The following is a 72,089-nucleotide window of genomic DNA, read 5'->3' as shown; positions in this document are numbered from 1 at the left end:
AAAGGCGTGACGTAAGCGTTATTGTACAACTACTGGAGACGAAAGGCGTGACGTAAGCGTTAATGTACACTACTGGAGACTAAAGGTTTATTTGACCAACAAAGTTTTTTTTCTTCTTCACAATTTTAAAATGAAAATGGTAATCTAATTAAGTGGTCATTCGTGCTTAGGATGTAATAATGAAAATGTGAGGTCTGCGCATCGAAAGTGCTCAGGCAAAGGAGCGATATTCGTTTCCTTGCAATGGGAAGTTATTGGTATACGTCAGTAAAAACAGAACAAAAGGAATCGGAACTTTAACTGCAATAGCCCTTACGTGAGCTTAATAAAACACGTGCACATATATTTAAAACTTGCTATAGTAAACGTTTTCGGGTTTTTTTTTTTTGAAAATGAAAATTAATGTAAGTTTTTATAAGCATAATGAGTAACATGTACCGTATGGAATATATTTATTCCATGATTTCGCAATTAAGCCCAAAAAAAAACAGAAGGGAAATTTGTATAGAGTTGTACAGGAAAGGGTAATATATTTCAACTTTTGAGCATCTTAGAAAATTTACAAATCCCCTATTTTTAAGGAAATTTATATTTATACATATAAGAACCAAAATAAGCCAAAAATATGTATTAACCCGTGCATCCATTTTTTAATCAATGGCCATATATAAATGTTTAGATCTCGATTTTCCTCTATTTTGCTACTGAAATTCATTTGTTTACAAATGAACCTATCAAAACACATAATTTATTCCGAAACTATTTCTAGACAGTAAAAATCTTTTATTAGCATTTAATATAGACCAGGTCGACGAAATTCAAAATAAAGTAATCCATCTTGACAGTTGGACATGCGCATATCGAAACTTCCTCTCGCAAAGAAACTAAGCCTGAGGGCAAATGAGCTATAGCACGAAACTTTGAATACGAGAGCAAGAAGTGGTGAATTTGAAGAAGAGATCTTAGTTTGTTTCTCTGTCTTTTCTCTCCTTTGCCCTCGATACTTCGCTCTTGCGTTCCCTTTCCCTTGCACTCTCACTATATCACATCCCCGTCCTATACACAGAAGAGTGAGGGCCCTGATTGGGACATCATAATTAACTGGATTTTAAAAACTTGCCATAAGAAGAGAGGTTACAAAGAGTCCAACAGCCATATTCCTGAAGTGTTTCGTCATACGGGTACTTCCGTAGTGTATTCAGGACCGTAGTTACTTCGTTATTCTTACAGATATCTTTTACTGCATCCACTGAAAACAATTATTCATAATGATTATGTTGTACCCTTTAACGACCACAGATACGAGGAGTTTTCGTAGCATGTCAAATCTAGTGAAGAGGTGCGTCATTATCTGGAAACCTACTGCATTTAGTGAGACAGGCCAACGCCCACAAAGCACATTCCAACACGGCGGTGCTAGCCTGAAAGTTCTTCAGTGTCTGTATAACAACATGGGTGGCCCCAGCACTGGATACGTCAGAACTCAAGTCCTCTGTATCATAAAAATCACATCAATGACTTGTCTACCCGAAAGGCAAATGAACAAAATGAGTGATAATGCTCTCGCTTTAATGTACAAAAAAAACGAATTAATGTCGTCTATTTTTACCATTGCTTTTTTTTTCATCCGTAGCATATAGCTTTGTCTTTCTGATCAATTTACAATGACCGCTTACCATGTACAGCGAAGCTACCCAGTGCTCTACAAGCGTTTTCGTGAACCAGATCGTCATGTTGAAATCTCTTCATGACATTCACAATCACGTGTACTCCCCCAACATACATCACGTTCTTTGCTGTTTGGTCTACCAACAAAATGAACTAAATATACATGTGTACTAATTTGGAAATCTCAAATGTTGTTCATGACTGTTTGTAATTATGTTCAGAATTTAAAGATGTTTACATTGTATATTCCTATAACTTACAGTCGTTTACAAGGTTGCTGAGAATGAAGCAGCAATTGCCGACAATTTTGGAGTTGTCTTCATAGCGTGACAACAAGGTCACGACACTTGAAGCCACGCCCTCTTCCACCAGCTTCTCACGTAACTCCTCTACAGTGAAACAGTTTAGATGTAAGATTGTCGAATGAAAATTTAGTGTAAGAATTAAAACGCCTTCATTTGCTTTTAATCGATTTGGTTTGTTCTGCCAAAAAGGAATATTCGAAACTTATAACGTTTGTAAGTTGAGTCAGTTAAATTCATTATGACATAGTCATGTGACTTACCTACAGCGGACATGCTTCCGAGGATGTCCACAGCGCCCTCTATGACCTCTAAATTAGAAGTCGAGGTCAACACCTTGAATAGTTCAGGTATCCCATCATTCTTCTGTATGTGAACACAACAGGCGTCTGAAAAAATAAACAAACAAATGAATTCATTGGATATATAGATAAACATTTTTATACATGTTCGTGCATGTACCATGATAAATTTACCTGAAGCTGCACACATTCTGGCTAGAGACAAAATGGCGGTGGCGAGTATTTCGTCATGGTTTGCAAATCTCGTCAAGGCTGACAGTAGGCAAGATATCCCCTGGTTTTTGGCCAAAAGCACCGATAAAGAATCTAAAATCAGAGTCATAACTTACATTGTACATGTAAATCCGTGTGGCTAAACACATTCTATACATCTTAACTTATCACTACAAATTGTCACACCTGAATTATGTTGCATTGTCCATTATTATACAAAACAAATTTTTTATTTCAAAATAAAAACATGGGTTATAGTGTTTTTATTGAGCTAAGCAGTGTTTAATTTTACCTTTGTGCCTTAATTGTTGACCTCAATTCTATAAGCAACACAGTTTAGCTATTACTTTGAATTTTCGCAAATTTATACATGTAATAGTAAAATATTCGGGATATTGGTCTAATACAACCGAAGAAATTGGAAGCGCAGATCGAATCACAAAACATTCCACCCACAGAAAATATCCATTTAATACAAGTTATTTTCAAAAATGAAATTCATTTCTTATATTGACATTCTGAATTCATTTCCCTCGGAATTTCCAGTCATACGATCCCGTGGGGATCCGGGTTAGAAGAGGTCCTCAGTACCCCTTGCTTGTCGTAAGAGGCGACTAAATGGGACGGTCCTTTGGATGAGACCGCAAAAACCGAGGCCTTGTGTCTCGGCAGGTGTGGCACGATAAATATTCCTCGATCCTTGCTCAAAGGCCGTAAGTGCCGGGCATAGGCCTAAATTTGGCAGCCCTTTACCAGTATTTGTGACATCTCAGTATCATTGAAAAATTCGGGACATTAAAGAATATAAAATCAATCAACCAAACTCAGTCATGAGAATATATGTACTGCATTAAGATTCATACGCGCATTGTTTACAACCAGTGTTACGCGTTTGTGAGAAAATGGTTATCATTACAATTTGTACAGATACTATGTTAGCATAGCTGTAGGTAGGTCTAATAACTAAAACAGTACACGTCCTCGTGACCAACACGTAATGTGGATAGAAAACAGCATATCTGTAGGTCAAATGTAAATGTAGGTAGACATCTAAGGTTTAAAAACATATATCATGCGATGAAATGTATCAGTACATTGGAAATACAGAGAGAGACAGACGCGTGTCCCATCAATTAAAGCCACGTTTGATGTTGCCCTTTACCCAGGTTTTAATCACCTAATCCAAAACTTCTATTCGGCTCACTTCTTCATTCCGGCAGTAAATTCCCAACAGTTCAAGGACATATCATGACTTGGTTTTTTTTTTTCTAAGTAAATAACCCTATTTACATTTGAGATTTCCCATGCATAAAGTAAAAAAAGAAAGAAATTAGAAATTAAAATTCTAGATCTTTTGTTTCTTAGATTTTTAGAATTTTTCCCAACTTGTCATGTTGCTGATACGGAGTGTGAGAACCAGAAGAAACTGTTTAATTTCTACATTCATCTTCTACGTCATTTTGTTGTCGTTATCGGGTATGAAATGCTTTCTAGACATGATGTTTATGCGAGGTTCATCAAATCATCATATAGGCGTGACAGGCTTTTGGAAACAAGGTTAATTCATTACTTAAAAACCTAAACATTGGAGCGAGGTGGTGACTTCACGTAGGAGCTAATTTAAAACCGTTATTTGGTGCAAAATGAATTTGAATGCTTTCATTTTCATATCTATCACATGGTATGTTCCAATCAGTACAAATTGGTTCCATGCATTGCGGGTTATTGATAGGCAGACGATGTGCAATAACCATATTCTGTAGTAGCTGTAAAAAAAATCTTCTAATTTTGCAGTTTTATCCCCAACACGTAAGAGAAAATATGCTATAGGGATCCTTGCGGATCACCCTACCGTCCTGGGAAAATATGCTATAAGGATCCTTGCGGATCACCCTACCGTCATATGCAAAACTCCCCATCCACTGGCAGCTTTTCAGCTGGATTTTGACGTCATCCGGATATTTCTGCATCATGTGGATCGTTTCCCCAATTGTAGGTTTGCATTTCTGGGTCTCGGTAACTGAAAGAAAAGACTGATATATTTTCACTGACGGTCTTATTCTGTTTTAACCGATTTGACAGCCTTGTTATTGATGCATATATGTACTAATAATGAACATGTGCAGTCAATAACTATGTCTGCCAATTAAAAACAGTTACATTGCGATGAGAATACGCTTTAGCGAGACAAGAATGTTATGTCCTTTTTAGGCACATCTTAGTTTTAGTTTTGTATCCACATACTATCCGTTCTCTAGGTATCGACAAGTTATGCCTTTTTTAGGCATATCTTAGTTTGGGGTTTGTATCAAGACAATATCCGTTACCTAGGCATTGGGATGTCGTAGTTATCGTTTAGTTTGACAGTCGAAAATTTCTGATAAGTTTTGAACTTGTCATCAAAGTTCAGCCCTGCTTGTTGATTGCAAATCCGAATATATTTCACTGATATTCATCAGGGTCGATTTACAGGAATTTGTAAACTCAACAAAAAAAAATAAACTAAGGAATTCTTACCAAAACTTTTGTTAATATATCCAGTAGCGCATTTATCACAATAAACTGCTACAGCGGAATTTAAATGAGAAGAATTGCTTTTGTGAAACACTCGTCTAATAATTACTTTCCAACAAGTCATCGTGGTGGTTAACACACTGCTAACACTCCTCGCAGAAACACTTTCCAGTCAGTGGTTTGAAGTAACACAACACCAACACAATATTGAAATTTCTGTCTTTGTACTTTGCAGTTTTTTTTTACCCTCAGATGATGTATTGACCAATTAGAGTGATACAAAGGGACATCAGAGATCTTAATTATTCATTAAATCGCATCTTAATGCATACAGTCACATCATTGATGAACAAGTCTAGAATTTAGAGTACGACACAAAGACGACTAGCGATTTGCTATTACCAAAGATAGACGTCTAGCAATTTGATATGACCAAAGATAAACGTCTAGCGATTCTATAAATCAGATTATGATACAAAAACGTCTAGCGATTTCCTAAAACAAATAGAGTTCGTAGTGTATAGTACTTCTCGTGGACCTTTGTACTAAAACTTTCACCAGTTACAGGGTCTTGTTACGGCTAATCTTCTGGTAATTAACAGGAACATCACACCTTTACTGAACCAATGAGGGCATTGATCATTGATTAGATTTGACAAATTTGTAAGACAAAACGATTCAATGACCCTTACTAGGATGTTTTACGGTTTCTACGTAAAGCACGTTAAACGTGAGAACGATTTGTCTCCACATTTAGAGGAAATAATCACGGGTCGATCGGATATGATCTTAAAAACGGAGGTCTCATGTCGACGCAGGCGTTGGCAAGTTAAATAACCTTCTCTGCTATGGCCATGAGCACTAACCTGTGGTACATGTATTGCTCTTTCGCCCAACGCTCAGCAATCACGGGTCCTTCGGATTTGATCTTTAAAATGGAGGTCCCGTGGTAGATGTTGGCACGTTCAAGAACCCTAGGTCTAGGTGAGCGCTAGATCTAGGTGAGCGCTAGGTCTAGGTGAGCGCTAGGTCTAAATTTAAGATACTCCACCTACAGCTGGTAATGTCTCAAATACAGTGAAAATTCTTAAAGGGACACAGATCAAACAAAAAACCTAAATCAATTCAATATCTCGTTTTCACTTTGACCTTTCACTGAATCACAGCGACTTGCATTACTAATGACTTGTTATAGCTTCTCTTACTAAGCTGTAAGTCTAATAATGACTTGTTATAGCTTATCTTACTAAGCTGCAAGTCATAGAGACACGAAACCCTTTCTAATGAATTCACATTCAAATGAGCCGTTCCTAGCAAAAAAGGCCCTTATCTTACCCAACAATGTTTTTCAAAAAATGTCATAATGAAAAAACGTAATGTCATTTTTTGCATACTTGTAAAGAAAAAATCACAAGTTGGTTGTCATCTTTGATTGACTGTAATATTTCAACGACAATCAAGACTGCTCTAATATTTTGAGGGATGTTCTCTGTAGTTCACACTTTAGTACTAATATACTTATAAGGGCCCTTTTTGCTAGGAACGGCTCAAATAGTTTTTCGGTGAAAGATCCGATGACCCTTCAACATACCGATAGTTATTGCCCTTGAAAGTCTCAAACAAATATCTTTGTTTAAGCATATGGGTTTTACATCAGTACGTTTAGAAACATGGGACCCCCACGACATTTGCCTTTAAAATCAAGGTCAAATTTAAAGGTTAACGTCATTACCAAACGAGACGTTATACATTTTAAAGGGGTTTTAAGCTTCTTTTTAAAAAAAAAATACAATGGACGTTCTATGACCTTCCTTGTCAACTCCAGTTACATCCCTTTTGATTATTCACAATTACATGCATCTTTGATACTAGGAACAATAATCAGTCGAGGGTTTCTTTTTCTTACATCTTTGACCTTGAATTTGATGTCAAGTTCAAAAGTCAAAGTCATACATTATTTTGTAATGTTTGCGTTTTTCATAGAAATTAAGCATTCTCGATGTTGGTGGTCAGTAACCTCTCTTATACAAAACAATATACACATGTTACATTCTGGTGGAGTGTTTTGAAAAAGAAAAACCCCAAAACGTCCTTTCACTTGCCCTCCAACTGTTTATGAACAATTAGGATTACTAGTTTTATTCCAACAATACTTTAATAATATTTTTGTACTTATATAAACAGCTTCACTTACCCAGTGGAGTCATTATCTCCGTGTGGTTTAAAACAAAAAAGCCAGAAACGTTCTTTCACTTGCTCAAACCTTTACACGGTGGAACGTCCTCTAACAATTTGTGAATAATTAGGATTACTAGTTGTATAATTATATTTTGTACGTATATGAAAAGCTTCACTTACCCAGCGGGGGCATTATATCCGTGGTTTCGCCTACAAAGACAATGATGCATAATGATTAGTATTTACACGCATCATTAAGTCAATATGTTCAAATAGTTTTCAACGTGTTTTCTAGGAAACGCTCCCACACATTTTGGGACCTCGCGTGTATTTTATACGTTTTCCTCCCCTTTTTATGTCAAATACATGCAAGTACCTCGTCACAAGTATAATAAATTGGTCTCGAACGACTTATAGGGTGTAGATATTTTCCAAATAATGAATGGTTTTTCAGTGTTTAGCCGATCAGGGGCTTCGTTTCTCTGTTTATTTTGATTTGGAGTCTCGTTTATATATAGCCTCGCCTAACGTGCAATCAATAGATTCTGGGGACAGTGAAAATTCGGAGTTTATTTTTGGATTACAACTCTTAACTTAAATACTTGCGGTCACAGGTATTGCTTTCGGAAGTTTTCGGTGTTGCTAGGTGACGACACTGCGCAGACGGCCTTTTCTAAATCTGGTGGGTCTCATAGTAAAAGTCACTATTAATTAAATGGATGTCTTTATAAATTGGATTTCCCTTTTGGATAAGCCTTTTGCAAAATAGAACTCTCTTTAAATAGATTACCATGAAGTACCTAGAATAGAAATGTGTTACCCTAATCCTAGCTCGTCCTGTGAATATAATGGTACACGAACTATCAACAATGGACCCACCCAACTTTTATCAAATCTGACGATTCAATTAAGAATTTAAACAACTGGACCGAATTCTGGTGTTTCATACATGTGTCACGATCGTACTTTTCCGCACAACTTGTCATAGTTTCGCTCTCCCATTTATTTCTGAACAATATCACATCCAAATATTTTTCCTGACTTACAATTTCAGGACACTTGATACAAACAAAAAGAAAAAGAGGCTTGTAAATTTTCTATCTTGTTCAAAATTTGAAGTATATTATCTCTACCTAAATAAGTCATAAATTTTCATCACTCTTTTGAACTTAATTGAGAAATCATGGGAATAAATTACATTCCATACGATAAATTGCATTCATATTACTTATAAAATTATAAATCTAGCTTTCTCTGACCTACAGATTGTAATAACTACGGAGAAATACCCAGACCTACAGATTGTAATAACTACGGAGAAATACCCAGACCTACACAGATTGTAATAGCTACGGAGAAATACCCAGACCTACAGATTGTAATAACTATGGAGAAATACTCTGACCTACAGATTGCCATTTTTGTCGACCCCTAAGTACATAGATAGGGGATTTTATACAGTACAGTCCGACACTAAATGATTATAGCCAATAAAGATTGATTCATTTCACATGCTGTATATATTGTCATTGAATTGAAAATTTCAAACGCCAATTGGCACCATTCTAGTAAAATAACAAATATCCCGATTATCTCGTTTTAGTCTGATTCATATTCCTGGGTTTTCCACAAAATCGAAACAAACAAAATTCTAATTAAGTTTATTCTTAAAATTCATTCATTTATTTATTTATCTATTTATTCGTTGAGGTTTTATCTATTTATCTATGCGGCACTTCAACCATGGAAGAGAGAACAGGATTATTATGACAAATCTGTTTCGCTGTGTTAAACATGCATGACATTGCATCGTTACAGCGATTCATCACCACCTCGCAGTGCAGCCTGACTTCAGATATCGTATCTAACACAGAAATGTCAATCCATTTTTGTTAATGACTCATGATTGACTTCTCTAAAAATTGCAAACATCAAAGTTTCTACACTGGGCTCCCAAAACTTTTTTTTTTATCGAAATACAAATCTGTTTATGATGTAATATATCAAGAGTAAATCTTTGAAGTTCGGTGATTCTAAAACTTAAGCTTAGTTTTCTGTTATTTAGAGGTTTATATACATTGACATATTGATCAATTCATCTGTGTCCTAATCCTATAGTGTCTCTGAATTCACTTTAATCAATCACAGTTTCCCTGCTTGGTATTTTTTCTTGATTCATGGTTTTATTTTCGGTGTTTGCTTATGAGGCGGGAATCGCCATTGACTCATCAGTTAAGACATTGGACATATATTCTGTAGACGGGCAATCACTTAAACAGATAACACGGGTAGCTTTTATTTGTATTAACTTAACAGCACGGGCAACTTTTATATCAGTCATCAAATCCGTCCTATACAGGTAAAAAAAAAAACTGGTTCCTTTATACCTGGCTTAGTCACCCTTCTTTACACAGATAATGGGGGATCAAGTGAATTGACAGGTAAAAAAGTTACTCTTGAAGTGGGATTCCGGAACCTGAAGTAGTATCTTGTTCTAAATCCATTAACCATCGCCGTTTTCTTTGATCTCGCATTGCATGCCATCTTTCCGGATCTGTTAACTTAGCTACCTCCAAAACATTGTACTCACCCTGATCCTCTGTACATGTTGACTGGTTCTCCGTACTGTCATAAACTAGGTAACTTTGTCCTAAAACGCTTCGAAAGGAGACGGATCCAGCTTTCAGACCGGATTCAACCAGGAGCTTCCTAATACTGTCCACGTTGAGACATATGTAATTCCGGCCATCAACCTCAAGCTTCTGGATCAACAGCAAGGCGCTGATAGAGACGCTTTCGTTGAAGATACCGTGGACGTGTTCGAAACTTCCTGCTACTGATTCATCCCCCGATATTCTAAGGAGGTTGTAGCGACTATTTCGTCGCTTGTGGGGTGCATTGAATGAAGTGCGCCTTGCATCATTTCTCTCACTTTCGGAAATCTCCTTCGCTACCACAGAGTCCCTTCTGCTGACATTTCGGAACACGTAAGAGGAACTCTTTCTGAGTTTTTCATTGTTGTTTAAAATCTCTATTGGTAAGGACGGCATGGCCTGATCCTCCGAAATCTTTGGAAGGTTACACTCTTGATCAATCTTTCCCCTTTCTAATTTGCATGATTTATAGATAAATTTCTTATTTCTTTTCGGTGGACTGTTTTCATACGTCAAATCTGTGGAGCTTGACGGTGGTTGTGAAATCAAAGTTCCCTCTCCTCGGGTTTCTTTGCTCTCCTCGATAACCCCCAACTGCAGACCAAGATGAGCACTAGTATCCGGAATCCGCAGCTTCCGGCCTCTGATTGAAATGTTTCTAATATCAATACCTTTATTTGCAAAATGACCACCATTTTCACCTTCCGCCACATTATCGCCTTTTAATGAAGATGAACTTGGTTTTAAATCGTCCAAACGATCTGATAATTTTTCGATATCTGGCACAGAGGTCATGGCGTATAACGACGGCAGGGGAAAGTCAACTCTCCGTTTGGTTGTGTTCATTTTCCTTATGCTGTGATACTGAAATACAGATGAGGATGGATTAACCTTAAATTAGACAGTTTACAAATAGTTGTCATTTAACTATCTGAATTTACAAGTATATTCAGGGGAAGCAATTCTTTACTTTGGTTTTTCAGTATTGCTTGCTTTGAATAGAAGTGCGTCATTAGACCAGTCTTATCTGACGATTAAACACATTGAATGAGATAACATTGAATGTAGCACATTATGCTTTTCACGAGTTCGTACCGATAACTTCTACTGGATAGAGGTAAAAACTACAGAACAACAGATAGAACACGAGATATCTAACAGAGTAATTAAAACCCACTGATTGATTGTTCACAGCGCTAGAAGATTGTTTTTTAATGGAAACATAGAGTTCACTTTGATTTTCTTGCTACACAGTTTGGATTATAAAAGGTCTTTAGAAAAACTATTCTAGAATACTGATGTGTAATTTTTCTTTGTCCAAAACTATCTCTGGGTTGATTGAAAGTAGATTAAAGAAGTAGATTTGTGTATACAGATCCTCGTGCTAAGTATGAACTTCCGGTATTGTAAATCAGGTGGTGCATCTTCAGGCCTCACCACAGACACGTTGCACCGTCAGCTTACCGGTATCAGATAATAATTATGAAGACAAAATATCACGTGACCATTAAGCAGTTAGTCTCGTTTCCTATCAGCCCTCGTACCCGGTGTATTTCAAATGTCTAATGGCTTTCGTTTTATCTAGTGGTCGATAAAATTAAGTTCATAAAGGATGTCTAGGTTCCATAAACTATCATGTATGTAAAATTCAGATTCTTTTTCATTGCATATTTTGTTCATTATCAGTAACATTCTTTGTTTCGAATTCGTAAAATCAATCACATTGACGTTGATAGAAATTTACATCGCGTATTTTCTAGATGAAAAATAAGTACTATTTATGCAATATTTTGCTGTTTTTCCTCAAACAACCCCATTCTTAAAAACAACACTCACCAAATCCTCATAATAGTATAAATATGTACATATGTAGTACCAAAGTCGCAAAAATGAAATCACAAAAGTCATCTATTTATTTTTATACGAATTTGCACCTGCGGAAAAAATAAAATCTCCACTACAATTCACACATCATTTATCAGTCTTTGATATGCCATCTAAAATTCAATTAATTCGGTTTATTTTCCATTCATTGAGTATGTTCAGTGTGACGCGATATCCTGGCGGCAAGTCCAGTGACGCGTTGTCCTAGCGGCATGTCAAATGACGCGATATCCCGGCGGTAATTCCAGTGATGCGATAACCTAGCGGTGAGTTCAGTGACGCGATATCCTGGCGGCAAGTCCAGTGACGTAGTCTCGTTCAACCAGACACTAGGCTGTCTCCGTAAATCTCCGACGATATTTACGGAAAAAGCAGAGCGTCTGGTTGCACGAGACTACCAGTGACGCGGTGTCCTGGCGGCATGTCAAGTGACGCGATACCCTGGTGGTAATTCCAGTGACGCGATATCCTGGCTGTGAGTCCAGTGACGCGATATGCTGGCGGTAATTCCAGTGACGCGATATCCTAGCGGTAAGTCCAGTGACGCGATATCCTGGTGGTATATCCATCGACGTACGCGATATCGTTGAATCTAGTGACGCGATATCGCGGCGGTAAGTCCAGTGACGAGATATCCCGGCGGTAGGTTCAGTGACACGATATCCTGACAGTAAGTCCAGTGACGCGATATCCTAGGGGTAAGTCCAGTGACGCGATACCCTGCCGGTGAATCCAGTTTCACGTAAGAAACATCTGATGCAAGGAGATATAGTTTTCCAAAAAAAATTTGTAAATTTCCTTTATTCAAGACAACATGTTTATAAACATGAGCATAGTTAGACAATAATCAAATTGCACATTTCTAGACATTAGATAGAAAGCATACCTGAGGAAAATGAAAAGACATTCGATGGACATAAGTCATACTTTAAAAAATGAATCTAGACATTTTTTTCTAACAAATAAATCAAAAGTATGTGTTTAAAGAGTTTGGATAGGAACAAAACCCTTAAATCAATAAAAAGACTCACAATGACAGTCGTTATTCTTTAAAACGTTCAAAACATTTTTTACAAGGTAAATCAAAAATAATTTTAAAGAATTGTTGTTCCTTAGGGACAGCGCTCCCTAAATCAGAATCTATGTTTTCAGCATATATACTACAGTGCCCAATGAGTAAGTTAATCCTCTACACATCCCCGTGAACTACACGGCACCAAAACCTTCACCTGGCGAATTACGAGTACCACGTGGTCTATAGTAAAGAAAATTCGCACTTTTTACGACATTCTTTACGACATATCTAACGGGTTATCGATCATGGGTATGGATCACTGACGTTGACACGCGTTCCACGAAGTTTTCAAATAACTGGAATTCTTTTCTTATTTCGTTATTTGGAGATTCACGTCACAGCTTGTTTGTTTAGAAGTTGCTACACACTCTAAACGTTTTACAAATATGCATTTGACTGATGATGTAAATAGATAGGCCTACTCTTCGGCATACAGATTTGTTTGACAGTATCTGAATCTGGTTGTATTGTTTAAATGAAAGAAAAACAATACCAAGAGGCCCATGGGCCACATCGCTCACCTGAGTCACCTTGGTCCTGCTGTTGTTCAGCTATTGCTATTTATATAAGATTTTTTTTTTCTTTGCAATCTTTATTCCCATGAATATTTTGTTTTACACCATACTGTGTTCCCAACCTAGTCCCTTAGGGTCCCAACATAACCATGATACAAGATCACGAAGTAAAACATTATGGAACGAAATGTAATGTCTTGCCATAAGGAATATATTTACAAAATATGAAAGTCTTGCTTTAAACAGTGCAGAAGATATTGCCTAGGTTAACTCCTCTTAAAAGTAGGTTAAAATTCAAGGTCAAGACTACAAGGTCAAAAACTTTGATACTGAAAGAAAGGTCTTGTCACGAGGAATGCACACTTGAAATATGAACCTTTAAGATATCGTTCACCATCCAAATAAGCAAAGTTAGGGTTTCGGTTAAAGTTTTAAAATTTAGATCTAGACAACAAGGTCAAACATCATGGCATCAAATAAAATTTCTTGCCCTAAGAAATCCATCTGTGTAAAATATGAAAGCTCTACCTTAAATAGCTCATGGGATATTGCCTAGGTTAGGTTTTCTTTAAAGTAGGTCAAACTTAAAGGTCAAGGTCACAAGGTAAATAACTTTGGTACCAAATTAGATCTTGTCACAAGAAATACAAATATGATATAAGACAGCCCTACCACGCAGCATTCAAAACTTGTGGCCAGTGACAGTTCGTTTGAACAAACGTGAATCATCTTTACCCAGACATGCTTTCTGACAAGTTTGGCTGAAATTAGCCCTGTGGTTCTGGAGAAGAAGTTGAAAAAATTAAAGTTTACGGACGGAGGCCGAACAAAAAGTGATCAGAAAAGCTCACTTGAGCTTTCAGCCAAAAAGGTCTGTTGTTATATTTGTAACTTGTACATGGCACATTCGAACATGATGATTATTATCACATTTTTCATCTATTAAACGATAAGTCATATTTTATACGATAATTAGAATATTGATATCAACTTAATGCATATTAAAATACTTACACACTTTTGTTGGGGGCTGCTAAAACAAGGGATTAGTTGCCTGGTGTTTTATCTTTTAAGACAGAAGATTAGGAGTCTACTGGGAGAACTGGGTACTTCAAAATATGTTCTATCGCTCGATACAAGATAAAATATGGAGGTCGTTGGTCATCAGTACCCTGTCGTTCCAATCTGGTGTCGCGCATACTTAGCGTCCCCCACGACATCCTCTTGTGCCCACGTTATCTCTTTATTTCTGTAAATCAAACACATCTAATAAAGATAGGTTCACACTTAAATGATATTTACCCGTCTAATAGGAAGGCTGACATCCCCCTCCGATTGTGCATTTCTTTATTTATTCATTTTCTCTCCGTATAGTGATTTTGATGAAATTAATGACATAATTTAGAAAGTAGGTAGGCCTAATAAAATTCGTGTGGAAATAAGGGGCGAAAATACTATACACAAACAGAGACAGTCGAGATGTATAGAAAATACTATACACAAACAGAGACAGTCGAGATCTATAGAAAATACTATACACAAACAGAGACAGTCGAGATGTATAGAAAATACTATACACAAACAGAGACAGTCGAGATGTATAGAAAATACTATACACAAACAGAGACAAAATTTGTCGAGATGTTTTGAAAAGATTAAGAGGAGAAGTTTAGCATTACTGGTAGAATTCTGCTACTGATAAGCTACATGTACATGTAGTATTGCGATGTTCCACCGCATTTCGAACTAACTGCAAGTCACGAAACTGAAAATTTTAGAAACCATTGGTTTCGTTTCTTGTCCAAGCAAGATGAACATTTCTCATGGGTTAGCGTACATAAGTCGGCACTCAGCTACATGTAGATATCAAAGTAGTTAACGGAATCATTTCAACAGTTGTTGCAAATGTTAAACACAAAAAATAAGAAATTACTAAACAACACCCACAGAGCTGATAGATTTCGTCATTTTCTGTAGGACATTTAGTATTCAATTTAAAGATGAATAAATACAAAGAGATGTTTCGTAGCAGTTAGAAGGTAGTCACTAGAATATATTGATAGCCAGGTTTCTTACACTGTACCTAGAATATTGCAAGAAACCGGGGGAAATCGGAATCATCAGCCATACGTGGGTCTCCCAGAGCCTTCAGATGTTGGTGTGTTGCAAGTCTCACATTGCGGTTCCGTGACGGTTCGGGGGGGGGGGGGGGAGGGGGATCAGCAATTAACCAATGCTGTGCATACGGCAGAACTCCAGGAGATTGTATCGGGATAGTAAGTTAAGGAAGGATGACACATCGTCATAATGGCTGACTTCACGAAACACAAATGGATAAATATAGATGTCAGTAACTACATGTAGTCTTTGTCCTTTGAAATCTAATCACCTGGATGGATAGCTCAGCGGACTAATGTGCGACTGCTGAACTGTAGATTGTGGTTCGAGTCTAGTAGGGATTTTGATTTTTCCAAGTTATTTCTACTTAAACTCATTTTGCTACATATGTTTTCTTTTTTACTAAACACCCCCAGGTATTAGGTAAATTTTAATGTATTCAGTTTCAAAATATTATTGTAAGGGGTGAATTCAGAAAATTTTCGAAGGGGAGGGGGCTAGGCGATTGTGATCCAAGTTTGTACCTTTACCGCCCCCAACAAAGGGCGGGGTCTAGACACCCAACATGGCAAAAATTTACCTTTTTTTTAAAAATTAATGTTCAATCAAAATGGGTTCGTAACCACATAACCCTCTCTTAGATCCTCCATAACCCCCTCTAGATCATCCATTGATTGTATATATACGATATTGACGCAATTTTCTTACAGTTTTGTTTTTTATGTTATTGAAAAACAATGCTTCGTGATAGGTAGATCTATTCCAGTTCAGCTTGTTCCATAGAGTTAGCTTTTCACGGACCGTCGAGAGTTTTATGAAACTGAGTCTGGAAATTCTTAGATTAGAGTTACATGAAATGGCAAAATAAAATACTGATAATCAAAATTAGAAGTTAGCTTGTATTCATTTAAAATCGAAATAGCACAGCACACAACACAAGACAGTCCACACGTTCCATTGAACTTGTTATATCCAGATTCCGGAATAGATTCATTCGTCCGACTAAACTCTTCTTCATATTTGGCGAAAGGCATTTCCTCGTTGAGGTCATCATCATCACATTGACTGACCGCATAACAACAATGAATCGAAATCTTCTTTGTATTCACTGTTTGCGGAGAAGCTTTAGCACCACACCACAGGTCTACGTGCAGAAACCACGCTTATGGCCTGCCAAGCGAAGCAGACGGCCATTTGATGAACGATATCCCGTGTCTGCCAAACACGTGAACGATAAGAGACTAGGTGGAAGCAAAGAACTGGCCAAGAAAATGGCCCTGCATTGTGAGTTTTCAACTTTATCGTCCTATTCTTCATTATAGCGAGATGTTGATTACACTATCATGCTTTATTCCTGTATTTTGTATTTTAGTTTGGTGAGACGTTATTGTAAAGATTTTGACATTTTCTGAGAGTTATCTTTCTTACTGTTGGTATATGATAGTTTGTGTCAATCGAGAGGTTTATTTATTGGACATGGGTATACACAGGTAAAATTGCAACATTTGTTCACCATATGATAATAAAATCATACGTTAAACTTATGTTTAACATGAATATCCACTCCTATTTTAAACCTGTTTACCTGTGTATGATTGCAGTCGGGTCCCCAGGAGAGTAGCATACCGTGGAATCATTTTAATTCGTGGGGGCCATCGTTCATGGTTAAGCAAAATTTTGCTGGTTCGTGGGGATTTAATTTCATGGGTAAGCAATACGATGTCACTAGGAGAGATAACTCTACTTGGTTTAAAAAATGTTCGAGGACACTTAAATTCATGAGTAAGAGTGACCCACGAAATCCACGAACATCAATCCCCCACGAACAATGATGATTCCACAGTATATTATAGTAGTCATGGGTTTTTGTTTTTTTTTACTGTTCAGTGGTATATGTACATGTATATTGATAGATCTACAAACAGATTTGCCATGGGATCATTAATAGATGAACTATATTTTCCACATTTCTTGGTCAAGGGACCCAGTTGAAATCTTTAAGTATTGTTTATAATTTGTATTCAGTGTCTCATTCTTCAAAAATCATACATAGGCAAAAGGTTTTCTTTGTTAAACTTGCATCCATTGCGAATCCTTGTTCTTCCTATTTAATTGCATTAATTGTTAAAGCTGATTACGCATAAATCAATGCAAACTTCTATGAATTTATATCCTCCATAATCCGAACAAAAAGTAGACAAAGATTCGTACAAGTTTAACTTCCTTTGGAAAGTCTGTAATGATGCATAAAGGCTGCTAAACATAATGGTTTTCCTTTAATTTTTATTCAATTAATATATTGCCAGTATGTACTCCATTTGTGAAAATCTGTAATAAAACAATTAAGTATCATTATTGTAATGCCAATTGCCCAGAGACAATTCAAAGCAGTTTGTCAATCCACATGTACAGAGATTTATTACAAGATCTACATCAGTTATCATTTCATAGGTTTATCATATGGATTTACAGTCACTTAGATTTCATATGAATTACTGTGAATTAACAAAACCAACAATTGTTCAATGATGAATTGATATACAGGTATTTACATACACTCTGTTTTTCCCTCATTGTTGTTAACAATTGAAAGTAAATGTTATTTTTTCATTTACTCTCATATTTTGCAGGGATGTAAAGTACTAGCAAAAGGGTCATCACAATTTTGATATGATATTTTTAATATTATTGATTGTGATATCACAGTGGAAAATATTGAAAAGTGATGCTTGTTTCATTTTTCAAATGCTAAATAGCAAAACAAAGTACAGTCAACATGGCAATATAACATTGTATGCAACAAGGTAAATATGATGGAAAATGCCAATATTAGAAATGTCTCAGTTTTTGGAAGTATATGAGATGATATGCCCAGAGCCATCATTCAATATGACGGTGTGAAGAGGCTTACGGTTTATCATCTTGTATACCTTCAGAATCTGAGACTACCTGAGCAGGTGTACAAATAATTCAAACTATCTCTAAACTGTTTGCAATACATAATCATAGACTGCACCAAGCATATTGTGCTCAGATAATACAGTCGTCCAAAAAAGTATTAACTCTTCTGCACTGACAAACAAAAAGAGTTATTGTCCTTAAAGTTTCAAAAGGTTTGAGAGTGACCAATTTACAGATATATTACCTATACACATATGTATGTCTGTCAGTTATCATTGTACAATCATTTGTGTATAACTGAGTTTGCAAATTACCATGTGCTTCCCCTTTATTATATACATGTATCCCCATCACACATACAAACAGCAGAGACAGTTTTTTCTCATATTTGAAATTTGTGGAAGACAAAAGCGATATAACATTTTATGCTCCGAATAAGGAAGCCTCTATGACATAGTCGCAAGTTTCTGTATGAGGATGTTTATGACAATTAGGTCACTACTGATGAAACATTGGTGAATGTTGATACAATACATGTATGCATGAACTTCATATGTTTATTTTTTAGATGTTCAGCCAACAGGGTTTGTCCATATGAAATACAAACGCTTTTTTCGAGTAAAGGAAATGACTCCTGAACTTGTTGTACCCGATCTCACCGACTGCCAGGTCAGATTTGTCTTCTATGATCCGTATCAAATTGTGTGTTATTTAATAAAGCTTAAAGGGGCATTAGCTGTGAAAGTAATGGCAACCATTTTTTTCTCAAAATCTCTCAGTGGCGTAGAAATACATATTAATGACTATTATAAACATTTATTTTGTACATAAACAAGAGAAACCTAATAAAACTACGTTAGGTAACGATTTTTAAGGTAAAAAAATATATATAAGGAAGAATTATTGTCTTGCAAGACAATAATTATTTAATCAACAAAATTACACATTCATGTGCCTGCTTTGAAGTTAAAAAGTGTTTGAAATAATTAAATATTGCATGGTGTTATTACTGACATATATAATACAGAGCAATTTTCATTGAATTCAGTTTTTGGTGACAAAATGACAGCCAATGCCCCTTTAAGGAAAAAATTCAAAGGCAGAAAATCAATCATACACCAAAATCATACAGCATTTTTGTTGATATTTTGTTGTGGCATTATTAAGATCAGTTTCAGAAACATGTACATAAACATGTAGAATGAAGCTTCAAATTCAATTATGACCGTGAACAGATAGTTAGAAAATTAGTTAAGCATTAATTGCAGTTACTTACTGGCGATGATTGTTTGACCCAATCTTACTCTGCATGTTTGAATCCCTACAGAAACCAATAATTTGTTTTGTTTCTGAAATTGTCTATGAATCTGCATTTGGTCAATATAACACATTGTAACATCAAAGGTCAGAGCCCTGACTTAGGAAAAGGTATGTGGATTCTAATTGAATTCCTTTTCTACCTACAGACCTGAATCTTCACACACATCCTCCCTATATCAGAATGTGTCATGCATAGTATCATAAAGTAGTCAAAGGTCAAGGTCAGGTGGCTCAACAGACGGAAAATGGTTTCCGGACTCTAGTCATCAAAAGTCAAAGTTTGCAAAATCATACTTCTGGGGTCTGCAGTGGAAATCCACTTACCATATACCACTGAACATAGGAGTGAGTGCTCACACACTGCATTCCTGTACTGGCAGAGGAGGGTGTGCCAAATTCATTGGGGGGGGGGGGGTCAAATCTGTGCAAAATATTATGTACCAGTACTATTTGATGTAGAAATTGTAAAATAGATATAGGATAAAGGTGAGGTGTAAAACATGTTTCATTACGTATATTTTCAAGTTTTGATTTCCTAGCAATGTCCAATATGTGCTTGATTTGTTCAACCTGTACCAAGATGGCTGTAAGTGTGGATTGGGGACCCTCTAAACACTAATCTATTTTTCAAGAACCAATGTATAGCTTTTTAATAGAGATCATTAATTTTCATTTTCTAAATTATCTTTATAACTATAACTCTCTAGGGGAACATTTGGATAGATCAGAGAGCTACATATCCACTTCTTATAAAAACATTCGAGTTAATGTATGGATGAACATTTTCTTAACACATTCAGGTGTTGTATCTCTCCGAGTTTTACATCGCCGTCCCTAGATATTAATGAAATATAAAAAGAATTCTGAACTTATTCTTCCCAGAGAACTAAAATCTACAGCTAGACTGAAATTTGAAAGAAAGAAAGAAAATAATCAAACAAATCCATAAAATTAAATCACAATTTCCCTCTTCTGAAAGAAATTTTGGAGGAGGATTTGTCACAATCCTGTCCTGTTAGTGTAAACATGATTGCTCAGTCCTAAGAACAGCCAAGGTAGTTTTTGAGATAATCCACGGAGAGGGATTGAAAATATTATTCCCAATATGTTTATCTAACATTTGGTGAAGAGGCAATTATCTTGTTTAGGTATCATGGTATATTACGCAAACAGAATTTATTCCCCATGTATGATCCGATAATGAACTGAATATTTATGATTTTACACATTCACGTGTTACAAGTTTCATAGAACATCTGGTCATGTTCGATGCTGTGTCGGTGGGGATGATAAAGACAATAGAAATATCACGTTATTTAGTACAGGGTTTACAAATGATAATTGAAATAGAATGTATTTAAAACTGCCGGGGTAATAGCATACTTTATTAGTCCTTACGTGATCTGCCCCCCGTAGACAAATTGGACGTTTTTCATTGAAATATACATGTGCATAGCAAGGGTTTTTTTTTAATATAAAAAAAATATCTATCAAGAACATTTATTTTAGATAGACAGCCTCCTTCTCAGTATCAGGCGAAACTGTAAACATCCAAGATAAATAGAGATTTAAAAAGGAAACCTCTCGTGGCACACCTGGTGTCTCGGTGTTAGTTGGAGCAATATCTCTCGCATAGAGTATTTATTTTTGTACTTAATCATGCTTTGTTATTCTGGTAACCTTGGTAACAAGCGTTTTGTGGTCGCAATTGGTAAGGAACTCTGTGTAGTTAATACCTGTTGTGTCGCCTTTAAGTGAATCTTTGTTTGATATCAACAGCTGAAGCCATATGTGCCTTATGACACAAAAGCTATCACGCAGGAGAAGTTCACGGCGCAGGATCTCTTCAATACTTGTTATGCCAAGGACATCAGCGAGAAATTCAAGGAGGGGGAATATGTTGTGGAAAATGACGAACTTGTCAAAAAGCCCTCATCGTCCTGATCATTAAATATGGATGGTTTCCATATGTCTCCTGTCGTAGCGCGGGGTATAAATGTTCGCTGTAACTGAATCAGACAGGCGTCACGATAACCATCAAGGTGTATCTATGACGTCATCACATGACCTTTGACCAGCAGGAATCATGTCCATATCGTGTGTCTGTGACTTGGTTGTTTTTGTTTTTTTAGGGTTTTTTGTTGTTGTTGGTACATTGTACACAATGCTGACTTTATGAAGTATGCGAATAAATTTGATTTTCTGGGAGTGATTGTCAATTTTATTAAATGATGTAAAAATGCAGCAGACTTCAGAGAATTGTGATGGATGATCTATGTATATGAATCCATCTAAATGTTGAACTATATATTTTATTTTTTGTAATTGACACTGAATCAATTTAAAACAATGTATTATTCAGGACGTCCTGGGTATATATTTACAAATGTTCGAGCATAGAGACTATCACATCGTACCCAGTGATAGGTTAGATGTGTGTGGTAGATTACCCATCAGCATCCGGTTTCCATAGGTCTGTACAATTTAGTTCTTCACTATACCTAAACAAACACGTATCCGCTTTATATGTCCTTGTATGCTTATCGGATGTAGTACAGTTGAAACAGAAGACGCAATGTACTATTACGGTATTTCGTAGATAATAACATCAGAGACTAAATGTCATTTACTTTTTTCTTTACAAGTATCAATGATATAATGACGTATGGACGATTCCAACAGTGCAGGTGTAAATGACCTCAATCCTCATATGTAGCAAAGCCGAGATTAAAATTTTCCTGTTGTAAAATTCAAATATACTTGGACGTATTGCCACGTATAAAGGAGCGTAGGATCTGATGTAAAAGACTATTTCTGTGAGCCCATCATATATAAAGCACAGAGACATTTGATATACATGAATGCCCTTTTCCGCCCCCACACCGGGAACTCGAGACCTACGGAACCGATTCTCCTACATAGAGCTGCGCATTAGACCACAGGACCTACATCTTTCATTTTATAAAGATAGATATGTTTCCCCTTTTATGCTCAATAAAATATGTACCATCGAAAAATATTCCATTTGGTTGTATATATATCTATGTATACACCGAGGATGAAACTTTTTTTTACTTTTCAGTGTACGTGTTTGACCACCGATGTACATATCCTGTTTAAATATCATGTACAACGAAATGAAATATTTTCTAATGGTACACATTTTATTTAGTATAAAAGAGGGAAAATGAATATATTTGTAAAATAAAATGGCTGAGTGCCAACGCACTAGACCGATGGACCATCTAGGAATTTCAAAAAGTTGCTTGCGATGACGATGAAAGTTCTCGTTACATGTCACAAGTTGGGCGCTCGTTCAAAAAAGAAAGGAGATTCAGTTAAGACACGCATGGTGCACAGTGCATTAAAATATTTTTGTTGTAAATAACAATGGATTGCATTAAACCCATTCAGTAAATCTAATATACGTGAAGAAATACTGTGGCGGAAGTAGGTCTCCATATATAGTGAGTTTCTTTGTCCCCTATATTCAGTATTTCTACACTTCGGGAGAGTGTCATGAGATTTACAATATGGATAGAGGACATCCTGTTCTGCATAGCTATATATTCAATTTTCCCTTCAGATGTGCGGAACTAGAGAAGATTGTTTTTTCATTGTGAAATTTTGGCAATTCTTATCTTACCCTTTTTTAATTTTAAATTTTAATTTTTTAATTTACTCCTGAAGTACAAAAGTCAGAAATTTTCCATTTAGGTCCCTCGCACTCTAAAGAGGCTAGTATGCCAAATTTAAAAAGAATTAAGTAGTTACCAAAAAGGAGTTTAAAATGTGCATTTGTTGACGGACGGGGACCAATTGCAATACATGTATTTCAAATGTAGTTGTACATGTATGTGTCCTGTATGATCAGGGGCGGATCCAGAAATTGGGGGTGGGGACGCAACTTTATGAGGCAGTGAGTCTGGGGGCCGCCCTTAGGCTCTAAGTGGGTCATTGATTTTACAGATTTTATAAGTCTCCTATGCAGTCATTTTTGCTATTTTCTGTCATTTTTAATAAAATGAAATTAATAAAATGACGCAAATGTTAAGGGTTTTTTTGGGAAAAAAAATCTTCTCTCAATAAAAGTGATTCAATAAATCAAAAGATTTTGTCATTTATTTCCCCGAGAGTGGAAGAATATATTGCTTCTCTTATCGTTTACATTTTTCTGAGCAAGAGACCACGATTTACCTTAAATTTTAAAATTTATGGGGGGAGGGGGGGGGACGCCGGCTGCGCCCCCCTTAAATCCGCCACTGATGATCCTCTTAAATTGAAGTAAAACAGCTTCTTTCCATTTTCATTCTCAATGACTGTGTACAGCAGGCGCGGATCCATAATTTTTTTCAGGGGGGGGGGGGGGGGGGGGGGGGAGGGGGTCGAACCTTTTCACAAAATCGAACCCGTGATATAACTCATTTTTGTTATAAATCGTAATATTGTAAATTTTTTTTATCTTTGCAAATTCCAGGGGGGTCCGGACCCCCCCCCCCCCCCCCCCCCCCCCCCCCCCTCTAGATCCGCGCATGTACAGTATTACAACGTGGCAAGAATTCCATCATCATTGAAAGCAGTTTTTTCTTTCTTAAAGGGGCTGAATTTCAAAAACTGACGCAAAGATGTATTTGTGACATCTAAACTTTTCATTTTCAAAATAAGGTACGACTCGGCTATCAACATGACGCCAAAGTTGACGGCTTCGGAGGGGGAAAAAATCTTTCACCACGAAGATTTTTAGCTCTTTCTTCTTTGTGTTTGCTCCATAATTGATTTATAATTAACCTTTGTTAAAATGTTGATGGCTATAGACATACTTTTTAGAAATCTTGCACGCGGTTGAAGCATTTGTTTACAATCCTATGCGCGCGCATTCGTCTTTCTAGAACAATGTGTTTACAAACATGATTTAGATGGTCGGATTTTATGCAAATACAAAGCGTATCCTGTGTAAAAATATTTTTAATCCACTTATTTATAAGAGATCTTTATTTCTACAATAAAAAAAAAAACTAACAGATTTAATCGAGCAAAAATCGCGATGCCCATGCCCCCTTTGACTTGCCTAAATGGTCGAGCGGTCTAGCACACCGGTCGCGCACTGCAAGGAGATTTGGTTACGCAGATCCCAAGTTCAAGCACGGGCTGGGGCGGAACATGTTTATCCATACATAGTATACTCGCTGCAGAGTTGTAGCTCTCTGGGAAAATATCAAGACAGACCAGAGAGCTACAGATCCACCTCCTATAAAAACCTTTGATTTACGGCGCAGAAAAAATGCGCATGGTTGATCGAGGCCTTATATCGTTGTATTCTTGCACCACCGTCTCAAAAATTTAATATAAAAAAATTCCTAACATATTTCCCCACTGTACTTAATTTAAGTTAAACAATATTTTATTATGTATGAAACATAAATGGATTAGGCAGCAGGCTTGCAGCCTATATAAGCCTTTTCTTATGTACTTGTGTCCTAACATACCTTCAAACATTCATCGAAGGTTTCATCGTGCCGACCCCTGGCGTGACATGGACCAACGTTTTTAAGGTGATATCGAAATGACTCGTGACTTTCACTTCTGATGATGAGGGCGTGGCGAAAGAACAGTCACTACCTATGTTAAATGTCTCAATGGTTTGAAGCGGAGTTAGGATAAAGAAATCGAATCCGAGACTTCCGGCTACGAAGCGCGCGCATTAACCACTAGGCTAGCGCAGTCGGAAGAACCTTAAGATTTAACATTTTTTCTCGTCTAAGGTGTGTTAGGAACTCTAAATTTTAACATCAGTTCACGCCTAAGTTAAACTAAATCTTTTGCATAAATTATATACATGTAAATATAACTCTAATGATAGACACAATCTCTCGCTTAAATTGTATATAGAACATTTAAGTTCAACATCAACTCACCCCTAAGGTGTATTAAGCGCTCTTGAGTTAAGCTTATCGCAATTCACCTTTGAATTAGAACGCTTTACCCGATATAGTATTGCGTTGTGTGACGACACAATTGAATGAGACGATTGAACAATTTGAATGACATGTTTGATGTAATACAGCAAGAGTTTTCATTGGCCAATTACAGCCCGCCCACTTTCTCGAGCGGATTCAGTGTAACTGGAGAAATGTACATAGCTCTCTGGAAAGATCCACCTCTTATAAAAACCTTCGATTTACGGGTCACAAAAAGCTGCGGACGGTTGAGGCCTGAAATCGGTGTATTCTTGTGTTGTTGTCTCACAAACTCAATATAAAAAAATCTTAACATATTTTCCTACTATATACTTGCGTCCAAACATACCTTCAAATATTCATTAAAGCCACACACCACCCGAAAACTCGCAGCTTCAAATGATTTCGTTTGTTGACGTAGCCATGTTAGGTAGCTGGTCAATTTGAACTCTTGCTATTGGTACAGTGTATCTTATTCATAAAATCGGTTGTAAGTTATGTATTCGCTCTTCATTTATTATCAACACGAATAATTAATAGAAATTAAAACATTTTTGTACCAGTTTTTGTAAAGGTAAAATAAGCTCTAGATGAACGAAAATGCTACATAAGGACATTAGATGGAGACCGGCCGGCGCGGCCGCTCATGACTAATGAAAGCCGCACTGCCGTGAGTTTAGCTATTTCAATAATTATCATTTAATAGGACTGGGGTGGTATATTATTTAAACAATTTAGCTAAAATATGTGTGGGGTATTAGTACACATCTAGACGCTATTGTGCCAATATGGAAATGAACTGGGATTCGAATTGACTGGCTACCTAACATACGTCTACGAACGAAATCATCAAAAACTGTGATCCGAGTTTTTGGGTCGTATGGGGCTTTAATAAATATTTGAAGGTATGTTTGGACACAAGTATAGCAGGAAAATATGTTAGGATTTTTTTTAATATTAAATTTATGAGACAACAACACAAGAATATAACTTTTTCTCTTTCTTCCTTTGAAGTTTTTTTTTTTCAATCTAGCATCTGGCCGTCATGTTTTCAAATGCTGACTACTCCCGTATAAGGGAATTTGGGCGGACTTATACATATGAACCAATGAGAGTTTCTGTGCATTTCGCAATTGTATTACAAACAGATTCAATTGTGTCGTCACACAACGCAATGCTATATCGGCCAAAGCGTTCTAATTCAAAGGTGAATTGCGATAATATATCGCCTAAAGTGTATATAGAAGGCTAGTCAAACATCAACTCACGCCTAAGGTGTATTAAGCGCTCTTGAGTTAAGGTTAATATATCGCCTAAAGTGTATATAGAAGGCTAAAGTCAAACATCAACTCACGCCTAAGGTGTATATAGAACACTCGCCTAAAGTGTGTATATATAGGTCTGTAGGGAGGAATGACGTTTCTGGCTTGGTAGATTCATAAATGAGGAAGTCACACAGCAGGTGTGGCACGATAAAGATCCCTCCCTGCTCAATGGTCATAAGTGCCGTGCATAGGCCTAAATTATGCAGCCCTTCACCGGCAATGATGACGTCTCCATATGAATGACAGATTCTCGAGAGGGACGTTAAACAATGCACAACTAATCAATCAATCAATCTTAATTCTGTATGCTTTGTGGGATTGATGAGATTGATCACTGTTCGTTATCTTCACATTTCGTGTAGTACATGTAGATGTCATGATTTTCAGATTCCCTGGATTTTTGAATCATTGGTCTGTTGGTCTCTCCATCATAATTCGAGATGAAAAGTGAAGATAACGAACAGTGATCAATCTCATAACTCCTATAAAGAATACAAAGTAGAAACCTGTGCAAACACAGACCCCTGTATATACCAGAGGTGGGATCAGGTGCCTAGGAGGAGTAAGCATCCCCTGTCGACCGGTCACACCCGCCGTGAGCCCTATATCACGATCAGGTAAAAGGAGTAATCCGTAGTCACAATTTGTGTGCCAAGAACTGCCTAAGAATCGGCATGAAACACGTCAGATAGCATTTGACCCAATGATAGGTTGCATTGGCAAACTAGATCATTATGACGACCATGAAATTTGCGAAATGCTGAGATGATTCTTTAATAAACTGTAACTTACATATTTTTGTAATAAGAAATGTATACACGGAATGTTTTATGGGTTAAAAAGTCTCATATCTTATATGTACGATATTTTGAGTTTCTTCAATAAATATATAAATTTACGATCACTCTTTCTTTGACATATTTCTTTTAAAACCTAAGTGCAAAAATTTTACTACAGTGTGCACTCATTACCAATTATCCCCAATGCTAATTAGCAGCACAGCGGCACGAGCCGCGAAGCATAACTTTGGACTTGGAGAATACCGAGTCAATTAACTTTGCGGCAATTCCTTTGTTCAAAGTGTGAACCATGTACATGTAGTTAACATCAGTGACTGCAGGACCATAGAAACAATAAAAGTCAGGACTTGTCAGGCAAAATGGTATAAAGCTATACTAAGTACATTTGTACTTAATGTAATGTAGGGTCGCATCGCTCACAAATAATGCGTAACACAACTGTAAGTTGACCACATTTTCTGTTTCCATCGTGCTTGCATATATATACTAGTGTACCACAGACCTTAACAACACCCCTCGGATATCTCTTTATTTTTCATGCTTTTTGTTGATAATCTGAAATGAAGGCCTGCACTTTTTAATGACACATTATTAAAGAATAACCTTGAACAACCTTGTCTCTTCATTATATTGGATTTGTCATTGGTTTTTATTCAGATTACGAAATGTTAATCTATACGGAACATGGATCTTTTTTAATTGGAAACGAAGCCCGTCGTGGAAGACTCGATTTAATTACGTAACCAACAGAAGATGAAAAGAGCAGTTGATATCGTGACAATAGATTTACCTTGATGATCTAGGTGCACAACACGGAACCACGCGAAGAGGTGAAACCTCACTTCTTGTTTTTTGGTTTTTTTTAAATAATGCCCCTAAATTACAAGTATAATGTGCATGTCTGACAAAAACAGCACATCAATGGGATGAATGAATGAACCTTAGTTTATAAAGGACCCATACTCGGACATAGTACATCTACTTACTAAGTATACAGGCACTAAGTGATAGAGAGGAGTGGCATTAAACAAAGTTCAGCATTGCGTTTTTGTTTATGAATTGTATGGTAAGGATATCAAAACAGGAGCAACTATTGCAATGGCGTGGGGCCCTCTATACCTTCTCTACACGCCTGCAATGGCCCGGGACCCTCTATACCTTATCTTTTAATGCTGAGCGTTTACGGTCACGTACGGTCAACAACCCGTCGCAAGGACAGATGTATCTAAATTTTCATGCATTTAATTTTTTTTCTGTCGCAAGTTGCTCCAGCTCTTAAAAGCAATTTGTTGACTTTATAGGATTATTTATTGACCACTTCAGGCAGATTTGTGCCAGGTGTTAGAATGTCTATGTTTGTAGAAATGATTTGCTTGTTCGTACTGAACTTGAATCAAACAAAAGAACTTACAGGGCTACACACCTAGTAGGAAGAGCACCTGTCAATGATTTCTGAATCCATAGAAATGTTGAGAAAGTATATACATGTACAATGCAATTTAGCTTAATTTCTTGGTAGGTATTGCTCCCTTTTCTTTCTCCGTGGGAGGGGAAAGGACAGCTCCCTAGAGAAATTTTCAGAATGTCGAAATTAGGTCCCATTCCACACAAAACATATTTTTCTTGGAATAACAGGCATTTTAGCGACGTTTGAGTCGGGCCTCAAATTATAAATTGTGATTAAATCCTTTGGGTAACGTAAATTTTTAGAGTCACTGTGGTATATTACCAAAGCTCTGGTACTGAATTATTTAAGAGCTCCGCTTTCCTATTTTGTCCTCCATAGGGCGTATTAACATTACACTTTTACAAAGTTTTTAGCTCACCTGTACGGAAAGCTAGCCTCTGATCGGGATTTGTCCGTCGACTATCGGATCGGGCTCGCAATAGGGGTTCAGATTCTAGTACAAGAAATTGTCAATCATATTAAATATGAAAATTCATTAAAACTAATGTTTCTTCTGAAGAACCACGAAGGTGTAAGCTACACTGTATCTTATGAATATGCAGGCATTCTGGTGTAGAACAGATTCAAGTTTGTGCACACCATGGCCCATGATTCAGAAGGGGTTGAAAATATTTTTCACATTATGGTGGCCGGGGTTGGGCCATAACTGACATTTATGTTTACATGGGAAATTTCAATTCTTAAAGTGAGCTTAATGACACATGGGTCTCTTGTTTGAAATAGCTTTATCCGGGGAGAGGGGGATCTAGTGCGTTTCATCTCGCTGTCGTTGACGTAGCCGTGTTTGCGCGCAGAAACCAAAAGACTGGAGCTTATTCATTGGGTGATATACACAATGTTTATGAGACAACTAACACGTGTCGATTCAGAGACAGTTGGTGCTGCATACCTGTGTTTCTCACATAATTCCTCTCACGAAGAGTTACGATATTTGGTACAATTACACGTATTATGTGTACATTCCTTCAATATTGCACTGATAGCTGTGATGCTAAAATGACTAAAACAATTTGAATTCTCATTACATGTATTTGTAACCAAGGTAACTTGACACAACAGATAATGTAACAGAAAATTTATGAGAAATTTGACTCTCTTGTCTAATGTTTTTTTTTTTCAATCAATATACCTGCATGCACTATACATTTGGTTTCTCCACTTACAAAATGCTATATAGGATTCCGCTCCCGGATCTAATCCATTTTAATGAAGGTCACCCCGTTGTGGTCGACATGAAGTTTATTGTACGTGTTTCGATGTATCCATTATATTATAATTATGTGGTGTGTCCTCTAGAAAGCATCATATGCTACATGTACAAATCATCCTTTTTGTAAAGAACAATATTTCACCAAACCTTTCAGACAGAGGCTATCTATAAGATAAACTAGAAAAAAACAAAAAAAAAAAACGTACAGTTAAGGCGCAGACTATGGTTAGCAACTTTCGCCTCTTCTCGGGGTTAAAATCATGACCTGTGGAACCAAATCTTCTAGCAATGTGCGACTAGCACGCTAGATTACTCGCCCGTCTAGGCAAGTCTACATGTATAAATACATCTTTATGATTCGACGTTTATCTTTTGTTTGTAGATTCACTTGGTTACATGCATATAACAACCTTACAAATCTGTCATGTCGGCAGCATCCATCATGCCGTCGGCTATGCATTTTGCTAATGACGGTCTGTAGAAATGTACCCACCAATCACGCGACACATTTTATCCATTAACATTCTAGACCGAAGTAAAAAGAAATGGTTGTACAGGTACTAGAAAACAAATAGTGTATTGCTTGTTAACATTCAATAATGATATTCGAAACTTTTCATTTCGTAGTATACGAGAGGGACAAACTGTTGAAATCAGTCTTTACGAGCATTTCTTGTACATCCTGTTCATGAAGACAATGAATGGAGACAATACCAGTATACGTCACAATTTATTACAATTCATTAGCAGTTGTAATGCGTCTGATCACTCAATGTTAGGCTGGGTTTACACCTGGAATAAATGCCAAAAGTATTCACACATTGTACAAAACGAGATTTATCTAATATGGTGAAATTTTTGGTGAATTGAATGAGGATTCGGCTAATTGCTACGGGAAAATATGATTCTATGACACGTGTCAGATTTGGAAACATATGCTATATATTCTATCGATTCATCAGGTGACCGACAAAGCATTGATGTTGGGTGATATTGTGGGAAAAGTCAGCTTTAATTAGCGATATTACCGTACACGCATCGGCCTTTCTCCTCCTTAATTTTCACGAACTCTTACACTTTACCACATCCATCCATTGGAGTTTCAAACAAACCACATCATGTCTGTAGCAATGTTTTGTGTGAAATAACGCATCCATCCAACATTTAAAACAATGACCACAGGACGCGTGAAAAAAAGGGACAATACATATCTGTATTTAGAATTTAAAGCGCAAGCAAGCCGTCTGAAACGAGACATTCTCCAGACAAAAAAGTTCAGTTTAGGCCCAAAAAAAAACCAACTTTAAAGTTTATGACGTCAGACATATCTTGATCTATAGATTTCAAAGTAAGCACCATTGTGACATTCATTATATACATTTTTCTAATAACAAATTAATGAATGTGCCTCAAAGATTGAAATGGCAAGCTTCCCCTGGTATGTCTGCCTGTTACAGGGATTCTGTGTATACATATGATTTACGTTGATTAAAGAGAACCTGCATGTTTCACATATATATTAAGATCAATCAATCCAGATTGCACATTTCCAATGTAGTGTGTGTAGTTAATGTTTGCATTCAATCTTATTTCAATTCATTGATATCAATAATAATTATTCTGTTCATCAGAAATGCATATTATCAAATTTGACTAAAACTGGTTTCAGTTTTCTGGGAGGGGAGTTGGGCGATTTGAGTTCTAGCACCGAGGGTTTTTCCGTCTGCGGCCGGATTCTCGGCAAACTCAGTTGTTTCCCGGTTCGTAGGTAAGGGTGCTTGGATTTTCCGACGAAAGGGGAATTCGAATGCTGGTCCATTTTGACCCCCGAATGATTGTTTTCCTTCACCATTACGCTGTTAATGTCTTCAGAAAAAGGTCTTCTGGTAACGAACGGGTCACGTGACTTATTTTGATTTGAAATCTCGGGAGCTTTGGGCTTAAACAGGACTTGTTGATTTGCTGCAGTTGGTTTTTGTTTTGTTAGAAGTGAACGATTATCCAAAACACGACCCGATGACGTCCATTTATCATTGAACTTTGGATTCTTCTCGGAGTTACCATGGTACTTCACAGATTGTTTTCCGTTTGCAGAAGATTTTTCCATGTTCAATTCTGAGAGCTTTTTAGATACAGTGTAATTAGGAGCATTATAGGAATACTCCATTAATCTGTTATTCGAACACTTCTCACGAGATTTTAGTCGATTATCCGCATCGTCTCGCATTCGTTGATTAACCCATTCGCCAGCGAATCCGCTATTTGAACTCTCCTCCGGATCTGGATGGAGGACATCCAATCTTGATTTAGACGACTCTGTTTTTACCATTGTATCATTCTGTTTTCTTTTAGCGCCGCCGTAATTGATTTTGGAGTTGGAGAGCACGTCTATGCGCTTATTTGGCGCCTTTGTTTGCTCTGTTTGATAACCGGGTGACAGTAATGATGCATTGTTTGTTAATGGACCCATCTTGGTCGTTTTCTGTTTGGGTTCAAACAAATCCCTGCGATATTCGATAGTTTGCACAGTTTGACTTTGGTCGTGTTTCAATACTGCTTTCTTAAATTTGGGATTAGTCACGGGGACGGGGAGACGACTCTTGGGAGGGAAAGGGCTTGCTTTTACGGTTAAATCACTCACGGGTTTGAGGGGTCTGGGGTTGGAGTCAGCTGATATTATGTTTGTCACGAAAGAGTTTCCTACATTTTCTTTGCTTTCAATATCCTCGCTAGGGGGATATATATATGAATGGTTCTTTGACGTTTTCACATTTTTAGAGTGGTTACTCAGCATGTAGCCATACGGATACAAATCAAACACAGGGCTGTAGAAGTATTCGATTGGATCCATATCCAAATAGTACTCCTCATCGTCACGAATATTCCCACTGAAAGTCTGGGCATCGTGGTTTGAGTTGTAGCCATTGTATCCATTTATCACAGACGGCACATGCGTGGGATGGTTTCCCTGCAAGGTTTTGATATAAGTTCTTTCCAACGAACTGTTCTGATACAAAGTATCATTAGGTCCACCTTTGTCCACTGTGACAAACGTCCTGTTTCCTCTGGTCATAGGTCTTGCGGTCAAAGGCCTCTTCAGGACACTGGACCTGTCTGTGGTCACCATGGATTCCTGGTCTGTCAGGTCTGTTACGTCACGAGACGTAACAGACGGCTGCTCCGTTTTCGGTCGAGACCCACTGAAAGCGAGACTGTACCGTTTTGAGTTTGGACGTGACATCCCATGCTGATTGATCATGTGACTGCTGTGGGCTTGACACACGTCACTAGTCATCTTTCTAGAAAGTCACTGGGCATCTTTCTCAGGTACTCGCCGTGCGTCTGCTCTCCCCATTCTTCGTCCTCTGAAGAATACAATGAATTAAGCATTAATATTTTGTGATGTCATTTACTGTGCTGATAACCACAGACTGGTGTGTAGAAAAAAGGCAGACCTGGGTAAATACCGATATGTAACAGAAGGTATAATTCACGTTCATGTGGAGATTGCATCTACAATCACATTCATACTACTGAAGTGACAACTGATTGTCTAAGTGGAGAGATGTACTTCTACAGAGATCGATGTCAATTACCGTCCTACATGGAGATTTAAAAGTGTCGAGTCGATTGTGACATTTAAATAAGATTTTCTTTTCCGTTTTATATACATATTATCTTTACGTCATGTGTTCTGATAATTGGGGGTTAGCGTTGCTAAAGAAAAAAATGTTATCTCAGAAATTTCCGCTTTTCAAATGAGGGTAGTAACATCGTGTGAATTCATCCGACAATGAATTGGTGAAAGCGTTTCTGTGTTCTTCAGTTTTGCATGAGTACATTCGGAAATTGGCATGCTTGCTGCTTTGCACTGAGAAATTGCTCCCACATTAGTTGTTTGTTTGAGGCGACAATTGGTTCCTAGTTTTAGGACAATCGAGTCATTTGGTATGTGCTGAACCGTTGTAGTTCCGAAATTGAATCATCACAGCATGTAGATGTTCTGGTATGGCCTTATAATCCGTTTAAAAACACCCTTTCACTAAGTAAATTTTACATTTCCAATGTTTTTGCCTTCGACATCTCTACCAATAGAAATTATAGTCATTTCCTCATGAATGTGAACAATGTGCGTATGAATCTTGATGAATATAGTACGCCTATTCTAACAGCTGGGAATATTCCGACAGTCCTAATTGAAAGTAAACTGTAAATACATAAAATTTCATTTTTTGAAAATACACTAGGGCATGAACTTGGACACTTTACGCCAGCTTACGCGTTTCATGAAAAGTTTGCCGGCGTAAAGCGCTGTAGTTCAGGCCCACATGTATTTACAACAATGAAAAATTCTTAAATAAATTTGACAACGTCTTATGACCATTAAAAAAAGCGTTTTGCAAATCTAAATTACAAAACAAGTAACACAAAATTATCTGTTTAGAGATAGGGGATGAATTTCATTATCTGTTCAATTGTAATGATAATTTTATAAAACAATCAAGGGCATTGCTCATAGCAAGCTATTACTATAAAAACCCGAATATCTTTAAATTTGAACAACTTTTTAATACACAAAACAGAAGTAAATTAATCAATTTAAGTAAATTTATCAAAATCATTTCTGAGAGAGTATGTTCTCCAGGTTAATCAATCCACCCACTGACAACATTGTATTCTAGTTTGTTTGGTTTTTTCTCTTCTTTTTTTTTTCAAATGTACCATTACCCACGACTTGCATGTATATCTAGATTATGTTCACTTTGTTTATTTCTCTACACTGTAAATCAGTTTAAGAGAATAAAGATATTGTCATTGTTTACATTATCATCAGGTTGGAGTGAATATACATTGTAATTAAGTTTTCACTTTTATAGTAATGAGTGCCCACACAGAATGAAAATATTACCCTTGATCCTGTTGATACACCTAGCTAAAATTTGATGAAAAGGAAAATGAAACAGTTCACTAAATGAGTGACAATATTTAATCAATTGATATTAAAGAACACGCCTCAATACCCGCCGGCATTACATTACCATAACTCTCACAAATCGATGTAAATTGTCCAATAATCGAATAAAAAAAATCGGGATAATTATTTAACAAGGTACCGGCGGTGCTGAAGTGATTGATTCCTCCCTCCCGGGTATGCATGGTTATACGTACTAGAATATTAAGATCACCTTCTGCGTTAATCAGTCAACATTCCCGTCAGGAGTAGGACAAAATCATTCCAAACATACATTTGTAACCCTTACCTATCCAGGAAAAGGGGTGGGATTTACTGAATCTATAAAATTATTTTTTGAAAATATTTAGTTTGGCGAAACACAACGTATAAGATAACATTTATTTAAAGTCGGCTTTACAAACAGAAACATTAGCTCTTAAAAGCTATTTTCCGACTTCATCCCTGACATATCCGATTCTTGTGATATCCACAGTCTCAATTGCAATCGTGTTTTGGGAAAAAAAGACGTTTTCAATGTTGGTTTTATTTTTACGAGGTGATGTAAGCGAGCCTTTCAAATAAAGATCCACCGTTTATGACTTTTCACCAGACTTTTTATTCTCTCACTTTTCTTACCAATTACAGGGCTATAGGGGGTCATTTATTAAACATTTTTTCCAAATGGAATTGGAAAGTGTATGTATGAAAATTGAAATTCAACATGTAATGTGTAATTGTAAATTTTTCACTGGTCACGTTCGTTTGTCTTTGTTTACTTTTAACAACACGGGACGAAAATATAGTTCAATAGAAAATGCATTATTCACATTTCGGAGATAAGAATGCGAAGCAAATAAATCAATATAAATTGAAATTATTAATGATACGCGATACGTTTGATGAATATATTTGAAATCAAATCACTTCTATCATAATGCGGTTAGATATTGTTAAATTACGATGTTTTTTTAGGCTGGCGATCTTTAATTAGTCCCCAACTGACGGAACCAAAGAGGACTTTAGGTTTGCACTCTGTCTGTCCATCCGTCAATTTGTCTGTCAATCCGTATTATCCGTTTTCTGCACTTTTTTCATGCATGCAGATACTTATTCATTATTTGGTGCATTGGTTTTCCAGACGCTTCATGAAAAGTATGCCGGCTAGAAGCGTTCGCAGTTCATACCCTTAAATATATTTTCAAAAATTGAAGTGCATTGCAGCCCGGAAGACTGGAATGCTATACATATATTATATGAGTTTGCGAGATTGTGATGGGGAATTCGACGGGAGGAAATAAAATTAGGTGCTTCGTGATGAGAAAATGAATGTATTTTATATACGTAGGTATAATATTATCATCTTAAGTCAAGGGGAATGATATGAGGCATATGAGGAACACATAAGGAAATGTGTGTATCCATACAATGACAGGTCCCTCTTTTTCAAGATGTTCATTTCATTTTCTTCGAAAAACGAAAGAGTATACACATGTATGTTGCGATAATTTATCATTTTATCATACCATTTATTGCGTTTGAATTAATAGACTGTTTTATTTATAGTATCAGTCCATTAGATATTATACTTTTGACATGGAGTATTGTAGCTATTTATTTGCCGTATTTTGATTTTCGTTTCGTTAAAATATATATTGGCTAAATAGTTCTACTCGGAATCCCATTGCACGTGCGAAGGCATTTGACGGCTAAGTACCACAACGTACGAAACACAAGAAAATAGTTACTGACGCAAACATTAAATTCGACAACAACTTCTTGATAACCATCAAAACGTACTATTTTGCAAGCATATAAAGAGGTTTCCGTCAAAAGCAACAAATGCTATGCAAGACAAATCATAAAACCTTTTTAGTTATCGTTTTTATATTGAAATTGATTTTTCTCAGCAGCCAATCCTTCACTGTAGCTTTTGCTATTTGCATTTTCAATAAGTATATTGAACATATGTTTTTAAATCGTGCTTTGCATTGGCTCTCTAAAAGTCGTGTAGATGTACATAAATAGTTTTCAAAGAGAGAATGATATCAATATTGAAATATTTACACTTCCATTATTTTCAATTTTGATATCTTTACAATTAGTAATGATAGTCATTTCCTCATGAATGCTCTACAGTTGTAAACAATGTACATATAAATCTTGATCAATATAACGAGTCAAAACAATAGCTATACATGTATTATGCAGAACACATTCTTTTTAAATGTATATGACATGCTTGCGAAGTTGACTTTTAAGACATTTGCAAAATATCATATAGAACTAAGATAAAGTTGTTGTATTTCAAGTTCCAAAAGTTAAAGATATTTTAGTACACTATTAATCTTAAACATACACAGTTGAAAGAATTAAAAACAGAGGAAGAAACTAGTAGACAAAGCAAAATTGAATATTTTGTCCTGCTTTAGAGAAATGGTCGTATCCCACTAAAATCATAATTTTGCTTACAGAACACAGTATACTCGTGGACGCAGGACTTCAGCCTTTCAACCCCACCCCCTTCCCTGCATTTCTAATTTTCAATGACTGGGTATTTAGCAATTTCTTTTTTACCAAATATTCAACTTAAGAGCTGGTGTTTTAGCTCACTTGAGATGAAAGTGCTTTCAACTCAGAAGAGTTTTTCTTATCACATTCTGTCCGGCGTCCGTCCGTCTGTCCGTAAACTTTTCACATTTCATTTTCTCCATGCATAACTAGTAAACTTAAGTCAATTTGGCACAAATCTTCCTTGGGTAAAGAGGATTCGGGTTTGTTCAAATGAAAGGTCATGCCCCTTTCAAAGGAAACAATGAAGAAAAAACTAGGATCTACTGGGCCAGATAAGTGGAACTTTACATGACAGTTTTCTGACATACCGGTAGCATAGTGTAGATTCAAGTTTGTTGTTTGTTCAAATCATGTCCTCCCCCCCCCCCACCCCCTCCACCGCGCGGAGGTAGGATGAGTTCCGCTTGCGCTTTATGAAAAGTATGCCGGGGTGAATTCAAAGTGTTGCAGTTCATAACTTCATGTATTTACGAAAATGAAATTATTTTTTTTTATATTTACTTTCTACTGAAGTAGCAGTTGTAAACAATACGCGTATGCGTATGAATCTTGATGATATAGTACGTTTATCTGAACGGCCGTTTTTATTTTGCTATTTCTTGGTTACATATCAAAAAGGAAGTCGATTTTTAATTAATTTCACAATAATTACTAATCAAGCAAAACTCTATTATAGCTTATTATGTGTAAAATTATCTAAAAGATCTTTAGTTTTAGGATGTTAGATAAATGAGAAAATTGGATGATGCAGTATCCCAACATCACATAACTGCCACTACCTTCCTCCCCTTCAAGATCTAAAGACAATGTCATCAAAAAGCAAATACTTTTTGTAAAACAGATAATCCTACTATATGGATTTCTCATCAAAAATTTATCCGTCACATTTTCAATTTTGAAATCATCTACATACTTAAACATTCGTTTAACAGTGATAAGTGTAAAATATTTCGTAACTCTATTAATAAAAAAGAAACCATCATACATTGTTAGATTCGTGAGATCATGATCATCTCGGTAATTGATACGTTTTACCACCGTACTTTGGAGGTTTGAGAAGCTATAACCCCATTCCTTGGTCCTCCTCGCTGATTTTTATACGAACTCGGTCGTTTTCCCGCCATTCTTTTTTCATATATATATATATATATATATATATATATATATATATATATAGAGAGAGAGAGAGAGAGAGAGAGAGAGAGAGAGAGAGAGAGAGAGAGACGTCAAGTGACAATTGTCCGTTAACAATGTGTGTTGTTATCGGTGATAAAAGTTACACTACAATTCCCCACGGGATATAGCTAAATAACCTGGGGAAGGATAAAGCACTCCGTGGATTGACATATTTACAACTCCAAAACATCTCACGTGCTACGGGAATTAACGATAAATAGTTATGTTATATCATAGATATGTTACAGAAATTTACGATCTGTATATTACATGTTGCGAAAATTCACGATGTGTATATTACATGTTACTTAAATGTTATGGAAATTAACAAATGAAAAGTACATATTACAGAAATCCACGATATGTATATTCCATGTTACGGATATTCATGATGTGAGAATTACATTTTACGGAAATTCACGATCGAACATGCATATTACATGCTACAGGTAATCACAATGTGTATATTACATGTTACGAATATTCATGATGTGTATATTACATGTAACGAATATTCATGATGTGTATATTACATGTTACGGATAATCATGATGTGTATATTACATGTTACGGATAATCACGATGTGTATATTACATGTTACGGATAATCACGATGTGTATATTACATGTTACGGATAATCACGATGTGTATATTACATGTTACGGATAATCACGATGTGTATATTACATGTTACGGATATTCACGATGTGTATATTACATATTACGGATATTCATGATGTGTATATTACATATTACGGATATTCATGATGTGTATATTACATGTTACGGATAATCACGATGTGTATATTACATATTACGGATAATCACGATGTGTATATTACATGTTACGGATAATCACGATGTGTATATTACATGTTACGGATAATCACGATGTGTATATTACATGTTACGGATAATCACGATGAGTATATTACATATTACGGATATTCATGATGTGTATATTACATATTACGGATATTCATGATGTGTATATTACATGTTACGGATAATCACGATGTGTATATTACATGTTACGGATAATCACGATGTGTATATAACATGTTACGGATAATCACGATGTGTATATTACATGTTACGGATAATCACGATGTGTATATTACATGTTACGGATAATCACGATGTGTATATTACATATTACGGATATTCATGATGTGTATATTACATGTTACGGATATTCATGATGTGTATATTACATATTACGGATATTCATGATGTGTATATTACATATTACGGATATTCATGATGTGTATATTACATGTTACGGATATTCATGATGTGTATATTACATGTTACGGATAATCACGATGTGTATATTACATGTTACGGATAATCACGATGTGTATATTACATGTTACGGATAAGCACGATGTGTAAATTACATGTTACGGATAATCACGATGTGTATATTACATGTTACGGATAAGCACGATGTGTATATTACATGTTACGGATAAGCACGATGTGTATATTACATGTTACGGATAAGCACGATGTGTAAATTACATGTTACGGATAATCACGATGTGTAAATTACATGTTACGGATAATCGCGATGTGTATATTACATGTTATGGATAATCACGATGTGTATATTACATGTTACGGATAATCACGATGTGTATATTACATGTTACGGATAATCACGATGTGTATATTACATGTTACGGATAATCACGATGTGTATATTACATGTTACGGATAAGCACGATGTGTAAATTACATGTTACAAATAATCACGATGTGTATATTACATGTTACGGATAATCACGATGTGTATATTACATGTTACGGATAATTACGATGTGTATATTACATGTTACGGATAATCACGATGTGTAAATTACATGTTACAGATAATCACGATGTGTAAATTACATGTTACGGATATTCACAACAAAAAGAACTTGCTGCTTCAATAAGAATTAAACACTCATTTATTTGCGATATAGTATACGCTAAAAAATCATCCCATCACAATGACCCATACAGCACGATGACCGTATTTGTAATACACAGGTACCTGCAATGAAAATGAAGGGATGGGTACGTGCCCACGGAGAGGCAGATCGTGAATCCGGTGGTAAATTACGACAGTGTCACAGTAATATCAGGGAGGGGGGAGACTGTAGATAAGTTCATAACAATTCTGTTTATGTATCTCTTTCAAATCATTCTTTTTAATCTTCATTTTTGTCCTTTTTCTATTTCTTTCTCTTTATCTTTAGTCTCATGATATTCAATATGAGAAGAAGAAAAAACAATATACCTCAAAATTAGCACTCCTATCCATTGAATTATAAATCAAAGCTTACAAAAAATTAATCAAATGGTCCCAATTCTGTATTATGTTCGATGAATATAGAGATAAGGATTAGACAGTGGATGATATACGAACACCCACCAATACGTCGTTCCCTGGGAGTATCACAAATTAAAAAACTCAATTATAGTAATGAAAAGATACGAAAATTGGCATACAAGTTCGTTGTCACGATTAAGCGAATATAATTTATGGTCTCACCTCCTGCGTTCGACAACGGATTGTTCCCCCCACCGTTAAGGTTTCGTCGTGGAGAAACAAACATGGTCGTGGTACTGTTGGGTGTTTTCCATAGTTCTTATCAAAGACAGGCAAAGGTTTATGACATAATTACTATTCCGAAATTACCAAATTAACAAACACATGTGCATATTGTACTTCCGATTTTCTCGAGACAGGAAAGTGCTTTAATCCGTTTATCTTCTCTCACCTATAATCCAACCTTGATAAGGCCAGGATTAATTTTTTTCTGCGTCTCGCCAGTGAAGGATTACCATGTTTGTATGTGGTTATGTTTTTCTTTTAAATATGTGACTTAATTTCTAATTTACGATCATTTCAAATCACTTTAAAACTTGAAATAATCTTTTGTACTCCGTTTCGAACGAGAATCAGCCATATTTAAATTCTTACAATGCACGTTTCAGTATTCCTATATAGATTAAATGAATACGTATATAATAGATTAGGATTTGAAAATGATTTTTAGTAAAGTAAATATTATTGAAAAGGAAAGATTAATCTAGAAAAAAAAGTTTAAATGAAGAGGCCTACCTTATTTACAGGACAAATTTCACATCCGCAATATTCAACGCTGTCATATGAAATGATGAAAAACATATTTAATTGCACAATATAAGTTCCCAAATCAATACTCATAGAGCGAGATGAAACTATCGCAGGTTACACGTGTATACATATAATGTAATCAATAGCACGACCCGCCGCCGAGATGTTTCAATCTAAACCAACCTTGTCGTATACTGTCTGTCTATATTACTTGAAAAATAAAACTCGTAAATTCGTTATGGAATCCGCGAGGCAAAAACGAAACGGTCCCAAATGGTTTTTGAATCATTGATGAGACTAGTTTTCTGATCTCGCTGCAAAATTTGGAGTATGGTAGTCTTATATAAAAACCTTGTTATTCGGTATTAAACATTCATGGTTTCTGACTAGTCATTTGTGTCTTCTAATTCAAATGTCATACTGAAGTGCATTGTATTAGGCTGCATTTATTAGCTTAATTCAAACACAAAAAGTGAAAATTGGTTTGAAATTTAAACAAAGATGTCACAACGGAATGCTTTGCAATGAAACATTTCGTTTATATTAAAGCTTTTTGTCAATATTTGTGCAATGTTTTAGGAGGTAATTATACGCCGTAAATGATTTTGGATTTTCGAAATGGATAGGTGTTTGCCTAACTTGCAATGTGCATGTGTATTGTATTGTTAATGCGTTAAACGGATCTATTGAAGAAGACTCTTATATATACTTACGTCACAATTAACTGAAAACCGTCCATAGTTCTGCATTATTTCAAGTTCGAAGCTCTTTATATGGGTATTATAAGTGCTGTAATTAAGTAGGGAAATTTAAATTTCACAATTTTTTTTTTTTCATAAATGAGAGAAAGTGATCGGCAGAGAGAGAGAGAGAGAGAGAGAGAGAGAGAGAGAGAGAGAGAGAGAGAGAGAGAGAGCAAATCATTAATAAATTGAAGATGATTAACAGATTAAATAGCTTTTATTTTTCCTGGAACTTGAAAGTATTCCATTGAGATAAGCATCAAAGGACAAACCTTGGTCAATATAAGGATGAAATATTTGCAGCGAAATTCTAATTTCCTTAACGCCCTCTCATTTTTACACCATAGGCCGGCTCGGTCGCCTCAGTACATGTTTTTTAAAAATAAATATATATATACTTAACTTACCTATTATGATAAACGTAGATATTGCGTACATCACAAATGGATGCTGGGCCACATGATGTTTGCACGAGTCCTGTGAAACTAACACGATAATTTCCGACAATTACGGTAACTGTCCGGAAGTGGACGGGCTATCTACGTTGGTTAATGAAGTTAATTCTCATCGATGACAAGAAGCTGCCGTCCTAGGGGCGTGTTTTGATACACGCGTCTCCTTTATTTGGCTTATCGGTTAAATTAAACAACATGGAGCGATTAGTAAAGAGCTTTTGGAATATCGGAATTTGGTTGTCTTTAAATATACACGGACTGATAAACAAAGCCGCTTGGGGAAGATCGCCTCGGAAAGTTTTATGTGGAGATGATTCTAATTGAATTGGAAAAACCAACTATCGGGTGAATCCTGAATGATAGTAGCAGAAGTTACTACAGCAACGAATATAAACAAAGCGAGTCTCGTCTGTCGGAGACGGAGGACAGGAGGAAGGGAATTGACACTTCAATCGATACACAACGCTCATAATAACACACAAGTTTGCAGTCATACCTTGTCATTTGTATAATTTTCACCTGAACTAACTTTAATCGGTAATTAACGTCAACGATAGTCGCCTCCGGGACGGAAGTGCTCTGATATCATTTTCAGAACATCAAACCAGGCGGTGGAACCGGATTCAGCGCGTGCTAGCTTTATACTGTATGCACACAGTTTGTAATTTGTAAATAAAAAAAGAAGAAGAAGAAAAAAAGAAGGTCATATTTTAAGGCTACATTTGTTTGTTCATAAAACTTTGATTTCACCATACTGCATGAATAACTTTTGGAGATTTCTCCCCATATTCAACTGATGATTTACGCATGGCGCAAACATTGGCCAATTTTTTTTATCGTATTCTTAAATCAATGGTTTTAATTTCATCAAATACGATTTAAAATATATTTTGAGTTTTCCTTTTTACAATTACATAAGTGTGTCAACCATGGCGATCCTACCACCAGAGGCAAGTAACCATGGCGATGCCTAGGAATTTAGTTCTGGTGCGAGTTGGATTTGAGACCGTGCTCATGGTGACACCTTAATATTTTGTCCAGTCTCGGGATCTGTGGATGTTAATGTTGAATGCTTAGTATAACATCATTGTTTGGGTAATTAAAGGGGGAAAACTTTAAATATGAAGGGTAAAGATCTTTTAATCTGAAGATTGGTGTTTACTACGCTGTAGAGAGACCGAGACGTCTTCATGACTCATGCGTCTATACAGCCAAACTACAGAGTCCATTTACAAATAAAAAATGTAGTGGATCATGCAGTTACCTTTTTTCGTTATAACATGATTTCTCTAGATGCTAAAACCTTTAAAATAAATTTTGGTTTAGTATTAAAGTGTTATGCAAAGAAGATAGGCGAAGAGATCTGACCGAATGCCCACTGACAGACAAGTGAGAACGCATAAAAAACTGTTTCAAATTGACAAAAATTTACCATTTGTATTTTAAAGTATTCTATTGTGATACACTGTAAGTTTATGAATTAGTAACTTTCATCAATCATAATTTTGCATTTAGCTTCGTTTAAAATGTCCAATTACCAGTAAAAGCATTACAATGAACAGAAAACAAATGTATGCATTATTTATTGGCATTCAATGAAGAGTTCAACATAATCATCCACCACTTTTTGCAAGACAATAAAATTGGAGTCAAGACCCACTATATGTATAAAAAAAAAAACCTTCCCCCATACAAATCATGCTTCTTTCTGTGAACATTTTAGTCCACATCCACTGTAGCACATAAACTGTTAATTCTGATGCATAGTTTCTATAAGTCCTCTTCAAGCCTTTTTATACAACATATATAGTAAATCTTGAGTATGCAAATGTTAGAGGGTTCGAATCTTTTTTTCTGGGAATACAAATGCACATTAAAAATATTTTCCAATCCTTTTTTTTTTTTTTTTTTTTTTTTAAAGTTTTCTTAAGTGAACTACAGTGTTGACATTTTTACAGGATTAATTTTGTAACTAAAAGTACATCCAAGATAAATGTTACAGATGTATATTCATTGATTACTTTTTACATTTAGTTTGAAATTGTATCAAAATTAAAATATCTATTAAGCAATATTCCATTATCACCTGCATATGGTGTTTATATCTCTCAATTGATTCGATACGCAAGAGCTTGTTCTGCGTATGATCAGTTTTTAAATTGAGGTAGACTACTGACAAACAAGTTGATGTTACAGGAGTTTTAACAGTCTCGTTTAAAGTCATCATTTCGCAGATTTTATTGTCGTTATAACGATGTAGTTTGCCAATACAATATATTTTCTTTTATTGAATTGCAAGTTAATCTGCGTTTATGTGTTAAAGGTTCAAAAAGTACTTCGTGGATTGTATATATCTTCAAACGCCGAAATGGAAACAAAATGCGTTTTCACAGATGCAAATGACAAGCGATGGATTTCAAAGAAAATAAGCAGAAAACACTCGGTGAATATAAATATTATCACTACTATAGATGTCCAGTTACAATTTTTTAAAAATGCTTAAAATGGCGATGAAATTGTGGAAATAATACAGATTAGTTTGTTTAGCGCGGAATTATGATATTCAATTAGGTTTTTATTCAATTCTTTATTCTCCCTACCAAAAGTACAATGGTATTGAGAAAATACATATAAGTATTCATACAAATATACAATATGATGTGTTCACAATATATACATATGTACAAACTCATTATAAACAGAGTCATTATAGAGGGGACAGGGTATGATGGGTAGCTTTTAAGAATTTACTTAATTTTCTTAACGTGACAATATTGTCAGAATTAAAAATAGTTTTTGTTGTTAATACATTTGGTGGCGACCCTTTTCTCCATTTAATACATTGATTTCTAATTCTAGCAAATCTACTACATTTAAACAAATAATGGTATTCATCACCAATTTCATTGCCATTACACAAGGTACATTTTCTTTGGGATCTTTCTACGCCGTACCATCTGCCAACTTCAATAGGTAATCGATTATTACATGTACGAAATCTACACAAAGCTATTCGGTCAGAAGGATCAAGTATATCAAGGTATTTTTCAAAACAAAAATTTTCTTTTATTATATGATAGAAAAATCTTTTAGACGAATTAAATGCATTACTATACCATTTTTGTGCAAACTGGTCACAGATTCGTTGCTTAATAGTATGTTTGAACCATTCAAAAGTAAAACCTCCATTCGAATCCCACATACCGGTATTACGGAAACCTAAATTATTTCGATGTTTTCTCACATAAAGCATCCACTTAAAAAAGCAAGAATCTTGTGGGAATTGCATTTTTAAAATGCATACATAATATTTGAAAATTTATCATCTCCTGCAAAAGCAACCTTGCGCCAATAATTGAGGATCCTTGATTGTACATAAAAATAAAGTGGATACGCTCCGAATTCACCATATATCAAATAACTTGGTGTTGAACGCTTTAAATTCAATGATAATTTGCAAAACTTTAAATGAACCCTTTGTAAACATTCATAATTACCAGTACCCCAAACTTCACACGCATACAATAAAATCGGCTTTACAATGCTACAATAAAGACCGTACTGACAGCTTACCGATAGTTTATGTAATCTTCCCTTTTTTAAAATCTCATAAACAGCCTTTAATCCCTTCAGCGCATTTCTCTTAATAGTGCTTACGAAACCACCGTTTCTATTGAAAATTACACCTAGATACAAAAATTCATCAACTATCTCTAAATCATGGAAATCATATTTGAAATTATAATTTGGTAGCCTTCCTTTTGAAAATACAACCACTTTTGTCTTTTAAAACAGTGTTATGATGGATGATCCTAGGTCTCATTATATGCACTATGTGAAGGTAGTAAAACCAGTAAAATAATCTATATACGGTACAATGTAGTAAATACACCATGTACATGCATATCTGTATAAGAATGGCAGTAAATGCATCGCGTACATCTCTATAAGGTGTCAGTAAATGCATCGCGTACATCTCTATAAGGTGTCAGTAAATGCATCGCGTACATCTGTATAAGGTGGTAGTAAATGCATCGCGTACATCTCTATAAGGTGGCAGTAAATGCATCGCGTACATCTCTATAAGGTGGCAGTAAATGCATCGCGTACATCTCTATAAGGTGTCAGTAAATGCAGCGCGTACATCTCTATAAGGTGGCAGTAAATGCATCGCGTACATCTCTATAAGGTGTCAGTAAATGCATCGTGTATATCTCTACAAGGTGCTAGTAAATGCTCTACGTACTGTACATCTCTATAAGGTGTCAGTAAATGCATCGCGTATATCTCTACAAGGTGCTAGTAAATGCTCTACGTACTGTACATCTCTATAAGGTTGTAGTAAATGCTCTACGTACTGTACATCTCTATAAGGTTGTAGTAAATGCTCTACGTACTGTACATCTCTATAAGGTTGTAGTAAATGCTCTACGTACTGTACATCTCTATAAGGTGTCAGTAAATGCAGCGCGTACATCTCTACAAGGTGCTAGTAAATGCTCTACGTACTGTACATCTCTATAAGGTTGTAGTAAATGCTCTACGTACTGTACATCTCTATAAGGTGCTAGTAAATGCTCTACGTACTGTACATCTCTATAAGGTGGTAGTAAATGCATCGCGTACATCTCTACAAGGTGTCAGTAAATGCATCGCGTACATCTCTATAAGGTGGTAATAAAATGAAATATGAAAATTAGGGATAACCATTGTGATACATATAGCATAGGGAAATTGAATTTGACCTCTGACTTGACCCTCTATGGGATATTGTTTAAGAAATAAAGACCAAAGAGGTTATCCTGCAGCATTAAAGGAAAACAAGAATTTTATTTCTATTCTACTACGACTCAGAAATATAAAGCCGATCGTTTTCCTATATAGCTACGAATTAGGTCACTGTGACGACATAGCAGATTCCAAAACAGCCTACATTGTTTGTTGCTGACGAAAATGGTGAGATGGTAATGTGTATTCTAAATCTATTTGAAAATCATTTGAGGCATTTAGTTTGATGTTAACGAATTACATGTATATCAATTGCTTTGAATACAGTTCAAGAAAAAATTGTCTGTGCATCGCCATGTATATTGGTGCTGCCCAGCCTTTGCTGTTTTAAAATGAAAGGTGAAGATAACGAACAGTGATCAATCTCATAATTCCTATAAGCAATAAAGAATAGATAGTTGGGCAAACAGGGACCCCTGGGCACACCAGAGGTGGGATCAGGTGCCTAGGAGGAGTAAGCATCCCCTGTCGACCGGTCACACCCGCCGTGAGCCCTATATCCTGATCAGGTAGACGGAGTTATCCGTAGTCAAAATCGGTGTGCCAAGAACGGCCTAGCAATCGGTATGAAACAAGTCAGACAGCATTTGACCCAGTGATAGGTTGTATTGACAAACTAGATCTGATGCTTTAACCAGAGCAGACCTCTACTGGTGGTTCAATTTCATTACAGGGTGTAGAGCTTGGGTCATTTATGTTCCCTTACATAAAACTAATCTGAAATCAGATTTAATTATTGGACCACTTATCTTTGTTGCTCGACCTATTCTCCCTGTTCAAGGCGTTTCCTTACAAATAGGCAACGATTTAGCTGGTGACAAAGCTGTACTAGATCCCACAGTTTACAAGAAAATCAGTTCCAATGCCACGTCCGATGACTTAATTATACATTTATCTACCATATGCTGTTACTGTTCCAGAGCGAAGACCAGAAGAAAAGAAATCGAAGGTAACCATGTTCAACTCTTGACCCTGCTGATCATCTCATGAAATTGTCTTTGGTGACTCTTTCCTGTTTGACCTTGATGGTAGTTTATGGGAAAAACAAACAGTCGTATAGCGGTGAGCCTCCACTGAAAACCAGTTATGATAGTCCCAATCGGCAGTTAAACCAGGGCAAGGTCACCCTCAGTCGAAAGCAGTCACTGTCCGAGCAAAGCAAGGAACCCGATATTGTCCACCTTAGTAGGAGGGCGCTTCCATCAGATGATGCGGTGAAAGTCGGAGAGTGCTTCTACACTAAAGACGGGATCCTTATGCGAAAATAGTGAACACCTAGCGCACCCCCGAATGAAGTATGGCGTGCAGTTCACCAGATAGTGGTCCCAGTTATTTATCGTAGGGACATCATGAATTTGGCTAATGCCACATCCATGGCAGGTCATTTAGATGTCATTAAGACTTGTAACAAATTCGGGATCGTTTTTATTGACTCGAGTTCAGAAATGATGTTTTTTGAATTTTGCAAGTCTTGTCATATTTGCCAGATATTAGGTAAGACTAATCAGAAAGTTCCACCTGCCCCTCTCCAACTCATTCCAGTTTTGGAAGACCCTTTTAGTTGAGCAGGACCTTCGTATAAGACTAAGTCAGGAAACCCGTATATACTTACTATCAGGTAATGCATGAGTTAGGCGTTGGAAAGCTTAAGCATCCCGAGTATCAAGGGGCGCTTTAACGTTTTCATAAAACCTTTAAAATTATGAAGACCTACTCGGGGGTATTACCAGTATGATAAAGGCTGGAATGAAGGGGTCAACTTACTTTTATTTGCCACGCGAGAAGCAGTTCAGGAGGAGTCCCATGGAGTCAGTCTTTTTCAATCAGTATTTGGTCATACGGATAGAGTTCCTTCGAAGTTGTTGAAAGAAATCTTGCTGACTGAAACTAGTGCTCTTAACCTGTTAGACGATGCATCTAATTTCAAAGAGAAACTTTACAATGCTTGCAAATTGGCACAAGAAAATCTTAAGAGTTCTCAAGCCAAATGACAGTTTGGTATGACAAAGATGCTAGGAACAGAGTTTTTGAACCAGGTGATAAGGTTATTGTATTTTTGTCTGTTTCCTGTACAAGCGAGTTTGTCACATTATTGTGATCGAAAGTTTGTAAAATCAGTTTCCACTTTGGCCAATGTTAACATATTTCAAGATTATACTGAAAATGACATGTATAGAGAATAGTGAAAGAAATCATGCAATTAATCATCCGTTTAAAGAATTCCGACATGCTTATCTATCTTGATCATTTGAATATTCACCGGAAAGTTCAATGTCTCATGGCTAATTATCCTTCAATAAACCAATGCTGTTTGTCATGATGTTATTGTGGGTGACGTTTTGCCCATCAAGCAGCATCCCTATCGTTTGAATCCATTAACATTGCAGTACTTTAGAACAGAAGTACAGTACGTGTCGGACAATGCCATTATTGAGCCAAGCAATAGTTAGTGGAGCTCACCTTGCGTTCTAGTACCAATTGTGTACTAACTTCAGAAAAGTTAATTTTGTCACGAAAACAGAATTTTATCTGATCCCCAGAATCAATGACTTGTATTGACGAAATCAGAAATGCGTATTTTGTATTAAATTAGACCTGCTGAAAGGTTACTGGCAAGTACCATTACTTGAAAAATCCAAAGAAATGTCTACATTTGTGACCCCCAATGTCCTATTTACAACGTGATGCCTTTTGGCATGAAAAATGCTCCAGCGATTTTCAGAGGATGATTCACTCCCTACATTATTAATCCTACAGCGACACATGGGATGAACATCTCAGAATCATGCGCGAGTTCTTCGACATTCTGACTAAAACGAAGTTGACTATGAACCTTGCAAAGAGCTGCTTTTGCAATGCTGCTGTAGAATATTGAAGTCATAAAGTAAATCAAGGTAATGTTACACCTATTACGACTAAAATGGAAGCTTTCACAAAGTTCCTGATTCCTACAAACCATAAAGAGTCAATGAGATTTTGGGACATGACTGGTTTTTACGGAAACTTTTGTCCAAAGTTTCCGCAATAATTGGTGAACTTACCAACCTATTGCATAAAGGGTTAAATTTGAATGGATTGATTGATTGATTGATGTTTTCCGCCACACTCAACAATTTTTCAGTTATCTGGTGGCGCCCAGTTTTTTTATTGGTGGAAGAGAGAACCCAGATACAATGTACCTGGGAAGAGACCACCGACCTTCCGAAAGTAAACTGGGAAACTTTCTCACTTACCGGTGTGAGCGGGATTCGAACCCGCAAATTTGAATGGACAAAGAACTGTGATGGATCATTTTGTAAAATTAAATCTGTCCTTATAAGTAGTCCAGTTATTTCAGTCCCAGGTTTTTCTAAGCATTTCAAGCTTACGGTTGATGCTCGTGATGTAAAAGTCGGGACTGCTTTGTTTCCAGTACATAGCGACATGCATGGTAGAGCTGTTTCTTATTTTTCAAAGAAACTTACAAAATGTCAACAAAATTATCCTACCCTTGAAAAAGAGTGTCTTTCATGGTCCTTTTTATTTCGATATCTTGAAGATATTCGTACGCTGTATTTTTTATTTAGATATCTTGTTTATACGCGATCCTTTCTATTTAGATATCATGGTGAAGATGATCACCCATGGTCTTTTTTATTTAGATATCTTGTTGGAGATATTCATCCGCGGTCTTTTTTATTTAGATATCTTGTTGAAATTATTCATATGCGGTCCCTTTTATTTAGATATTCATCCAACCGTGGTCCTTTCTATGTAAATATTTTGCTGAAAATACTAATACGCAGTCCTATTTATTTCGATATCTTATTGAAGATATTCATCCACAGTCCTACATGTATTTATTTCGATATCTTGTTGAAGATATCCATCTGCAGTCCTTTTGTATTTAGATATCTTGTTGAAGATACATTGTATTTCTATGTTTGATATTTTGTTGAAAATTTTCATACGCGGTCTTTTTTATCTAGATATGTTGTTGAAGGTATCTATTTATTCACAATCCTTTTGTAAATACAAATGTAGATATCTTGTTTACGATATTTACCCATAGTCCTTTCTTTGTTGATATCTTGTTAAAAATATCCATACGCTGTCCTCTTTATCTAGATATCTTGTTGAAAATATTCATTCATCCGCGGTCCCATGAGGATTCGAGTGAGAATAGGTTCTCAGTACCTCTTGCTTGACGCAAGAGGCGACTAAATGGGACGGTGCTTCGGATGAGACCGCAAAAACCGATGTCCCGTATCACAGCAAGTGTGGCACGATAAAGAACCCTCCCTGCTCAAAGGCTATAAGCGCCGAGCATAGGCCTAAAATGTGGAGGCATTCACCGGCAATGGTGACGTCTCCATATGAGTGAAAGATTCTCGAGAGGGACGGTAAACAATATACAATCATTCATCCGCGGTCGTTTTTATTTAGAAACACGTTTGTTATTGAAGGAATTTATTCATCCGCGGTCCAATTGATCTATAATTTAGACATTTGATAAGAAATAAAGACCCGGAAACTAGCATGGGTGATTTCTCTGTGATTTATTCTGTGTGCCGCTCAATTTTTGTAGCTCATTCTGATCTTCATTGACAAACTACTACAAGTTTATAAATATGTAATGCTACGTCATGGAAGATGCACTTCTAGGAACCTCCCCGTAATTCACTACCCCTAATTCATTGATTATATTTCTAGTTTTCAAAATTTTTATTGACCGAGAATCAATTTAAAGAGACACTATGGTCTAACTAATTCATTTTTAATTCAATGAAATACATTCGATAAATTGATGGAAATATACACCGTATCCTAATTTCCGCTTCACTATTTTTTAATCATTATAAAACTAGGTACTCTCGATAGAGAAAACGGCAGCCCATTGTTTGTAGTGTTTGGAGCGTGAAGGTGCATGTATCCATTAGTAGTCTGTTTTTAATTTGTGGATGACATCGGAATTTAACACACAATTAACGTCAAAAGTAACCGTCAATACTTTTCATTTCATATATTTGGAACATACTCTGTACGTCACGGCGAGGGCGTATGTCAATAAACTGAGACGACACAGAATAATATGAATATTTGTTCAATAATGAGTCGGTTTAATGTCCGTGCTTTAACTGTAAAATAAAAAGCCCATGGATTTTTACGGTCAACTAATTAGCACACAATGAAAAATTAAATCGAAAGTATTAGTTATAACATATTGATGGTGAAACGATTGCATCTTTCAGACTTTGAAAACCTGGAGATTGACTACTGTTCCCCTATCACAACATGGTGCCCTAGACACACATTTCTATTGTTGGTGACCTTGATTTTAATACAGTGTCCTTCGTCCAATGTTTGATTCATTAGTCTAAATATAGTTTCTAGTACCTCACTACAAAATGTTGGCCTTTCACAATACACCGGTTTCGAGATACACCCGAGTTATTTCCCTTTGGAGAACTCTCGTGTATAGTGAGGCGCGAAACAATTTGTTTACACGCGGGAGTGGGACTAATATTCATCACTGCGTAAGTGAATGTACTCAGTAAGTTTCTCTTACACTGTTAGATCACCCGAATTCGACTGATACACAAACTAAGTAAGTTATAAGTATTTAGGGAGTAATTAAAAACATAGAATTCTTATCATAGATTCCGTTGGTCATAAGTACCATATCAAAGACATTACTTGCAAATATGACATTGTTTTTGGTTCCACTTTAGTAAAACATTTCTTTCGATAGTATTTCGTATTTCCCACATTTACATATTAAAAGAGAAGCCGATTTTAATACATTTCATCGTTTTTCTCGCCGACTGTAGGTCCACTCAGCTCTGCCCCACTTAGTCATTCAAAGTTCCACTAAATGCACCTCCTACACAGAAGAGTTCGTATCTCGAAACTGGCGTATTAATTAGGACCCTGTCTTCATTGATCATCCTATGTGACTGTGCATTGCCATTTTTCCTGACTTATTTTTGTTTACTACCCCTGTTGCTATTGAAAATTTGTATTTGAACTTATATTTATCAATGGGTTACACACTAAGTTTGAGCTTTCTTGACCTATTTTTTTTTTAATTAACTGCGTCTTGAACTTAGCAACTTTAAAAAGTGTAACAAATTCCTAGGGTTTTACAGTTTACTGAACTGTTTGGCTATCTCTGCAGCTAAAGATTTGGAAATTTATACATCAATTTGTATGAATGGGTTACAGTTAAAATTTGTGCTTTTAATTCTTGACCTATTTTTCAAAACAGTTATGGACTTTGAACTTCTGGGATTTTACAGATTTGCCGGACTTCTTTTGGCACTCCTTGGAGCTACTGAATTGAAATTTGAAGTTATATCAATGCGTTACAGCCTTGTTGATCTTTTATGAAGATTAAAGAAACTGAAGTTAGCAAATTTCGTATATTTGACAGTTTTCCGGACATTTGGGGGGGGGGGGGGGGGGGGGGGGCTATCCCGGCAGCCATTGGTTTGAAAATTTATTCACAAACTTATACCAATGGGTTACATATCATGTTTGAATCTCGTCGACTGTTTTAAGAGTTAAGGACCTTGACCTTACCAAATAATGGCACACAACAGGACCCTTTCGTTATACTTGCCATGAGCAATATCTAGTTTTGATATGACCTTGATGAATTCTTGGTGTAGACACACCATCTGTTCATAAAGTGTCCTTTGAACCAATAATATTCCTCCATGACAAAGAAGTTGCTCACTCATTTATTTATTTTATTGATTACCTTGACCATGGCCAATTTTCTATACACGTGTATTCATATTTTAACTTTAAAGCCATTGTTGTGGCCCCACCCTGGCTCGTGGGGTGGGGGGTGTCATGGTTTGAACTAACTGGAATCTTCAATGTACATGTTTTGGGTTTTCTAGTCAAGTGGTTCCTTCTGGCATCAGATCTTTTTGGTGGCTTTTTCTATTATTATTATTACAAAATCCCATCCTATTTCTTAAGAATCTCCTCATTGTAGGGGCATTGTCCCTCATTTAAGAATCTCTTCATGGTAGGGGTGTTGTCCCTCATTTAAGAATCTCTTCATGGTAGGGGCATTGTCCCTCATTTAAGAATCTCCTCATGGTAGAGGTGTTGTCCCTCATTTAAGAATCTCTTCATGGTAGAGGTGTTGTCCCTCATTTAAGAATCTCTTCATGGTAGAGGTGTTGTCCCTCATTTAAGAATCTCCTCATGGTAGAGGTGTTGTCCCTCATTTAAGAATCTCTTCATGGTAGAGGTGTTGTCCCTCATTTAAGAATCTCCTCATGGTAGAGGTGTTGTCCCTCATTTAAGAATCTCCTCATGGTAGAGGTGTTGTCCCTCATTTAAGAATCTCCTCATGGTAGAGGTGTTGTCCCTCATTTAAGAATCTCTTCATGGTAGAGGTGTTGTCCCTCATTTAAGAATCTCCTCATGGTAGAGGTGTTGTCCCTCATTTAAGAATCTCCTCATGGTAGGGGTGTTGTCCCTCATTTAAGAATCTCCTCATTGTAGGGGTATTGTCCCTCATTTAAGAATCTCTTCATGGTAGGGGTGTTGTCCCTCATTTGAACAAACTTGAATCTCCTTCACCTCAGGATTCTGTTACAACTTAAAACTGACCCAAAGTTTCTTGCGAAGAAGTAAAAAAAAAAATCTTTGTCATTTGGATAAATCTGATTGTACTGATTGTATGTTGTTTAACATCCTTCTCGAGAATTTTTTACTCATATGGAGACGTCACCAAGACCGGTGAAGGGCTTCATAGACCTTTTTACTCGGCGCTTACGGCCGTTGAGCAGTGAGGGTTCTTTAGCATGCCACACCTACTGTGACACGGGAGATCCGTTTTAAAGGTCATCTTTGAGGACCTGCAACATTCACACCTGATGCCGAGCGTTTGGTGATGGAACTATCACCACCTGTTTTAACGACTTAGGTCTGTTGCGGCCGGGATTCGAACCCAGGCCTTCCGCATGCAGGGCGAACGCTCTAACCTCTAGACCACCGCGGCAGTATAAATTTGAATTCCCTTCACACATGGATGTTCTGTGTGTAAAGTTCAGCTGTAAAAGACCTCGCTGTTCTTAAGAAAATGAAATCAAGCCAGACAGAAATATATTAAGACAGATTGTCAGGTATTAGACATCTCTTGATCAGAAAGTCGTGAATTTGTAGATGACATCATTATCAAATTCAAACAACAAATTTAAGTGAAGTAACTTGGAGTTCAAAAGAGACATTGCATAACCAGGCGATACACTGAAGACCGGAAGTAAAAATATAATCTTTTAATACACGTACAAAGCAGAATACATTTCTATAAAGCAGTTGTATATAAATAAATAAATCCAGATAGGCAATATTTGGCACGTTAAATGAACTGAACAGTATGTTACAAAATGCCAGGAACCCCCTGCATGGCTCATACATCTGTAGTATTTTGCAATTGGCATATCCAAGTAGGTTTTTAAAATACATTTCTTGGAAAATAACAACTCGTGTGAGGAGTGTTTTCTCAGGTTTCAGAAGTCACAGAAATATTTGGGACCAGAAATTTGATGATGAAATGCTCCATAAATCAATAAACTCTGTCCAATAAGTCATTAGCACCGTTCTAATCACAAACCAGTAGATACTTTAAGCATGTCATATATAATGACATACCCGATAACATCGAAGAACATATCGACTCGATGTCTCCGAGAATTTTACAAAAGCAGTAATTGTTTACTTCTCATTTCAACAGTACCAGAACAACCCGTCAAACTCCTGTACTGGTCTGCAAAATCAATAATATGTTGTAACTGTGTCAACACACAAAAACTGAAAATGAAAAATTAATTGGTACAGCCTGTCACTCATCAAATCAAATGTAAATTGCATTCGGGTACATTTGAAATACAGAGGGACTAAATTCAGGATTTCATCAGACAACATATAATGATCTGATTGGAAAACTATAAAATCCCATCCATAAATGATACAGAATGGCCAATCAATTTACAAAATTTTAAAGACGTGGTGAACTTAATTAAATGTCGTCCCACAAACAGTTATGTTTCTTGTCAACAACAAAATCGTAAGAGATAAACCTCCTACAGGTCTTAATTCCACAGCGATAACTGACATATCGCCCCGCCGAGTCCTTCCCTCGACAGTACTTCAAGCCACAGGGGTACCAGCCCACACAGATGTGGTAGTGACAAACACAAGGGGAGGTAATGCTGGACGTGTCTTTACAGTTCCCATACTTCTCGGGGTAGGTTTTTCTCGATGTCGACATCAGTAGGTTGATATCCTGACCTAAAGCTAGGAGGATAAAATGAATGTAATATAAAAATCAGATCCAAGATAGACAACTCAATTTCAAATCATGTCAAAATCACATAATGTTGACATCTGTAAAGCAATCAGACCCAAGAGAGGCAACTCAAAATCACATCAATTTATTCAGAGTTAACAAAAGTTCAGAGTTTCCAAACCTGCCAATACAAAGTTTTTGAGCTTGGAAAATTCTTTTGGATTTATATTGTATATTTGTGGTAAAATTATCAAGATTACAATTATGTAAGAAATATATTTGGAATATCTTTTTTTTTTTATCATGATTACACCCCCTCCCTCATCATCCTCACCCCCCAAATGATTAATTACAATAAAATATATATATGTTATTACTAAAGTAACTTAATCCGAAGAGTTGGATCATGTGGAGTTGACAGGCGCGGATCATCAGATCACACGAGACATGAAGCGTTTAGTTTGATCTGATGATCTGCACGAAACTTAGCATCAAGTTATTGTAGTAATGATAAATTTATTATATACCCCATTATGTATTTATAAATACACATTTAAAGATAATAAATGTAATCCAAATTACCAAAAACACAACACACAGTGACATTATATTTTGTGTACCGGTATGCATTGATGCATTGTGACATCATCAATTTCAGAGGATACTGATGTGTCGGAATCAGAAAACCACAGTGTGGTGATCCGGAAAACCGAATCACACTCTGTGAAATCCACAGTATTAAAAAACGAAACATTGATGGGTATATAATAGAACGAAATAAAACAGAATGAATGCTATTACCTTGTGACCATATTTTGATATCGGACTCCTTGGCGTACGTTGTGGTGTTGGCGTCCTGGCACACCTTCTGTATGTTAGGACTGACTATGTCCGTTCTTTTTAGGTTCATCTGCAGATCCATGATGTGCATCTCAGGAACTCTCTCCTCTTCTGGACTACGGATTGCATTGGGGTTTTTCTGTGATCATTATACACATACAGTTTATATTGGTTCTGTGCTTATTAAATGTAATAATTACATAAAGATGGTTGATATATAGTCAACGACATCATCTACATCTTTTCACTTCAAAACACATGACGGAGAATTTACCGGTAAGTAATTAAATACAAAATTCAAGCACTTTTGTAGGACTATCTTTATTGAAGTCAAATTGAAGCACTGCCCAAATTTAAGTACATTTCAAGATCTATGTGAGCCTTAAAAACAAATTCTGTGGTCCATTATACAAAAAGTCTTGCAACAAAGACAATATTTCTCATTGGTCAAAAATACAAAATGTACCATTTGTGAGTAAAGTGTTATGTAAAACAAAGACTCAAGTCATTTTATGTTTCAAACAAACCAGTGAAATATTGATTTTGTAATTTAGATACTGTCTCAATTTTGCAGTCACAAATCTTAACTTTTAGATGACACATTTTACCTAAAAATACTTAAATTGTGATAGAAATAACAAACTTGGATCATTCATTCATGATCCTTTTTTTTTTTTTTACTATAATACATCCAATATCTGTTTGCATGTTAAACTTTTCTATCAATATGAATGATTCATTTATTTCAAAATGAATTTGATTAGACCGAGATGAAGCCTCACGTTCAAGAGATAATTTACCTGTCTGAGTTTGGACATGGCATCAGAGGAAATGAACTCATTCTTGTTAAATCTGGACACAAAGCACAGGGTAAAAGGTTTATTTCTAGTGAAGCCCAGCTCCTCTTCCCATAGGACATAGGCACGAAAAATCTGCACCTCCTGTGAAAATAACAATCCACAGGAATAAATTTCATTAATATGCTGGCAGGAAGTAAAGCAGTTCATATACTCACATATTTTCAAAAATAAAATTTATTTTTTTTATATAAATTACAATCTACTTTTACTTCTATCAGAATTCCCTACCATTAAAATACACACACTATATCTATCAAGATTCATCAGTGCACTATTCACAAATGTAACACATTCATGAGGAAATGGCTATCATTACAATTTGTTAAAATATAAAATGCAAAAAACATTGGGAATGTAAATATATCTGTGGGGACACTGTTTCATCCAAAAATGAAAGAGAATTTCCCTACCATACATGTATACCATGTATGTACAGAAAATTTTGATAAATATTTCATGTGCAGCTTTTAAAATTTCACAATACATAGTTCGTTGGTGGATATAAAATTATCTATTGAGTGGGACAGGAAATTGTTTTATTTTCATTATTTCTGAGAGACGTATGTTACATTTGTATGGGAGCTATTAGATTTCTGAGAGATGTATGTTACATTTGTATGGGAGCTATTAGATTTCTGAGAGATGTATATTACATTTGCATGGGAGCTATTAGATTTCTGAGAGACGTATGTTACATTTGTATGGGAGCTATTTGATTTCTGAGAGACGTATGTTACATCATTTGTATATAGAATTTATTTAATGAGTGGATTTTTATTTTCTTTTATATATATTGTCAACAAAATATTTAGGGTAGGCAGCAAAAAGGTAGGAAGGGTTTGGAAACTGGAAACACACCTATATTTTATATTGGCCTGATTAAAAAAAATGTTGAAATATATTCTGAACTGGGTGTATTAACTGATGGAATGGAGTACAGCAAGTTTGAGCTGTTCTCTGACTATATGTCAGCCAATGGTGGGGGGGGGGGGGTTGTTGTTGTTGTTGTTGTTAAATTCCATGTCACTATACACTAGTTATGGGACATCAGTTAATTTTCATGATCGATCATCAGTTGGAATCAGTTGCTGCTTCCAATGCGATTATACCGATCATAATCAGAAGACATGTTTTAATTTTGAAAAGCTTAATTTTGCAAAGTATTTCATGTTTGTTTGGGTTTTTTTCACTTACATATGCAGATTCATAGATTTGCACATAAATATAATTATTTATAAAGTTACTTTTGTTCAAGAGTTCATTGCAATATTTTGTGCTTTTATATTTCAAATGCAGCGTGCATCTAAATTTATGTCAAATATCCATTCTCAATGAATACAGCTAGGGTTAACTCCTGTAGTGTGCATCTATCATGATGGCAACACTGTTTGTGGTATGGTAATTGTGTAACAGGAAGGGAGAAAATGCAACGGACCAGATCGGGATTCAAACCCGTGCCCTGAATCTCTAGTCAGGTGCTCTACCAACTGAGCTAACTGCCAACCAGCGATCGAACCTGACTGCCCGCTACATTCCTTCCTCCTTAAATGTCTTCACACTTGAAGACATCAACCCAGGATCTTAATCACATAGCAGGCATTTTCACCTGTTATAGTTTCAGCGACTGGTCTATGGCACCAAATGTAACAGGAAGGGAGAAAATGCAACAGACCAGACCGAGATTCAAACCCGGGCCCTGAATCTCTAGTCAGGTGCTCTACCAACTGAACTATCTGTCCACCAGTGATCGAACCCAGCTGACCGCTACAATTGTTTAATTTCTGTGGAAACGAGGTTATCTATACCCAGTCTTTCCTATCCCCAAAAGACCAAATATGAATAACACCCTTGTTTCCACAGAAATCAGTAATTGTTATTAGTGATGAAACGATTGTTGCCGACAATCAATTGTCGATTATTTTTGGCTCTTTGATTCTGATTATCGATTCTATTTTTCATAATCGATTGTCGCCTGTACACTAATTAATATCTAATCTGAGATTCATCTGACTGGTTAATCCCGCTTTTATATCGAGACATGTGCGGGGGAGAGTCAGAGTGGACTCCACATTGAAAATTGGGAATTCAGTGACACCAGCTAGTGTGTATACTGCACATATCCATAAAACTAAATAGAAATAACTCCAAAAATAATAAGCATTATTAACTACATGTAAATACCGATTATATCAATCATTGATCGAAACAGTTCTTCCAATATTGACCGATTATCGATTATGAAATTTTACCGATATTTCAACACTAATAGTTATAATACATTGTGAACAGCTCGACGTTGTACAGATTCAGGTTTTTGTTTGTCTTGTGATGTGTGAGGGCCCCAGACGCTACAACTACATTCTAGATTGGGTTGTTTAGTACATATACAGTACTTGTTTAGTACGTGTGTTCTATGCCATTGTGATTTTATGACTGTGTTCTCCAAATCAAATTCAACAGCACAGTTAACAGTAAAGTTATGTATCACACAATAATACAAGTGTGTGTGGTATCACATGTAGTATAAGGCCGAAACCTATGGTAACCACAGGCACCTGAAGTGTGGATAGCTTGTATAGATCTTATGTACATATACCCCCCCCCCTCCCCCTTTAGAAAGGAATTCTGATTGGCTTGCACTTGAATCATCTTTCTAAAATATGCTTCGGATAAGCATTTCAGCTTAATTATATAATTTCAATTGATTATCATCTCCAAATAATTAATTCTATAAAGCTATGTATCAAAACTATTATTATTATTATTTTATTCATTTATAAAGTGTAAAATTACATATAGTTTCTATGCGCTGTACAATGTTTGTGCTCATAATCAATGATGATATACTAATAAAAGACCTGCAGGAACTATAAAGAAAATGATAAAACGATAGAAAGAATTTAAATAAAACGTGCTAGTAAAATGACAAAGTGGTTGACTTTGACTTGACAAGATACCATTGGCATACAGGTATTCGTATGCTGGATCAAAATTCAGTTTGCAAGAGCTTGCACATGGAATCCTTGATATTGCACTGAATTTTACATTCACAGGGCATATTCATGCTTGAACAAGAGTGTTTTTAGGTTCTTGCGGAATGCTCCATGTGCTTCAAGCTCTCGAAGTTCCAGTGGCAGTTTATTCCACAATTGTGCACCTAGTGTTTTTATGACTCTTGCACCGTATTTGTTTGATGATTTCTTCACTACCAGTTTCCACTGGTTGGATGATGATTCCCTAATTTTACCATGAAATAATCTGAGTTGATATTTCTATTAGTCATTTTCGTTTTTAAAACCATGCTCCTATAGCTCTTTCGTATATTTTCCTTCATTGCTAAGAAAAAGATCGAGGTGGTCAGAAGATTGAAGAGCCAATCAGATAATGCGAGACGCAAAGTGATGTCACAACCTCCTTTAAGGCTGTCAATGGACGTAAAAGCTTGGGTACGATGAAATAAATGGCAGAATATGACAAATAAAATGGATGGCATGGGATTTAGATGAAAGACATAAGTAGAACTACATTAACCTGACGAGAAATTTGCAGAAATTCCTTCAATAAAGTTGGTTTATACCCCGTGAATCGGTATCGAACCAGGTACCCCCTTGTTTGTTTACATGATTTGTTGCACACTTTTACATATAACATAGTATCTCACAAGCGGTCATCTCTAAAGCTTACAGAAGGTTGACACTGACTATTCAGAACAACTTATGAGGGTGATTGGTGGATAAATCATTGCTTCTGTATAAAAATAATTTCTTTCTAGAAGGGAGGGAGGGTGTACATAAGATCTATACAAGCTATCCACACTTCAGGTGCCTGTGATGGTAAGTTATTGGTAACCGGTAGCAAACTCCCCGTGTGTATCGTGCGTTAATATACCATTACTTTTAAGCCTATGTTACATAATCAATTGAATGCACATTGTATTACCGATTTGAAGTCGATGAATTGATAGATGACTGTGCCGTCCGTGTTCTGAAACTGCAGTTCCACCACGTCAGAAGTGGTGTTCCCCGATATCACTTCTTTGATTACGTCGCCCCCTTTGTTTTTCACGTTCACGACCAACTGCGATAAAACAGCTGACATTACATGAGCTAAAGCCACTAAAATCATGTAGCTTAGCCACATTTTATTTTTCTAATCTGCCCAAATTATTTAATTTTGCCGATGCTAACTTTGGCAAGTCCAGGTATTCCTCATTGTTGATATTCTAGGTTAAATAAACGTTTGTGTCTCCGTTACATTCACGCTTACAAGGGTGCGTCTTTTTACCCCACCGAACCTCATAGAAACCCATAGAACCCCATAAATACCTCTAAAGAACCCAAATTTTAAAAAGTAACTCAAATTAACCCTGATTTATATATCAGACATTTAAGTAGAGTTATCTGCCCTTGGTAAAAATTAGGAAAAATCTAAATTTCTAAGAATATGTGCAGTAAATGATTAATTCTATTTCATATTTCCATATTGAAAAGAAATTGCATGTAACTTTTTTGCTAAGAGATTTGGGTGAAAATATAGTTTCTTATAAAGATATTTTGATAAAGTCTGTTTTGCCCATATAATTCAATGTAAAATTCTAAATGAAATAAAGCAGGCAGTACGTAAACAAAAGTACCGAAAATTACATCTACTATGTACTATGGTAGATTAATTTTACTTGATGAACCCTTCAATATTTTCTTTATAATATGTTCACGATCTTCTTTCGAACATCCAATTTTGTCTTGTAAATTTCGACGAATATTGTCTTTTAAATGTTTGGTACACAGTAAATGAGCAGACTTGGGAAATATGTGATGGATGGCTTTTGTTAAAGCTTTTTCTTCATCCGATCCAAACACAAAACTTTCCATTTTAGGTGAACAAGAAAAGTTGAATAGGTATCAAAATCGCGATCACAGTGTAACATCAATGGGCCCAGGATAATTGGCTGTTGTTTTGTTTCCCTGTTTTTACTGCTATTTTTGTAAGTTGTGGCTGAAACAAAACATGATCCCAAATTGAGTTTGGTTTTATCAATCACTATGATGCTGGCATTTTCTCCTAAACAATAACATATTGGGAGTAATGTCAAATTCTAAAATTTCCCATAATTTTCAAGGTCTTTTCTTAAAATTTGAAATGGAACTATAAAAAAATTGGCGGTTAGAGACCAATTTTCAAATTATAGGCGAAAATATTTAAACTTTTTAAGAATCGATGTTCTGTTTGGAAAAATATATCGACCAAATTAATAAATTACATGTACAACATTTGAACTAGTTCCAAGTCTCAGCTACTTGTATCATAAACAGGGTGTCAAGTCCCTAATTATTCCTATATTTTTCTATAAAATTGAAGGTTCCTATATTTCCCTATAACTCATTAAAATCCCTATAAAGCCCTATATACCCCCCCCCCCCCCCCCAAAAGACAGTCCTATTTTCGAAAATGATAAAAAGAAAAAGAAAATAACCCCCAAAAATCCAGGAGCTGATGCCAGATAGATATTTATTTGGATTGTTATGAAGAGAATAACTATGATGATTGTATAAGAACTGTCTATTGGATGGAAAACTCTCCACATCTGTCTATTGGATGGAAAACTGTCCACATCTGAAAGGATTTCGTCTTTGTTTATGTTTGATATTATTTCTTCCCCAGCAAGATACTACTTGCTAGATTTTTATGCAGAAACAATAAACTTTAATACAAATTCTTTAATAAAACCCCCCATTTATTCCTTTAAATCTGCTGTAAAAATCCCTATAATTCCCCTATAAACTTCCAAAAAAAATTCCTATAATCCTATATTTTTAAGACCAAAAGTGGCTTGACACCCTGCATAAATAATAAAACTGGAATACACGTATAGGAGTATACAAATAAAAGATATATTGTTTGAAACAGAAACTGTAATATCACGCAGATTTAGAAGTTTTTGATTAATCAATCCTTCCGCCACAAAATATAGTCCTTGTCAAACTATTTAAAAATTTGAATTGAGATAATTTTTTTAACTTGACAGGGTTGTCCCCTTATGCTGTTAAGTCACATTGTAGAAGTTTACTGTCGGTTTGGTTCTTAATTTTGTGGAACAGAAGACTGCCATCGGCAAATAGATTTGTTTTTGAAAAGGTAGATGTTTCTGGCATGTCAAAGTCTAGCAATATGATATCTTCTTGTGGGCCTTTCTCTATTTTCGACGCTAAGTCATCGATAGTAACTACATGTATAAGCTGTGGTTCGCATGGTCGTCTTTGCGGAAACCGTGTTGCGCGTCTGTGAGGATCTTATGTTTGTTAAAGTGGTCAATGATGCTGCTATGTGCTTAAGTATCTTACAGGTGATGAATGTGAAATATACTGGTCTGTAGTTGGAGGTAAGATGTCTCTCGTCTTCATCAATAATGTAACATTTGTATATTTCCAATCTTGTGGAACTGTACCTGAATTAATAGAATATTTGACTGTTAAAATTGGCGCTAATTGGCTTGCCGCTGCTTTGAGAATAAATGATGGTATTGAGTCTGGACCTGTTGCTTTATGCATTTTCTGGTTTTTAGTAGTTTGCTGACACCTTTGCTATTGATCTTGATATCAGCTATGGTTGTATATGGACTTTTGTGAACACTGACTGAAGTTGTTTATTCAACATTTCTTCTTTGGTCTTATATCGCTCTGTATGAACGCCATTTTGTTCTTTAATGGAGCAACACCCATCGACTCCCGACCTTTGCTCTTGATAAATGACCAGAATTTGCTCTTGATAAATGACCAGAATATTTTTGAGTTTTACTCACAATTGTTGCTTATATATTTTCCATATATTTTTCTTTTTGTCTGCCTTACTTCGTATTGTACTTATTGCTTCAGCCTTTATATCTCTCCGTGTCACTTTTTAGCTCACCTGAGCTAAAAGCTCAGGTGAGCTATTCTGATCACCTGTATTCCGGCGTCCGTCCGTCTGTCTGTCCGTCCGTCCGTCTGTAAACTTTAAACATTTTTGACTTCTTCTCAAAAACCACTGGACCAATTTCAACAAAGTTGGCACAAAACATCCCTTGGTAAAGCGAATTGTAAATTGTTAAAATAAAGGGCCATGCTACATTCCAAGGGGAGATAATCAAGAAAAAGTAAAACTAGGGTAGGGTCATTAAAAAACATTCTTCTTAAGAACCACTGAGCCAGAAAAGATAAAATTTATAGATAAGCTTTATGAGGTAGTGCAGATTCTAAAATGTTAAAATCATGGCCCCGGGGGGTTGGATGGGGCCACAATAGGGGATCAAAGTTTTACATACAAATATATAGGAAAAATCTTTAAAAATCTTCTTCTCAAGAACCACTGAGCCAGAAAAGCTGAGCTTTATATGAAAGCTTCCTGATAAAGTGCAGATTCTAAATTGTTAAAATCATGGCCCCGGGAGTTGGATGGGGCCACAATAGGGGATCAAAGTTTTACATACAAATATATAGAAAAAATCTTTTAAAATCTTCTTCTCAAGAACCACTGAGCCAGAAAAGCTGAGATTTATATGAAAGCTTCCTGATATAGAGCAGATTCTAAATTGTTAAAATCATGGCCCCCGGGGATTGGATGGGGCCACAATAGGGGGTCAAAGTCTTACATACAAATATATAGGAAAAATCTTTAAAAATCTTCTTCTCAAGAACCACTGAGCCAGAAAAGCTGAGATTTATATGAAAGCTTCCTGATATAGTGCAGATTTAGGTTTGTTAAAATCATGGCCCCCGGGGGTCGGATGGGGCCACAATAGGGGATCAAAATTTTACATACAATTATATAGGAAAAATCTTTAAAAATCTTCTTCTCAAGAACCACTAAGCCAAAAAAGCTGAGATTTATATGAAAGCTTCCTGATATAGAGCAGAGTCTAAATTGTTAAAATCATGGCCCCTGGGGATTGGATGGGGCCACAATAGGGGGTCAAAGTCTTACATACAAATATATAGGAAAAATCTTTAAAAATCTTTTCTCAAGAACCACTGAACCAGAAAAGCTGAGATTTATATGAAAGCTTCCTGATATAGTGCAGATTCAAATTTGTTAAGATCATGGTCCCCGGGGTTCGGATGGGGCCATAATAGGGGATCAAAGTTTTACATACAAATATATAGGGGAAATCTTTAAAAATCTTCTTATCAAGAACCATTCGACCAAAGAAGTTCACATTTACATGAAAGCTTTCTGACATAGTGTAGATTCAAGTTTGCAAAAACCATGGTCTCCAGGGGTAGGTTTTGGGCCATAATAGGGACTACGGTTTTACATGCAAATATATATGGAAAGTCTTCTGATATGGACCAAGGTGACTCAGGTGAGCGATGTGGCCCTTGGGCCTCTTGTTTCTTAGGTTGCCTTGATTTCTTGTGTGCTTTCTGTTTCCGGTTGATCTTTCGCCTGATGATTGTGTTTATCCAAGGGACTGTGTTAAAACAAGACTTGTATTTTTATTTCATTAAATTTTTATGTAACTGCTCTGATAAAAGTATATATCACAGAGCAGTCAGTGAACATATTCAAACCAATAGAAAACAATGATGATTTAAAAAAAAAACACCAAATAAAGGAACACACACCCCCCTCCGCCCCCGAAGGTCCGCCCGAGAAGCAATTAAGGGTATCCACTATCGATAGGGAGTGCGTCCACCACCATTATGATGAACTATCCACCACAAAAGAGAGAACCCATTATATGGCCGTTATAATGATGTAGTTTGCCATTACAACCTATCTTTGGGTCAAATGCTGTCTGATGTGTTTCATACCGATTGTTGAGCCGTTCTTGGTACACTGATTTTGACTACGGTTTACTCCATTTACCTAAACAGGATACAGGGCTCACGGCGGGTGTGATCGGTTAAAAGGTGTTGTTTACTCCTACTAGGCATCTGGTACTCTCTCTGGTGTGTCCAGGGGTCCGTGTTTGCCCAACTTTCTGTTTTGGATTGCATATTGGAGTTGTGACATTGATCACTGTTCCTTATCTTCACCTTCTATCCACCACAATGAGGAGGACCCATTCACTACCAAAAGAAGAATATATCCTCCACCTACGATTTGAACCAATTATCAACATAAGAAATATTCTTCCACTAAAGATAGGAAGAACCATCCACAACTAATAGGAGTACCCACCCACTACCAATATCCACTACCAATATCCACTACCAATATTCACTACCAATATCTACTACCAATATTCACTACCAATATCCACTACCAATATTCACTACCAATATCCACTACCAATAGTAGGGACATCCAACTACCAATAGGAGGAACATTCATCCACCAATAGGAGGAACATTCAACCATCAATAGGAGGGACATTCAACCACCGATAGGAGGGACATTCAACTACTAATAGGAGCGACATTCAAACACCAATAGGAGGGACATTCAACCACCAATAGGAGGAACATTCATCCATCATTAGGAGCGACATTCAACCACTAGTAGGAGGGACATTCCACTACCAATAGGAGGGATATTCAACCACCAATAGGAGGGACATTCAACTACCAATAGGAGGAACATTCAACTACCGATAGGAGGAACATTCAACTACCAATAGGAGGGACATTCACCCACCGATAGGAGGGACATTCAACCACCAATAGGAGGTATCTTCAACCACCGATAGGAGGGACATTCAACCACCAATAGGAGGGACATTCAACCACCGATGGGAGGGACATTCAACTACCAATAGGAGGGACATTCAACCACCGACAGGAGGGACATTCAACTACCAATAGGAGGGACATTGAACTATCGATAGGAGGGATATTCAAACACTAGTAGGAGGAACATTCAACACCAATAAGAGGGACATTCAACCACCAATAGGAGGGACATTCAACTACCAATAGGAGGGACATTCAACCACCAATAGGAGGAACATTCAACCAGCAATAGGAGGGACATGCAACCACCGATAAGAGGGACATTCAACTACCGATAGGAGGGATATTCAAACACTAGTAGGAGTGACATTTCACTACCAATAGGAGGAACATTCATCCACCAATAGGAGGAACAGTCAACCACCAATAGAAGGGACATTCAACTACCAATAGGAAGGACATTCAACCACCAATAGGAGGAACATTCAACACCAATAGGAGCGGCCTTCAACCACCATTAGGAGGGAAATTCAATTGCCGATAGTAGGGATATTCAAACACTAGTAGGAGGGACATTTCACTACCAATAGTAGGAACATTCATCCACCAATAGGAGGAACATTCAACCACCAATAGGAGGACATTCAACTACCAATAGGAGGGACATTCAACTACCAATAGGAGGGACATTCAATCACCAATAGGAGGAACATTCATCCACCAATAGGAGCGACATTCAACCACCAATAGGAGCGATATTCAACTACCGATAGAGGGATATTCAAACACTAATAGGAGGGATATTTAACTACCAATAGGAGGGATATTCAACCACCAATAGGAGGGACATTTCACTACCAATAGGAAGAACATTCATCCACTAATAGGAGGAACATTCAACCATCAATAGGAGGAACATTCAACCATCAATAGGAGGGACATTCAACTACTGATAGGAGGGATATTCAACCACCAATAGGAGGGACATTCAACCATCAATAGGAGAGATATTCTACTACCAATAGGAACGACATTCAACCATCAATAGGAGGAACATTCAACCATCAATAGGAGGAACATTCAACACCACTAGGAGCGGCCTTCAACCACCAATAGAAGGGACATTCAATTGCCGATAGTAGGAATATTCAAACACTAGTAGGAGGGATATTTCACTACCAATAGGAGAAACATTCATCCACCAATAGGAGGAACATTCAACCATCAATAGGAGGGACATTCAACCACCAATAGGAGGACATTCAACTACCAATAGGAGGGACATTCAACTACCAATAAGAGGGACATTCAACCACCAATAGGAGGAACATTCAACCACCAATAGGAGGAACATTCATCCACCAATAGGAGCGACATTCAACCACCAATAGGAGCGATATTCAACTACAGATAGGAGGGATATTCAAACACTAATAGGAGGGATATTTAAATACCAATAGAAGGGATATTCAACCACCAATAGGAGGGACATTTCACTACCAATAGGAGGAACATTCATCCACTAATAGGAGGAACATTCATCCACTAATAGGAGGAACATTCAACCATCAATAGGAGGGACATTCAACTACTGATTGGAGGGATATTCAACCACCAATAGGAGGGACATTCAACCATCAATAGGAGAGATATTCTACTACCAATAGGAACGACATTCAACCATCAATAGGAGGAACATTCAACCATCAATAGGAGGGACATTCAACTACCAATAGGAGAGACATTCAACCACCGATAGGAGGGATATTCAACCACAAATAGGAGGTATCTTCAACTACCAATAGGAGGAACATTCAACCACCAATAGGAGGGACATTCAACCACCAATAGGAGTGACATTCAACCACCGATAGGAGGGACATTCAACTTCCAATAGGAGGGACATTCAACCACCGATAGGAGGGACATTCAACTACCAATAGGAGGGACATTCAACCATCAATAGGAGGAACATTCAACCATCAATAGGAGAGATATTCTACTACCAATAGGAGCGACATTCAACTACCAATAGGAGGGACATTCAACCACCAATAGGAGGGATATTCAACTACCAATAGGAGGGACATTCAACCACCGATAGGAGGGACATTCAACCACTAATAGGATGGACATTCAACCATCAATAGGAGATATATTCAACTACCAATAGGAGGGACATTCAACCACCAATAGGAGGGAAATTCAACCACCAATAGGAGGGACATTCAACTACCAATAGGAGCGACATTCAACCACCAATAGGAGGGACATTCAACCACCAATAGGAGGGACATTCAACTACCGATAGGAGGGACATTCAACCACCAATAGGAGAGAAATTCAACTTCTAATAGAAGGGACAATCAACTACTAATAGGAAAGACACTTCACTTCAATATGAGGGTGTTCCACTGTAATAGGAGGGATATTCCACTGCCAATAGGAGGGATGTTCCATTGCATTAGGTGGGACATTCCACTACCAGTTGAGTGATCCATCCATCATCAACAAAGTTCATCCACTATCAACAGGAGGAACCGCTCACTACCAATCGTGTATCTCCAGGTCCCGAGGGACGTTAAACACCATCGCCATGACCAACCTAATGTGAATACTAGAATAACGTAAAAAGTCCTTCACTGGGAAATCAGTGCTTAAAATCTTATCAAACATTTCATTCCCGTTATATGAATGTGATTCATTCATATATAGCCCCGTCTTAAGCACAGTGTAGGTTATAGTAATCTACATGTAAATATTTCCCATTCTGAATCTTTTAATCTTTGCCAATTTAATGTATCGGGGTTTTAGTATTGCTAATATATTCAAATATCTTTTATTTTTAAAAACCCTTTCGAAATAAAACTCTGGAATCTCTCATCATGCACACATTTGTATTCTGTACTCACGTCAGACAAAAGATCGATATAGAAGATTCGTGCAAAGCAACATCTCCTATGCCACAAAATCGATGATGTCAAAACTCGGTCACATAATGGTACAAAGTCCAAAATACTGTCTTTGAATAATATCATGATTTAGTTGAGCTGTTATACGTAAAAGTGAATATAACTAACATTAATCAACCTCACAGATCCTATAAATAATACAAATGTAACCGGAAAGGAGAAAATACAATGGACCAGATCGGGATTCGAACCCGGGACCCCCTGATTATCTAGTCAGGTGCTCCGTTAACTGACCTATCTGGCCACCGGTGAC

At 36.4% G+C, this 72,089-nt stretch overlaps 4 protein-coding genes across 8 annotated transcripts in view; 1 reads left to right on the top strand and 3 right to left on the bottom strand.

The window, feature by feature from the left end:
• Positions 1 to 14,518, bottom strand: part of LOC125679541 (uncharacterized) — a 23,109-nt gene extending 8,591 nt beyond the window's left edge. For both annotated transcript variants that reach the window (XM_056156457.1, XM_048918820.2), the window contains exons 1-10: positions 14,320 to 14,518; positions 9,768 to 10,695; positions 7,358 to 7,387; positions 4,383 to 4,505; positions 2,447 to 2,578; positions 2,234 to 2,359; positions 1,929 to 2,057; positions 1,677 to 1,805; positions 1,364 to 1,492; positions 1,121 to 1,249 (exon numbers count right to left, since the gene is read on the bottom strand). In XM_056156457.1, the coding sequence (XP_056012432.1) occupies positions 1,121 to 1,249; positions 1,364 to 1,492; positions 1,677 to 1,805; positions 1,929 to 2,057; positions 2,234 to 2,359; positions 2,447 to 2,578; positions 4,383 to 4,505; positions 7,358 to 7,387; positions 9,768 to 10,677 (1,837 nt within the window). In that variant the 5' untranslated portion in view covers positions 10,678 to 10,695; positions 14,320 to 14,518. The remainder of the gene's footprint in view (positions 1 to 1,120; positions 1,250 to 1,363; positions 1,493 to 1,676; positions 1,806 to 1,928; positions 2,058 to 2,233; positions 2,360 to 2,446; positions 2,579 to 4,382; positions 4,506 to 7,357; positions 7,388 to 9,767; positions 10,696 to 14,319) is intronic.
• A 1,923-nt stretch (positions 14,519 to 16,441) lies between these two features.
• Positions 16,442 to 21,852, top strand: LOC125679573 (39S ribosomal protein L41, mitochondrial-like). Its single transcript, XM_048918888.2, has 3 exons — positions 16,442 to 16,707; positions 18,893 to 18,993; positions 21,424 to 21,852. The coding sequence occupies exons 1-3, from the start codon at positions 16,506 to 16,508 to the stop codon at positions 21,586 to 21,588; spliced, it is 468 nt and encodes a 155-aa protein (XP_048774845.2). The 5' UTR covers positions 16,442 to 16,505; the 3' UTR covers positions 21,589 to 21,852.
• Positions 21,853 to 31,115: 9,263 nt separating this feature from the next.
• On the bottom strand, positions 31,116 to 44,144 carry LOC125679553 (uncharacterized). Of its 4 annotated transcripts, XM_056156455.1 has the most exons (4): positions 43,387 to 44,144; positions 42,950 to 43,025; positions 42,222 to 42,261; positions 31,116 to 33,769 (listed from the first exon to the last, which is right to left on the bottom strand). In XM_056156455.1, the coding sequence occupies exon 4, from the start codon at positions 33,697 to 33,699 to the stop codon at positions 32,032 to 32,034; it is 1,668 nt and encodes a 555-aa protein (XP_056012430.1). In that variant the 5' UTR covers positions 33,700 to 33,769; positions 42,222 to 42,261; positions 42,950 to 43,025; positions 43,387 to 44,144; the 3' UTR covers positions 31,116 to 32,031. The 4 variants fall into 4 exon arrangements, with proteins under 4 accessions (XP_056012430.1, XP_056012431.1, XP_048774820.2 ...); XM_056156456.1 differs by lacking the exon at positions 42,950 to 43,025; XM_048918863.2 differs by lacking the exons at positions 42,222 to 42,261; positions 42,950 to 43,025.
• Positions 44,145 to 56,486: 12,342 nt separating this feature from the next.
• On the bottom strand, positions 56,487 to 63,475 carry LOC125681811 (out at first protein-like). Its single transcript, XM_048922039.2, has 4 exons — positions 63,154 to 63,475; positions 59,155 to 59,295; positions 58,316 to 58,493; positions 56,487 to 57,522 (listed from the first exon to the last, which is right to left on the bottom strand). Exons 1-4 carry the CDS (start codon positions 63,352 to 63,354, stop codon positions 57,245 to 57,247), a joined length of 798 nt encoding a protein of 265 aa, XP_048777996.1. The 5' UTR covers positions 63,355 to 63,475; the 3' UTR covers positions 56,487 to 57,244.
• Positions 63,476 to 72,089: the final 8,614 nt, after the last annotated feature.

The sequence above is a fragment of the Ostrea edulis genome, chromosome 2 (genome assembly GCF_947568905.1).
Source record: "Ostrea edulis chromosome 2, xbOstEdul1.1, whole genome shotgun sequence".
NCBI classification, from domain to species: Eukaryota; Metazoa; Mollusca; class Bivalvia; order Ostreida; family Ostreidae; genus Ostrea; species Ostrea edulis.
The sequence above is the reverse complement of the archived record's forward strand: the minus strand, read 5'-3'. Positions and strand labels throughout refer to the sequence as shown.

Coding starts and splice junctions, on each gene's coding strand:
- LOC125679553 (XM_056156455.1), bottom strand. CDS start 33,699: ATGACTAGTGACGTGTGTCAAGCCCACAGCAGTCACATGATCAATCAG.
- LOC125679573 (XM_048918888.2), top strand. CDS start 16,506: ATGAATCGAAATCTTCTTTGTATTCACTGTTTGCGGAGAAGCTTTAGC. Junction 16,708..18,892: donor CAAGAAAATGGCCCTGCATT/GTGAGTTTTCAA, acceptor TTTATTTTTTAG/ATGTTCAGCCAACAGGGTTT. Junction 18,994..21,423: donor CCGATCTCACCGACTGCCAG/GTCAGATTTGTC, acceptor TGATATCAACAG/CTGAAGCCATATGTGCCTTA.
- LOC125681811 (XM_048922039.2), bottom strand. CDS start 63,354: ATGTGGCTAAGCTACATGATTTTAGTGGCTTTAGCTCATGTAATGTCA. Junction 59,296..63,153: donor AATTCATCGACTTCAAATCG/GTAATACAATGT, acceptor TTATTTTCACAG/GAGGTGCAGATTTTTCGTGC. Junction 57,523..58,315: donor TATCAAAATATGGTCACAAG/GTAATAGCATTC, acceptor TTATCCTCCTAG/CTTTAGGTCAGGATATCAAC.